The 71480-nt window shown below is 46.7% G+C and overlaps 1 protein-coding gene across 10 annotated transcripts; it reads right to left on the reverse strand.

Moving 5' to 3' along the window:
- Window positions 1–18437: 18437 nt before the first annotated feature.
- SPP2 (secreted phosphoprotein 2) lies at window positions 18438–29082 on the reverse strand. 10 transcript variants are annotated; one of them, XM_039703627.1, is made up of 7 exons: window positions 28936–29082; window positions 28716–28840; window positions 27696–27818; window positions 26046–26156; window positions 24270–24324; window positions 23647–23757; window positions 18438–18692 (listed from the first exon to the last, which is right to left on the reverse strand). In XM_039703627.1, the coding sequence occupies exons 1-6, from the start codon at window positions 28982–28984 to the stop codon at window positions 23657–23659; spliced, it is 564 nt and encodes a 187-aa protein (XP_039559561.1). In that variant the 5' UTR covers window positions 28985–29082; the 3' UTR covers window positions 18438–18692; window positions 23647–23656. The 10 variants fall into 10 exon arrangements, with proteins under 10 accessions (XP_039559561.1, XP_039559562.1, XP_039559566.1 ...); XM_039703628.1 differs by having other exon boundaries at window positions 18438–18695; XM_039703632.1 differs by having other exon boundaries at window positions 18438–18725.
- Window positions 29083–71480: the final 42398 nt, after the last annotated feature.

Consider the following 71480-nt stretch of genomic DNA (forward strand, 5'->3'; position numbering starts at 1 on the left):
GATACAGAAATACTACTCAAGTCTAGAATGATCTGTTTCTCCTATTAACCCCTTCTGCAAAAGCCATTTAAACAGCAGAAGATGCTGGCCACTGGTTTTACCAAATTTTTGGTAACACCAAGAAACAAATTCTGCCCCAGCATGGCAGGACTCCAATCTGAGCAGCCAGCATGGTGTCACTGCAGAAGAAAACTCCAGCAGTCCCTGCCTGGTGAGAGCACAAGCCACAAAATGTGCTAAAACGAGATAGATTCACTAAATACCAGCGAGCTACAAGGACTCGGAGGGAGCCAGTGCAGCCATCTGTGCCTGGCTCCCAGAGCCAGCCTGGCAGAGACTGTGATTAGCACTGTCCAGACAGATCTTCTCCTGTCTGCTGTCAGCAGCACTGTCTGCTCCAGAGCCTGCCCATGGCACTAACAGATGCCCCGAGCAGCTCCAGACCTTGCACAGAGCTCTGAGATTTCATTTCAATTCCCCCCGTGTGAGCTCTGCTGCTGGAAGACACAGAAAAGGTGCAAATTAAAATACAAATTTCAAAAAATCCTCTTCCTAGGGGTTCAGTGAAGAAGCTAAAAATGCCCACTTGGCATCTTCTGGCCTTTGGAGGGAACCTCAGCAGAGGTACCAGCAGGTGGGAGGCAGCACAGGCAGGGCCAGAGCTGAGCTGCCAACCCTCAGGAACACTCCCAGCTGATGCTTGGGTAAGATAACAAAGGTTTTACCTCTTATTTTCAACCTAGGATGTCTTGCAGTTATTCCTACAAGGTGCATTGCTGTTAAAATATCCTGGGGAATCTCCCAGGATACATTTTTCTAAGTACAGAGGTCTCAATTAGTGCTTTTCAATGAGTTGACATAGCCTCAAGCCCAGCCAGGTTAGACAATCCAAGCCCACGTATCAAGCCAGAACTGAAATTCAGCTCTGCTCTCCACTTGCACTTCCCAGCAAGAATTTCTCTCCAAATAAAATAAAAACCCTCCAAATAAATTAAAAAATAAAAGAGAGAGAGAAAAAAAAAAACAAAGAAAAACAAAATCTATCACAAACCAGACAGCTGAATAGGAAATAAATAGCCTGGAAATACAGCAATAGCTTATGCATATTTGAAATACCCCACAGCTACAGGGTGTAAGCTGCATGAAGAGGTCTGAGCAAAGCCTTTGGGGAGCAGTTTGAGTTGTGGTAGCTCAGAAAAGCAATCACTGGAGCAGTGTGACAGCAACCCTGCCTAGGAAAAGCCTCTCCAAAGACACTGAGAGCTGTCAGCTTTGAAGGGAAGCAGCAGGAAAGCCAGGGGCAAGCTGGAGCTGCTGTAAAAGCGGTCTTCCTGGCAAGTGTTTTGTTATTAGGCAAAATAATTATCTTACAAGGCAATGGTTTTATTGTTGCTAATTAATAAGTGGTGTGCTTAATATAAAGCTCTAATTTGAGTGGCGAGGCAGAGCATTAAAGAGGGATTTGGCAAGTGGAAAAGCACCTCCAGCTCCATAGGTTGTGGGGGATCACTCTCCAGGTTCACACAGGGGGTGGCCGCGTTAGTCTCATCCCAAGCCATGAAATCCATGAAATCCAGAATCCCAGAATGGATTGGGTTGGAAAGGACATTAAAGCTCTTCTTGTTCCACCCTTGCCATGGGCAGGGATACCTTCAACTAGACCAGGTTGCTCCAAGACCCATCCAACCACCCAAAGGGGTGCCCATGAGACAATATCATTTTGGTGGTAAATAATTTAAAAGGACACCCAGAGTGCCAGGGATGCTGAGTTTTGCTCCTTCCTTCACGGTGTCTCAGAAATCTGCTGCGAACCATATCAAAGGTGATTTCAAGACTCATTTCAGGCTGCTCAGCATCTGCAGAATCCAAGTTCCCACAATTACTGCTGCAAAGAGAGCTTTCAAAATCCTCCTCCAAAGGCATTTTTATCACCTTGGCTGAGCAGTGACAGGCAGCAAAGCTGATCCTGAATTTGGAACTTCTGGTCAAGTTTAATGTGTAAAACTTCAGGGAAGTTTAATGTGTGAAACTTCAGGGAAGTTTTTCTCCACTTTTTTTTTTTTTTTTTCTTTCTTGAGTTACTGGAAAACCAGCAGGAGTCACATAACCCAAAATAGGGAGTTTACATGTGACACAAAGCTGTTTGCTCTCCAAAAGCTAAAGTGGGATTGGGACTATAGGTGTGACAGGACATTTGACAGTCACTCCTCAGTTGCAGGAGTAATGACAGGTCCTGGAGCTTGGCTTGACTCATTCCTCACAGAGAGGAGCCAGGAATGCCTGCAGGGGATGGTGTGCGGTTTGCCCATGGGAATTAACTTCAAACATTCCCTGCCCATGGTAGGGGGTTGGAACCAGATGATCTTTAAGATTCCTTCCAACCCAAACAGGTCTGGGACTCGATCTCTACCACCACCACCACAGCATCACCAATTTATATTTAAAAGTCATAGCACTTCTTGCATGGTACCAAGGTTGGACTTGATGGTCTTGGAGGTCTTCTCCAACCTAAATTATCCTGTGATTCTGTGCCACACAGGGAACCAAGTCTGGGGTTTGCAGAGGTCAGTTTTAACTGGTGCATGACTGGGTGGCAGAAACACTTCTGGGAACCAAGCTTGTTAAAGGGTAAAACAGGAACTGCCAGAAGCTTATGTATGCTTGGTCACATTCTAAATGATCTCAACACTTCACAGAAAGGCTCCTGCCAGGAAGGCAGGAAGCCCTGGATAGGGGCAGTGTCCCCTTCTTCCCAGCTGAAGTGTGTAGAGGGATAGTAGATCCCAGTGACATTTTGCCCCAAATTTATGTTTGCCTCACCAGGATTTGCCTGAAGGCAAAGAGCAATGAGTCAGATTTTGTGGCTTTGCCTGCTTTTTTAAGGACACAGCTGATTCATACTACAAGATAAAAATTAATCTTGGGGCAAAAAAATAATTGTGAAGGTTGCTGAAGGCAGACAACCTGACTACTTGATTGCTCCAGTGGAATTCTGGCATCCAGCCCTACTCTGTCTCAGCTCTTTGCTGAAGTCACACCATTTGTGGTTGGACTTCAAAGGTCTTCTCCAAGCTGAATGATTCCGTGATCTCCAGCAGCATCACCATCCACCCCCAAAAATCTGAGGCACAAACACCATTTAAACAGACTGTGAACGCTGTGAAGGATCAGCTACTGCAGCAACCTTCTTGGGGGTGCAGTAGGTCAGCCCCAAGATCACCCATCGCTGCCCACAGTTGCTGTGAGAGGGCCAGGAATAGCAAAAGCTGTCACTGTGAGGCTGGAGACCAGCACCTGATGCTCGGTGCCATCTGCCACCCTCACCGAGTGGCACTTTTCCAGAACCTCTCCAGAGCCACATCCCACACCCTCGTGCCACCAAGGTCAGCTGCTCCTGCTGAAGGGTGGAGACCTCCTCCCTCCGTAGGGCCCAGCTCCTGCTGCCAGCACAGCAAAGCCTTTCTCCTCTCACATGTCACACAAGAGCTAAATGCTGGAAAATGTGGCTTCCCAGCAGCCCTGGTGGAAGATGCCAACACTCACACTGTGACACTTACAGTCTGTCATCGACAGCTACAGAAGGGTGAGGGGGAGAGAGCTTCTTCTTCTCCACTCCTGACTCTGGCAAGCAACAATCCCTCTTCCCTGCAGAGAGCGTTCAGCTTTTCACCCTGATGAGCACAGGGAAGGTTAAAACACACACCTTTAAGCTCATTCACTTCTCAAGTTTCTGAGCCATGGGGTGAATTTTAGTGTCTGCTGAAGTCATTCTCAAGGTAAGGAAATGGGAGCCCTTTCTGGATGTGCAGGAGTGCCAGGACTGCAGCAGGGCTGTTCCAAATGGGAATAGGCTGGGCCAAGGATGTGGCCACACTTGGACTTCCACTTTTCCACCCCATCTTCACGTCAAGTTTAGGAACAAAGCTAATTTAAGGAGTCCCCACAGCTCCAGCAGCCCTCTGCCTCTTCCTCTTCCACGCACAGATCCCGGTCTCTAAAAGGTTCCTTGTTCAACAAGCTGCCATCCCGTTCTGCCTGAATAATTTAAAATCAGGAAACACAAGCAGCAGCAAACAGGCACAGGCAGGGTAGGACACACACCCCCAAGCCCCTCGAATTCAGCAAAGGCTTTGTGACCATGCTGAAAAGGAGGAGGAGCTCCCGAAATACCAGCTCACTTCAATTCCCGGCCCTGCCCCGTGAGCTGCCCGGGATCCACCACGGCATTCCTGCACGCCTCATTAACTCCAGCATTTCATCAGCTCACTCATTTCCGCTTTTTATCTGGATGCCAGTGATATGGAGTGCTCACATTTACACTTGGCACGACTCTAGGCTGTGACTAAAGGGTATTCTGAGCTTGTTCTCCTTCTCCACAGCTGCTGGCTTCACCTTCTCTTGTCTTGTTCTGCCCTTGCTCTCTGAACTCCGGGAGCCTCCAGGGGCACTGCCAACTCACAGCAGCTGTTCCCATCTTCCTCATGCATTAGCAGGGAGCATTTTTCTACAGAAATCCTAAGAAATCTCCTTCATCACAGCTCTTGCCAAGTGGAAGTGTCAATTTCCCACGTGACAAAAAGCAAATCCTCCACCAGAAAATTGTGCAATATTGGATGTGCTATTGGCTCAACAGTCAGATATTCTGAGGTCCAATATTCAAGCAGAGGGTCTCCAAAAACAAATGCAGCAGTTTTAAAAGAGCTCTCAGAAAGATGGGGGAATTATCAGAGAACAGGACTGCAAATGGGCTTCTATGAATGATGTTTTGCTGCTTCCTAGAAATAAGCCAGGACTTGGAAGAGTTGAAGCAATCTCCCTTATAGAAGAAAAATACCTATATATTAACACTGGTAGACCAAATAAAAATGTTTCTTTTAGAGCAATCTAGATGAGACCTGATACATGACTAGCAATGCAGGGTAGGAAGAGATGACAGGGACAGGGGAAACACAGAGCATGATTTACAATTGTAAAGATCATGGCCAGTTAGTCAGGGGCCTGGGGAAGAAGTTCTCCTCTAAGATTCAGAAGCTGGATTACAGAGCCCATTTCAGGGCAGTTATAGGTGACAACATCTATAAAACCAGGAGCTCAACACCCATTTCATCATCTTTCAGCAGGCAGAAGCATCTGGAGTTCTGTGAGCTTCTCCTGCCTCACTGTTTGGAGTTGAGCTTCTTCTGGAGCCAGCTACACAGGCCTGGTTACCCTGCTTACTTACAAGTCTCTTGGAAAAAGAAGCTCAGCCAGTTCTGGCTGGTGTAGCCAAAAAAAAACAAAAAAAAACCAAACAAACTCCTTCTAAACAAAAAGCTGGGTCCACGTCCAACACATTGCAGGCTGGGCACTCAAAACACATTTCCCCGAGAAAAAAGTGATGGCTCACAGGGGAAAGCAAAACCAGGAGAAGGGTAGAGAGGTTCTTTCCTTCAGATATCCAGCTGAAGTGCTGGCAGCTTCCAGGGATCTGGGGGTTTTGCTCAATGAGGCATCCAGCTCAGCTCGCCGTGACGTGACGGCATTTAACAGAGATGATGAGTCGGGCCCAGGCTTCTCTGTTCTGGAAGAAGAGCTCAGCTGCCTGGGCTGAAGAAGCAGCTGCTGCTGCTGGAGTAGCTGCCAGAGAAAAAGAGAAGTGGGAGGACCACAGACTTCACATGCTCTAGGCTGGCTCAACTGGAAGCTGCCTATTTTTGCCAGAACATTCCTGCCCACCCCAGAGGAAAACCAGCCCTTGTAATCTTCCCCCAGCCCTGCTTCCTCTTGCCGGGAGAGCCAAGGAGCTCGAACGTCTGTGGCGGCTTGAAGTGCCAAAATCATGAATGCACTTAAGCAAATGCTGAAATAACACAAACCTGAAGTGACAAGCTATTAAGCAGCCTTTAATGCTGTAAAGCATTGTAAAGGATTTACTAAACACTACACTTGCAATGCCAGGACAAACAGGGAAGTGGGAATTTGAAATAACTTGACAATCTCATTGCACTCTCAAGTAGCACAGGCATCAACTGAACCCCAAATATTTCACAAGACAAGGTCAGCGCTGTTTCCTGCACTGGACTTAGAAAGGAAAGCCCAAAGGATGAATCCATTTGTGCCCACAGCCCAGATTTTGGATGTCTTGGCCCATATCCTCCACTGATATAGCTGCTCTGTTTCCTCTGCCCAGTACTTCCTGGGGAAATGTGGGAAGAAGGAGGAATGGCAGAGGAGAGATGTTCTGGCCTGAGTGCAACATTCCCAGTCCCTCAGGGGACACGGACAGAAGAGTTGGAAATTAAGGGAACAAAGGAGCAAAGTCCAGCTTGGGCAAAGAGGGTTGGAGAGAATGCATTGGTTTAATTTTTGTCTTTGTTTTTCACTGTCCAAATCCATTTTAATCATAGAATCATGTGGGTTGAAAGGGACCCACAAGGATCATGGAGTCCAACCCCTGGCCCTGCACAGACACCCCAACAATCCCACCCTGTGCATCCCTGAGAGCATTGTTCAAATGTTCCTTGGGCTCTGGCAGCCCGGGGCTGTGCCCTTTCCCTGGGGGAGCCTGGGCAGTGCCAGCACCCTCTGGGGGAAGAACCTTTTCCTGATATCCCACCTGACCCTCCTCTGACACAGCTCCAGCCACTCCCTCAGGTGCTGTCCCTGTCACAGAGAGCAGAGATTGGAGCTGTCCCTCGGGAGGAAGCTGAATTCTGCTCTCAGGCCTCCCTTCAGTCTCCTCCTCTCCAGGCTGCACAAAGTTTAGCAATAAATTAAATTAATTTCTCCCAAGGCAAATCTGGTTTGCTCATGACAGTAACTGATGAATGATCTCCCTGCCTTTGTCTTGATCCAGGAGATTTTCCATGTTATTTTCTCCCTCTGTCCTGCCAAGGAGGAGCAGGGAGAGAGCATCCAGGAGGGCATCTGGCAGCTGCCCAAGGCCAGCCCACCCCATGTGGAGAGAAAGAGACCTCTGGAACAGAAAACTGCTTTCAGAGGCAGTCCTAATTTGGCTTGGAGTTCAGTTTTTGGCTGTCCTATCCTCTCCCCACCCCTTGGATCTCATTTCACATTAAGGTGAAAGCAGTGACAGCTGATTTTTCAAGTCTGGAGACACTCCTCTGACATTTGCACAATGCCTTTACCTGGGAATGTGCCTGCAGCAAACTGGCTGCCACTTGCAGAGGAGCATCAAGCACTGCCTTCCACTCACACCAAGACCAGACAAGGTACAGCATGAAGACACTTAGAAAATTAGGGGTTTGTGGCTTTTTTTTTTTTTTTTTTTTTTGGTTTGGATTTTTGGGGGAAATTTGATTTTTTGGGGGTTTTCTGGGATGCTGGTTTGGGTTTTTTTATTTTTGTTTTTGGGTTTGGTTGTTTGGGTTTTTTTATAAAAAAGTATATGGTTACTGTGAGAGCAAGCAGCTGATGAAACCACCCTGTCAATCTCTTTCAGCCTTCCATCTTGTTCTGCACCATTTTCTTTTTTTTTTTCATTTTCTTTTTTTTTTTTTTTTAATGATTTGTTTCTTCTCCTCCACTTTACTCAAAGGAACCTCAATGATCACAAGTACAGCCTGGCTTCTGAAACAGACTTCAGCAACTGTCAGGATTCCCAACACCCTGAGAACTGTGTGTCACATCCAGCAGAAGGGAAGGAGGACAGGTGGGAAAAGAGCATGACAAGCAGCTAAGAGTTACCCTCTGTATCCCCAGCATCCCAGGGAGCTTGCAAGATGTGCCCTTGCAGAAGCCAGGGAAGGGTTGCAGAGCAGTCTGGGGGCAAGGAATGGGGCTGTGACATTTCTCCTGAGGCTTTTCAGCTTCCAAAACCTTACAGGAAAGCAGTGAGACCTCACCTTGAGCGCTGCCTCCAGCCCTGGTGCTGCCAGCACAGGAAGGACATGGAGCTGCTGGAGAGTGTCCACAGGGATGATCTGAGGGATGGAGCCCTCTGCTCTGGGGAGAGACTGGGAAAGCTGGGGGGTTCACCTGGAGAAGAAAAGGCTCTGGGATGGTGAAATTGCAGCCTTCCAGTGCCTGAAGGGAACCTGCAAGAAAGACAGAGAGAGACTTTTTCTAGGGGCCTGGAGTATCAGGACAAGGGGAATGGGTTTACACTTACACAAAGAAGGTTTAAGTTTGATATTGGGAAGGAATTCCTCTCTGGGAGGGTGGGCAGGCCCTGGCACAGGGTGCCCAGAGAAGCTGTGGCTGCCCTGGATCCCTGGAAGTGTTCCAGGCCAGGTTGGATGGGGCTTGGAGCCACCTAGGATAGTAGAAGGTGTCCCTGAACTGGATGCTCTTCAAGGTCCTTTTCAACACAAGCCATTATATGTTTGTACAAAAACAAGAAAAATTAATCTGTTGCACCACAAAGTCTCAACCAGTCCCATCCCAGAAGAGACCAGAGCACCTGGCTCTTGTACAGCCCCTTTTTCTCCATCTCATGAGGATGACACATCTTAGAGATCTTTAGTCTCAAAGGCTTCCCATCCAGCTCATCAGCAATCCAATGTTAGGGGCTGGTTTTGCCAACATGACCCTTGGTAGTGTTCCATGCCCTGAAGGCTTCAGCTGGAGGCAAATCTTTGGTTATTTCAGCAGGAGACACCTTTGCAGCCAAGGAAAGTCTGCAAGGTCTGGTTTTCCTGGGGTCACACAACTCTGCAGCCTCAAGGAGAGCACGCAGCGATCACACAGAGATCCCATTTATGCTTTCTTGTTTTAATCCCTTCATTTAAAAACTATTTAGATGGCATAGAAAAGAAGGGAAAAAAACACCCCAAAAACCTGACATTTGGATGCCTGCCTCTTGATGTTCAGCCAAAAAGCAGCACAGCTGCTGTACCAAGTTGGCATTTAACCATCACAGAGCCCAAGCTTGTGGCAAAGCCAAATTATGATGGGTGATGGTTCTCAGGAGTCCCAGGAGGAGCCACCCAACAGCCTTGCTGTCAGCAGGAGTGAGGCAAAGGATGGCTCCTGTGGTTTCCTGAGAGCTCCTTATCTCCTGATGCCAAGGCCTTGCAGAAGGTCAGCCAAACCCACGGGCTGATGACCTTGTGCTCAGGGAACTGCCAGGCACCTGAAAGCCACCTCAGCGTTTACAGGGTGGTGGCACCCAGCCCAAGGGCTCCACCCCAGCCTTTGAGAGAGCACATACTCCCCAAAACACAGTTTTAGTGTTGCTAAGAAGGAGCAAAGAATGACCAAAACATAGAAATCTGGTGGATTTTTTTTCTCCCTTAACCTTTCTCCAAGTCATTCCACGGCTTGCATCCAGCCTAGTGAGTAACCATTTAGCCGATAGTTACAGGGCTAAATTCAGAACTGCTTAAAAATCCAACTTTTTAGTCCTCTGACAATCAGTTTCATGGCATTTCATTGCCCTTGGGGAAATGAACGACCTTGACACAGAGCTGGTTTTCCCTGTGCAGCTCCCTGACTCTATTTAGCAGCAGGAAAAGCAGGAACAGAGCCCAGACTGGTGTTACTCAGAATATCAGCTCAGCTTCCAGGATTCTCAAAGCAGTCACTCAGGGAAAGGGAGAGGTGAAGAAATATGGCATTTCTGTACTGTTTGGCTTCTATACATCAACATCCTCCTAATCAACAACAGCTGAAGAACTGCAGAGTGCAGGGGGAGAACAAAATCCTGTCGATATTGAAGAAACTTTCATTTCTATAAATACTCATGCATGGATACATGCACATCCATACTTAGTCTCCAGCCACCCCAGCCAGCTGGCATTAAATAACCAGGAGGTGCTGTAAATTTTGGGACAAACAGCATCTCCTGGGTGCAGCTTTTGCTCTAATTGTGTTGGTGTGGTTAATTTTGACTCACGAACAGGACGGGGCTGCTGGGGTACATTATTTATTTGCAGCATCAGCCTCATTACATTGGTTGAGACAATGGGAAGAAGGCAAAGCTCATGAGCAGCCAGCAGCAGCCAAAGATTTCTTTGTTAGAGATCTCTTTAAAAACTTTTTAGCCAACAGCATATTGCTAAAGTTTACAGACAATTGTTCTAGCTAATTACTAAAAGTATACATACACTTGCCTCACACAATGCTCACTTGTCTTCTTTCTATTAACAGTACACAATACTCCATTATTAAGCTTAAAACCTTCTACTATCTTGCTAAGTATGTTTTCCTGCCGTTTTAAGGTCTGTCTTAGCTAAGCCTAAAACTCCAGCTATTGTTTAATGTCTTTGCTTGCTGTACCATTGCAACTTTTGCTGCTTTCAGACTTTGCAGCTGCAGCTAGTTCTCTGTTTCTCTGCTCTTTCTAAGGCCTGCTTTTACACCTTTCTGAAAATCTTCTTGCCTTTTACTATTTCCCACACTAATCTTGGTGTTTTATTTTGGAGGGCGTAGCCACTGGTTAGGCCATGCCAGCCAACACCTGTGTCTGCATTCTGGAAAGGAAAAGGTTCATGTGATGGGTCCAAAGAGCAAGGTTCTTCAAGCCACTTCCTAATGGACATGTTGGGTTTGCAGTGCTGTGTGCTGTAAGCATTTGGGTCTGAGCAACAGGGATCACAGGGAATCACACAATGATGTGTTTGTCTCCTAACACACAATGATTTGTCTCCTAAGCTGGCAAAGAACCCCAAACCCCCGAGGGCATGGTTATGTCGTTCCAAGGGCTGACTCTATTAATCTAACAGCAGATGCAACCACTTCCCACGAGCACTCCCCTGGTTCCAAAATCTTCCAAGGAGTTTTTGTGGTGGGGGGGGGTTGAAATGGGTAAACACAGATCAATCTCTTATTTAGACTCCACTGACACAGCTATCAGTGTGACAGATTAGCTGTTATTGGAACATCCTGCTTTCCTGAGAGAAATATCTGCCAGGAAAAAAGCAGAATGAGACCTGAACACACAACCCCACCCCAAGGTTACTACTATCCCCTTATAAACAGCCCCTGGAAGCCAAAATTCCTGATACACCAAAAAAACCCTGCCCTGCCCAGGTGTTCAGTGGATGGCAGGGAAGGTAAGAGAAAAACCAATGTGTAAAATGAGATTCAAATTAAATTCTTTCTATTTGAGCTGCAGAAAAAAAACTGCCTGCCCAGGTGTTCAGTGGATGGCAGGGAAGGTAAGAGAAAAAACAATGTGTAAAATGAGATTCAAATTAAATTCTTTCTATTTGAGCTGCAGAGAGAGTGAGAGCTGTGCAGATGGCAAATCCTGTACCAAACGATGAGTCAACCCTCCAAACAGGGGGGGCATATTTTAGACCCCAGGGGGTGCAATAAAGCCAACATGAGGCTGACTTGAGTGATCTCCTTGCCTTCTGGGAGACGCTGCCCTTGCACTTGTTCCTCTGCATCCCTCACACCCACCCAGCTCCTCTTGGCTCGTGTCTTTGGGATCCAATCAGAAACGCAGCCCCGTGCTGGGCTAATCTCACTGTTTCATTAATCATTTATCTCATCAATCATTTTCAGCCATTTCCCTTGGGCCACCCAGCCTTGCCTGCAGCTGCCAAATTTCAGGCTCGTTTCATCTCTAACCTAGTTTCAGAGCTGCCTTGTCTCCCTGCCTTTCATGTTCCCAGCTCGTGTTCCCCCTGCACACTTGAACTGGCTGTCCCTGATCAGCAAAGAGCAGGATGAGGGGGGGGAAATGAGGGGAAGACAGACTTTTTGGGATTGTTTCTTGCTAAAATCAGTGTCTTGGAGCCAGATGGTGGCTGACTTGTTTAATTCTCCTCTAAAAGTGGACTCAAAAGAGGAAGTAACCTCAAAGTGGGCAGCACTCCATGCTAGCAAGTGCCTACAGGTCTGTGATCACAGCAGAACATTTGTGCTCTGTGCCCCCACGCAGCAGCATGTCCTGTGGTGACATTAATTGGGATTAGTGCAAGGGAACCTGGCATGGAGTTCTGGCCCAGGCTGGGCTCAGCCATTCAGAACATCATTTACCAGCTCTGGAACGAAGCTCTTGCCACAATTTTTAACACTTTAGGGGCTGGGGAGGTGTGGTTTTGGGGCAGCAGTCACATCACTCTGCTCCCCCAGTGGGGAAGAGGTGAGACATCTGAGGAAGGACAAGGCAAAGTGCTCACAAGACCTTCAGCTGAGCCTCTCCTGATCTCTGCCACGTCATGGGCTGCTAAGGAGTGAATTTCCCACTCTTGGCAAATTGCACATATGGGCAGAAATGCCTCCCCTTAGCTGAGAGCTTAAAAGCATTTCTTCCATGTAAACACAGATCTCTTCTGTTTCTCCTTCTCTCTAGGAGCGAAGGGGAGGCACAAGCAGGTGAAACTTTTGACAAACTGGCCCTTGGCTCTGGGAGCTTTGAGGTGAAACCAGCCCAGTTCCTTCCACTAGGGCCGTGCAAAGGGTGGCAGGTCTGGGAATGCTTGGGGTCAGAAGGAAAACCACTTTTACACCATGTTCCACAGAATGAATGGCCCTGGCATCAAGTAAAGAAAAAGAGAGAGTTTTAAACCCCAGACTTGAGCCTTGCAGTTTCTCTGGTTGCTCAGAGGTGTGCATTCCAAAGATCCCACTCAGCTCCTACAAAGCAGGTTCCCAGGTTCTGGAATCCTCTGCCAGGCCAAGAGCCCTGCAGTATCAGAGCATGGCTGTGAATACAAAACAAGGGCAGCCTCCTGCACCAGCAGCATTCACATTCAAACCATGGCAGGCTCCAACCTCCCAGCACATCCCTGTGGAATTCCAGCTCTCTGCTCCAAGCTGAGCTGCTCTTCTCCAGCAGAGCAAATGTCAGTCGAAGGCAGGCACGAGCACCACGCTGAGAATCTCTGCTCCTGCTCACTGTGCCATCAGGCAATGCTTCCAATGAACAGTAAGTTCTCTTCAAAAATAGGAGTTCTTAGGGGAACTGGATTGCTGGCAACTTTATGCAGAGTTGTTTCAAGCCAGAGAGAAATGCAGGAGTGTCAGGACACAGCCTGTTGCCCAACAGCAGAGAGCAACTACAGAGTCATTTTGTGATGAAATAGTCATAATGAACAGTCATTTTAAAGGAAGATACACTCATGCAATCGTGGCAGAAAACCAGGGCCTGTTATTTCGGCTCCAGGCTTTAGTTCCATCCTCCTTCAGTGAACTGAAATCTTTGACACTCTCCAAAGAGCACCCAACCCCTCCCTCTCGGTCTTTCCTCAGACACCTCCACTTCAACAGGTGTATTTTCAAACTCTGGCACGTAAGCTTTTAGGACAAAAAGCTGTGTTTTGGTTCACTGAACACATTGCAGATGCACAGATCCGCTGCTCCAACCCTTTGAAAGGGGGTGTGTGCCTTTCTTGTTGCATAAACCTCATGTATTTGAGTCCCTTTCTCTCTGCTAGGAAAGGTGATGTGGACCTGTTCCAGAAAATTCACCAGCAGGACCTGTGAATTCTTTAAAAGAGCTCACGAAGCTGGAAAAAATTGCATGGACAAGTGGGGTTTTTTTTCCTGTTCTCTCCAAGAGAGTAAAAAGCTGGCAATTAATAAAACACCAGCTTAGAAAACCAAACAACTCAAAGGCTTTTGCAATCAGTTCTAGCACTACCTGTAGTCAGAGCTTCTTCCCTTCAAAATACCCTGGAAGACCATTCCACTAAGCAGGAAAGATATAAAAATATTCCTTAGCAGCCCCTGCATCAGAGACCACCCCAGGGTTTTCTGGTTTGTCTTTTTTACCCAATCTATCCTCTCCCAAAGCCCCTGGCAAGCCTGCCTAATGCAAATTTCTCACCCTTGAACAAGACTGCCTGCAGTATTCAAACACAAAAGGAAATTAAAGACCTTTGAAACATGCACAGAAGAAGTTGCTGGGGTTTTGCTGCCCCATCTTTAGGTTGACAGTTGGACTTGATGATTTTAAAGGTCTTTTCCAACCTGAAAGTTTCAACAAGTCTATCCCAGTAACCCACATGTGGTATGTAGCCCTAGGCTGAAATGTTTCTGGCCCCCATTCTTCTGCACAGGACCTCTTCTTGATGTGATTATGGGGTTCCTTTACTCTTTAAATCCACAGCCTTCCATTTGGGATGCTGGGGTCTTTGTCCTCTCCATTATTCATTCCAGATCAGGAGGCTCAGCCAGCAGCATCACCTTCCCTCTGCTCAGAAAAAAAATATTCCACAAGCACATAAGATTCTTTCTAAACTCTCATTAATCAAGGCCTGTAATCCCTGGGATCCTGCCAGGCTTTTTTTTTCCTGGTGGTCTCCTCCTTCAAGTCTCACAGATAAATAATGCCCTAAACCAGTTTGGTCTCTGGAGGCCAACGTGAAATCCCAATTTCCTTCTTGGGCTACGTTTCTCCCAGCTTAATCTCCCCCTGATTTAATCTCCAATGAACATCTAGATAACTTCCAGGAGCTTTACTTCCTTGGGCGAGTTAAGACCCATGTTTTAAGCTCCCCTTTCCAGGTCTAATGCTGGTTTTCCAGCCCAGACTTCTTGTTTGTCACAGGCACAAGCAGTGCCCACAGACACATCAGCACCACCTTCTCAGAAGCCTCCACCACATGATGATTGCCAAGTGCTGGCACTCCATTTCCTCCAGAGAATTCCCACTGTGCCCTGAGAGAGGCAACAGTTTGTCCTGGGAAAAAAACAGGGGGGAAAATCAGGATTTTAAAGCCAGCAGGAGGTTTGAAGGGAGAAAACACGGTGGCAGCTGTGAATGTCAGAAAGCAGCAGATTTCTTCCTGGTTGTGGAAGCATTAATTAGCACACCTAATCTTTAAGAGGCATTAGGATGCTCTTGCTAAAGTTAAGCAGTTGCAGTGAATGAGCTGAGCTCCTCAGTAAGAGCTGAGATGGGAGCTGGGAACAGGTAGAAGACTTCAACTCTGAAATCAAACCCTCTCCACAAGCAGCATTTATTTCTCTAGCTTTCCTCTAACTGCACAGCCAAGGCAAGTAAGCCAAGGCTGGGAAATCTGATTTAAAGCCATTTTATCAAAAAGGATAAGTCTGTCATGCAGGAGAAAGAAAATTCCACTGTCCACAGAGTTAGAAAGCAAAACCATCTTTGTGCCTGGAGCAGAATTTGAGCTCTGGGCTGCCACAGGCAAAACAAGCACTCCAACCTGGCCAGGATTTTTTGTCTCAGCCATTTCTCCTCTGAATCCCCTGTTCTCTTCACCATTTAAACACACTGACCCTTCATGCACAGAGGTCATTTTATCACACAGCTGGCCAGAAATCAGAAGGAAGGGGGAAAGGGGAATCATTTGAGAACAGAGATGCTGCCTCCTCTTGCATTTATTCAATTCTGACATCTAGTGGGCATAAGCACCAGCAGCAAGCAGGAGCAGGAGCGGCCAGCCAGGCTCACCAACAGCCCTGGGATCAGCCACTGGCTCTTTGTGCCACAGAGGATGTTCCCCACCCTCAGCACAGCTGTGGCTCCTCGGGACCCTCCCAAGTGTCCGTGATGAACTCACACGGCTCCAGCCCCACGCTCCCGGTGGGGAAACACTCAGGTCCTGCTCCCAACAGCTCCCCACTCTGGATCAGGACATGGGTTTGGCAATTAATGCCTCTTCTTCATTTCAAAGAGATCATCCAGGGGTCAGGCTGGACGAGCAGCCTGAGCTGAGGTTGCTGACAGCCGAGCGTACGCCCGGAAATCTCCACATTCCTCCAGGATGAGCAACAGCCTTCTCTCTGCCGCGGGCTAGGCTCCATCTAGCTGATCATCTCTGCTCTTTGGGAACTTTTTTTGGCTAGTTCCAGGTAGGACTGAGCCCATCTTTATTGCTGGTAGCTCTACCCATTCCCAGCTAGCCCATGTAAGTAGAATTTGATGTATGGCTATGAACACACCAGTGCCAGTGCCGTGGTGGCACAAACCACACCAGTGCCTGGCAGTGATCACAGAGTCACAGACTGGCCTGGAAAGGACCTTAAAGACCATCTCAGGGCACCTTCCACTAGACCAGGGTACTCCAAGCACTGTCCAACCTGGCCTTGAACACTTCCAGGGGTGGGGTGTCCATCACGGAGCGTCTGTGTGTGCCATGATGCCAAAAAGAGGGTCTGCCAAAAATGAGATGCTGTGGCACCCTGGAGCCCAAATTCCACAAGTGCTGACTGAAGGGAGAGAAGGGAACTGATCCCAGTTTTTCTGCAGTATCACTGTGTGGTGTCATCTTTCATCCATCCCACACCATGGGAATTCCTGCCCAGACACTGTCAGCATAAAAAGTGTCGGGGTGTACAAAAAACCAAACAGAGAAAATGAATATGAAAGGAGTGATTCTGCCGTGGATGCAGGTTTTCCTGCTTTTCTCAGGGAGCAGGAAGTCAGCACTTTCCACACTTCCCTGGGGACAGACTGCAGTGCTGGAGGTCTGGGTACGGGCTGGGTGTCCTGTCCAGCCCCAGTTGCTCCTGTTCACCCCCCAAATCACTACGCAAATCCAAACTCTCACTTCTTTCCCCATCCTACAACTGCTTTGCATCAGAAGGGTGACAACATTTCACCTTCTGGTAAGACAACAAAGCTCAAACAGCCACGAAGTCCCTGTATGCAGCAAGGCCCAGTCTCATCCCCCGTGGCTTTGCTATCTCCCCTTCCCTTTTTTGCTGCCTCAGAGTTTCTGAACAGCCTCAAAGTCTGCAAGAGGAGAGAATTTCTACTCTGCACATTCCTTCCAGGGCAAGTAGTGCCTCTAAGGGTGTGGGGAAAGCTCCCTCCCTGTCCCTGCTGCTGCATAAATCTCCACTCCCCAAGCAAAATCCAACAACAAAACTCATGGTCTGCTTACACAGACCGAACTCTGAGCCAGGGGAGTTGGAAGGGAGCATCCCTAGCAAGGGTCGTTGGTATGCTGGAGCACTGAGTGCTTGAGTCAGCAATTTGGGACCAGGAAAACCTCCGGAAAGTAATGTGGACAAAGGAAATATTGCTCCCTGCTGCCAGATAAACATCTGCACAGCAGATGCCACATCAGCACCTCCTAGGTGTGAAGGCATTTGCTTGCATGCAGCCAGGAGCTTAAAGTACACTGCAATCATTTTGGCTAGGAGGGGGGAAAAAAAAGGAGGGGGTGGAAAAAAAGAAGGTGGGTCTTTTTTCTTTGGTGTTTTTTTTTTTTTTTGGTTGGTTGGTTTTTTGGGGTTTTTTTTGTGTATGTGTTTGTGAGTGTGTAGAGAAGCACACTTTTAATTATCACATATTAGCAAATACAGAGTCAGAGAATATCCTGAGTAGTCAGAGGGGCCCACAAGGATTGTTAAATCCAACTCCTGGCCCTGAGAACTGTCTGTGGGGAACTGGGAAAAGCAAGAGTGAAACAAGGAAGAGTACATGCCCAGCTGAAGCTGTTTCCTGTGTCAATCCACCTCATCCCTTCCAGGAAACAAAGCCAGGTCTTGGAAAAACAGGCCAGGAAGGTCTTCTGCTCACCTGGGCCAGAAAGGCATGTACAAAAATACCTAAGCCACAATCTCTCGAGCTCAGGAGTTTCAGAAAGCACCCAGGCTGCTCCTGTCCAATGAAGAGTCATGGCTCTACCTAAAATCAGCACAGATGGGTGGAATCAGCCCTATTGGGAAAGAAGATACTATACAAAAATTTGGAAGAGAGACAGATCATGGAGGACTCTGGCACTGGGCATTCAGAGCAAAGGAATCATGGAATCCCAGGCTGGTTTGGGTTGGAAGAGACTTTAAAGCCCCTCTCATCCCACCCCCCTGCCACGGGCACAGACACCTCCCACTATCCCAGGCTGCTCCAAGCCCCATCCAGCCTGGCCTTGAAGGTTCCCAGTCCTGTTCATCCAAGCAAAGCAAACCAACCATGGGAAAAGAAAGCATCCCTTCCTCTGTGAGACCTCTGCACCTTGTCAGCACCCTCTGCTCCCTGCTGCCGTGGGGTTATTGAGGGCTCTGACTGCATCTTCCCAAGATTTTGAGATGGAAATTCCTACATATCAGGTTACCCCGCTGCAAACAGGAGGGAAAAAGAGGTGACAGTCAAACTGGGGGGACAGTGGCTTTAGAGAGAAAAATAAGTTGATTTTGACTAACAAATCCTTAAAAAAAACAAACCCCAACAAACCCCCCAAGATGCACAGAAACCTTCAATTTCCTGAAGAGCTGCAGGGTGGGCTCTGTGCAGGGGGTGAGGAGAAGGGGACAAGACTGCTGAGACCTTTCCCAGGTGAGGAACACACCAGAGGTCTGCTCTAACCTGGCCTTCTTCCAAAAGCCATTAGTACCTGACAATCACCGTCATTAGCAGCCCCCAGCTCTCCACATTAGCGACCAAGAACCCATTAAAGCCAAATTCCTGGTGGACTTCAACTCCAGCCTCTGGATTTGGAGTGAGGCTGTTCTGTCCACAGCTGCTGCAGCCCGGAGAGACAGGAATTAAGTGTGGGTGTATTGGTTTGAATAATCAATAATTAGCCGGGAGCATCACAGAAAATTACAAGCAACACAGAACAAACAAATGGAATAATGAGGTTTTAATAGCATCATTAGGTGGTGGAAATGTCCTGGACACAGTTAAATTGGAGTTCTCCCAGGGATACCTAACACATCAGAAGGGCTTATTGATGGATGAGGGTGTATTTAGCATCTCACGAGCAGAAAGTGAGTTTGGGGAAAGACTCTCACTCCACAGAAGAACAGTTTTTTCACCAAAAAGGAAAGGCCAAGGCATCAGGTTCTGGATCTTTGAATCTTGACTCTTCTCATTCTCCAATCTACTTTAATCTTGACTCTTCTCATTCTCCAATCTACTTTAATCTTGACTCTTCTCATTCTCCAATCTACTTTAAAAACAGAAAGGAAGGAGAAATGTCTGAGAAATTGTCTCAGAACCATCCTTGGGAAAAGTGTATTCAGCTTCAACAAGTTGCTTATTAATTTGCTTCCCACTCTGTGGAATCTGCAAAAAGAAACCTGTACATGCAAAACATTTCATATGTTCACAAATGTTGTGGCAATGGCTAATTAGGGGGAGAAAAAAAGGAATAAAAAGAAGCAGATTGTAACAAAAATTAACAACAGTGAAATAAGAACCATGGGACACAAATCAACATGTACTGTCAAGTCCCAAAAGCAGAGATGGTTGAGGCTAGAAGCTGATGTATGGTCTGCTGTGAAATGGATCTGAATGCAGAGTGCAATATTCAGAAGAAATGGGAAATGTGCTTTTTCAAGGGAACATGTGACAGCTTCCCCAGCACCCTGTAGCCTACACTGCGTCTTCAGCAAGTTGGTCACCATGGCAACCTCAAATTTTTCTGTAAGACAATTTTGTTAGTAAAATTTTAGAGACAGATTCGGGCAAGAAAGGAGAGTCCACACGTGTGGAAGGGATTAAATATAGTGACTGTCTAAGAACAGCTTGTCCAGGAGCCACTGAATCCTGCCTGGAGGCAGGCCCAGGAGATGGGGGATGCCAGGACCAGCCACTGCAATCATTGCTGGGGACCAAGAGACAACAGAAGAAACAGGAACCAGAGGGAACACAGGAAATTCCATCTCAGTTCAAGGAGAAAGTGCTCCCCCAGGAGGGTTCCTGTGTGTAGGATGAGGGATCTCTATCCCATGGTATTCCAACCTCAGGCATACCAGCCCTGCTTTGAGAAGGACTGTGTGATGCTTTGAGGAGCTCATTTCTAAAAGCCAGCACTGAGCAATAGGTTGAGGGCAGTCGAGAGCCCTTTCCATTCCTGCAGGGAAGGAAGTCCTGTTGGTTTCCTCCTGGAATTAGACAAAGGGGCTTGTGAAGTGCAAGGGGTCATCTAAGCTCCATGTCCTCTCTAAGCAGGAACAATTTCCTCCGTGCTGCTGTGGGTCCAATCCTTCAAAACAGATCGAGAAGAGGGGGGACAAAGGGCAAGGCAAAAATTGCTGCTGCTCACAGCACGGGGAGGCTGTCACAGCGATTCTCCTGATTCTCTGCTCTGACACCTCTGCCCCAGCCCTGCCACGCTCTGACCCCAGCAGCAGGAAAGGCCCTGCCTGGCTCTGTTTCCCTCCGAGTCCTCCTCTGAACAGATGGAAGCACGCTGTCCCCTGCCACAGCACATCACAGCTGCCAGGTGACACTGAGGATGTGGCCACCACGGCCAGGCTCTGTGGCAGGAACGATAAAACAGCAGCCTGGCATTTCCCCAAGCGCCAAAACGCTCCTAAAGCTCATCCCACATGGAGCTCACTCACCCTGCAACAGATCCCACCCTGCAGGGATTTTCCTTCCCTCTGGTGCTTCACTTTTCTTATTTTTTCTTTTTTTTTTCCCCACAGAAAGCAATAAGCAGGTTTATGAGGACCGTAGAAAGTGGGTGGGTGAACAGGAGAGGCAAAAACAAAGACATGAGGATATAAAACCGCAACTAAAATCAAGCAGCTCCTTAATGAGGGCACTGGGCATTAAAGCTCAGTTTTCCATACCTCAGGAGAGCTGTGGACGCTGCTCTGCTATTATATTTACAGGAGACAGATAAACAAGCACCCATTTTACTCTGAAGGTCAGATCCTGGATTTCTGAGGTATGAGAAGAGGCCCAGTGCCGCCTGATACTCTTCCACTGAGCAAAGCCCACCCTGATATTTAAGGATGCCAGTCTGTCCCAGTGCTGCTAATCAGCTCCTCAGGACTGCCACCACCCCTCCTGCCAGGAGCGAGCTGTGCCAGGTGACAGGGTCCTCAGCCAGGGATCAATTGTAAGGAAAATACAGAAAATTCGAGGAGGAAATCACAGCCCCTTGGCTTGATGCTGAAGGAAGCTGATTTCCTGTTAAAAAACCACTTTCCTTTTGTGATTAACGAGTAAGACACAATCAGCATTCACCATCTACTTGTATTTTGCAAAGGCAGGAACTTGCTTCTTGATTTTCATGTTCAAGGACATGAAGCACAGCTGGGGAAGCTCCAGGTATAATTCACGGGTCTGCACAAGAAAAGCTGCCTTAGGCAGGTGATTTTGGAAGAGCAAAGCATCAGGGCCCTTTTGCTCCCCGGGGATTAAGGTGGTCGGCAAGTTTGAGCCATTTTTAGGCTCCACTTTGCAATTCAGAGGACTCCAGCTCGTTTCAGGCTCAGGTTGTTAACAGGTGATCAGCCCTTGCACAGCAGCTTTTTCTCCCCTCCTGTCACTCCCTGTGTGCCTGAACTATTTATGGGAAAGACTGGCCCCAGAGCATGGCACGGGAATTTCACAATCTCCCCAGTTTGGAGATGGACGAGGAAATAAATCCAGAAAATCTGATTAGGACTTGTCAGTGAAGTAAGCTCATTAATCATTGATGGGGTTTTTCATATTCAATTTCTAATTCCTGCAGGCACCAGCAGACTGGTGGGTCTGAAGACTGCAGACTTGAAAATGCTCTTTATATAACAATGGCACTGATTTTTTTTCCCCCTCCTGAATATTTAGCATATTCTAATAAATAAAAAGAGCTACAAAGTACCAGTGGGTTCATTTAGACTAGCTTCTTGCACAAAGTCAGGCACAGAATTCTTCTGAAATAATTCCTGAAGCCAAAAACGTAAGAAGGCCTAGCTCAGAAATGTAAAATCCAGCATGAAAAACTGTCAGCCACTTGCCTGAGCAATTTTTGCAGCAGTCAGTTACCCATTCCAGTGTGTAAAAGAAAAAAAAAAAATCACATTTCATTTCTTACTTGGACTTGTCTAGCTTTGCCTGTCAGCACCAGGTTCTCTCAGCTAGAGATGAAAGTCTTCTATTATTAAATTGCTATTTCCCCAGCCTCCCCCAAAATCTTCTCAGCTAAGCTAAGCCAGTCGAGCCTACTGCCATTTCAAAACTCATTTCCCATGCCCCCACCAAACCCTGGATGGCTTGTAATAATGCCAGCCAGGATCACACATATGCCAAAACCCAGGAAAAACAGCAGGGAACAACTTTTCCTGGCCTCAGATACATAAAATCTGTTTAATTTTTGACTTCAAATGAAATGCTCTAATTCTGGATACCAGCAAAATCAGGAAGATTCCTCTCCAGACTTTGCAACTAATAAGTCAAATTGATAAAAGCAAGAGAAACAAGGGGGTTTGGGGGTAGGGCTGATATTCTCTTTAACTCTCCCGATGTATCTGCCTCTGACATGTCCAAAACCCAGGAAACTCGTCAGAAAAAACAGCTCCTTAGCTGACACTTGCATGAAATACAGCTTCATAAATGACACTTGCAACCCATTTTTAAAAGCAAGCAGAAAGTATTAAATTTCAAACTGCTCTAGGTTTCAAGAACCATAAATTTCTCCCCGCTTGCTTCACGTTATATTTTCAGGAAGATTTTACATCTTGCTTTCAGTTTGGAGATTTGTTAGAAGTTAGGCACAAGAACACAAAGCATTTCTGAGTGCTGCTGAAAGGGGATAGCTCTTCTTGAGAGCCAGAGAATTAAAGATATCTAGCACTTCCCAAAGGCAAAGAAAAGCTAGAGATTCCTATAAGAAGGCAGGCAGTGATTAAAAAGGCCTATTGGCTTTAGTGGCTCAGGGATGAACTAAAATAGCATATGGATTTAATGAAATAATTCTTACAAACACAGCAGAGTGCCTGGGTTTTCCTTTGATATCTCGTTTCCAGGAGAGCAGGAGGCTTGTCTCCTCCAGCACATCGAGGTTTACCACGGATATGCTTATGAGTAACATGTGTTAGCTTTTGGTGAGTCACCGGTGCTAAATTCCATCTAAAACTGTCTCGTTTCCAACGCAGCAGGCTGGGGCTGAGCTCCACACACAGGGAGCACTCCGTTCTGGCACTCCACAGGGACAGAGACCTGCTAATGATATGTACCCTGGATATGGAAGTCTTTTTAATCACAAAGACAGAGCACTAAGTAATTTCCTCTTCCCAACTACTTTAAACCTGCTTAGCATGCCAAAGAATGAGCTCATTCCGTGTTGCTAAAACTCTTTCAAACCACTTCCCTTTAGATTAAGGCCTTAAGACAGCAGGTAAAGCATCAGCAGCAATTAGAGCTGCTCCCACACAGAGCCGCAGAGGCAGGTCAGCAAAGGTGCTTTGTGTAGGATAGGCTCTGCCAGCTCCAATAAATCACGGCTGCCTCTCATTAGCATTCCCGTTAATTGGCTTCCAAACATCTCCTTCACGGATTCTCTGAGACAAGTGCTTCTCCCAGATCCCTTCAGTTTTTGTTTGAGGAGCTGTATGGCTCTGGGGCACTTGGTTTGGCACAAAGACACGGCCATTCCTTCATATCCTTTGTCTGGGAATGCTCCACCCCCTCACTGAGCTTGTCATGTGGCAAATGGGGGTAAAAAGGCTGGAAGCCTACACTAAGCTCAAACTCTGAGTTTACAGAAGGCTTTTCCTGCATGCTTTGCACACTACCTGCACCCCAGGACACGGGTGCGTGTTGGAGGATACAGGATGGACAACTCAAAAGTGAGGCACAGCCATGAGCTCTGGAGCTGGGATGTCTTCCAAGGAGCTAAAAGTCCTTCATCCTGAGCAGTCACTTCCCACTCTGCCACAAAACTGCAGATCCAGGGTGTATAAAAACTAACCCTAAGTCTACCCTAACCCGAGTCCCATCACCATTGGTGGTGCGGATCAGAAAGATTTTGGAGCAACAAAGTAGGGATGGCCTTTTGCAGTCCCAGTGTTCCTGGAGCTGTAGGTTCTTTGACTCTCCCAACCCTAACCCACACTCACCCAGCCCAGGTTATTCCATCTTGTCAGGGTTGAAGTATCTGGGTTTGTTCCAGTCTCCACGGCTGCTGCCTCTTCCCCTTGAAGGGAAGGCTTCAGGAGCAAAGGCATCATCTAAAAAAAGAACATGGAGACATCTGTAAGCATGAGATGCTTTCAGACTTACATTGATTATTGCCCAGAGAAGCTGCGGCTGCCCCTGGATCCCTGCAAGAGTCCAGGGCCAGGTTAGACAGGGCTTGGAACAAGCTGGGATAGTGGAAGGTGTCACTGCCAAGAGCAGGGGGTGGAATGAGATGGTCATTCTGATCCCTTCCAACCCAAACCATTCTGTGATTCTAGAATAGAAAATATTCAGCACTGCATTCTGCACACAAGTACAGGTTATGAGAGCACAAATCTGGCAATCAAAAAATGTATAAACCTCAGCATGGCCTGGCTTGGCAGGACAGTGCCCTCCATGCACCCTAAACTGGACACCCCTCTGCAAGGGAAAAAACAGTTGCCCATGACCAGGAGCAAACAGCTGATCTTTCACACTGTCTTCTCCCTCAGACAGATGGCCTTGAGATGTTCCAAGAGGAAAACACAGGTCAGGGTATTCCAGCATGGCAGAGCTGGCTTACCTTCCCTGCGAGCGCTGCCCCACCTGTCAGGGGTTGTTATGGGCACGTGCATCATCTGGAAATTAAAGACATTTCTTTAAAAACCTCACCTGGCAAGAAGTCCCACCTCTCCATTCCCTCAGGCACAAGGTGGTCACTAAAGTAATTCCAAACCTCATTCTTTATTTTGCTAACAAGATTACTGCTGGTGCTCCTGCAATCCAGGGGTTGGACTCCACGATCCCGTCAAACTCAGGATGTTCTGTGATGCAAGCCTCAGTCAATCACAATTCCTTCTCCCATCCAAACAGCACCACAGGTGCATCAACACCACCTCAGCCAAGCTGAGATCCCCTGAGCAGAGTCACAGCTCCACAGCAAGAGCTACAGTGCACTTGCTGCAGCCCTCTGCAGAGGGAAACACTTTACTTTTCAAGTGCAGTAATTCCCTTTGGCATTTATTCCTTATTAACATTGCAGGAAATATATTCCCCAGCAGGAATATGGCAACAGCACTGAATTTTAAGTGATGGTTAAGGAAGACTTGGGGGAAGATGTCTGCTTGTAAAAGTAAGTGTTTGTGCTGAGAGCCCTGTTAAACAATGCTTATGTCAACCCACAGAGGACTGACTGAACATCCCAAACTGTGTTGCACATTCCAGGGCTCCACATGCAGTCTTTTAGCCCTGCAGAGCCAGGCTTCCTGAGGTGCACTGGCTATCCAGCTCTGAATGGAGATTTTGAGGAAATGGAGATTTTTTTTGAGAAAAATGAAAAAAAAAAAGCTAATTTGGCAATTCAAGACAAGGAAAAGTAACAAAGAATCCTGTTTGCTTACAAGGCAGCTGGAGAGGGACTTTTCACAAGGGCTGGACAATGTGACTGGACAATGAAGGCTGGCCTTAAGCTGAAGGGCAGGGTGAGATGGGATACTGGGGAGAAATCCATCCCTGTGAGTGTGGGCAGGCCCTGGCACAGGGTGCCCAGAGCAGCTGTGGCTGCCCCTGGATCCCTGGAAGTGTCCAAGGCCAGGTTGGACATTGGGGCTTGGAACAGCCTGGGACAGTTGAAGGGGTCCCTGCCCACAGCAGGGGGTGGAACTGGATGGACTTTAAGGTCCCTTCCATTCCAAACCATTCTGTGATTCTACAATTCAAATTCTTCATTTAGCTCCCTGAATTTTCCAAAAATAAAAGCTGTCCATATCCCTGCTTGTTAAATTGTGCTCCCTCAAGCACAACCCCCACAGTAGAGCTGTGTTCTAAGTGCAAACACACAGGTTCAAGAGTCAGTTTATGGATAAAGTGGACACTGGCACAGTTTGGAAACAATCACTAGGAATTCCCAGGTTAGGTCAGCATTGCATAACACTCTTAAAACCAAAATATTGCTCAAAAAGTGAACAAAGATCTCAGCAGACCAAATGTCCTTGGGCTGTGCTGTGATGACAGCTCAGCTGGGAGCTGGGTTTGGTAACAGAGCCACAGGGATTTGTGTGTGTCCAAGAAGTACCAGTCGCTGTTCTCCAGGCCCATACTCAATGAAGGAAGTGCTGGAGGTGATAGATGTGCCAGACTGCCACAGAGAGTCACACTCTCCCAGGCAAGGCCAGAGCCCTCAGGTGATGGAAAAGGAAGAGTCACGGCTGACAGCTGGATTTCAAACTACAGCCACTTTCCTGATCCAAACCTTCTCCTGCAACAGGAGCACACACAGACACCTGGACTTCTCTTTAAAAGAGGGTAAGCAGAATTTTCACTCCTCCAGGCAGCAAAAATGGGTTTTCCCCTTCCTTACCTCCTCGCTGCTCATGGATTCAGAGCTGAACGTGCTGCGATGGCACCGCACAGTGAGGTTGGCAATCAGCCCCCCAGAGACTTCCACAACACTCCTGCAGGAAGCAGTGGGCTGGAACAGAACAAAACAGAGCCAATCTCAGAGCAAACATCCAATACAAACTCTCAGTGGTCGTGGGAACCTGCAGAAGGATTAAAAAAAAAATATCCAAGAGAAAGAAGCCTGAGAACAATTATACAGCAACATGTTATTGCTCCCCAGCTATGTGTTTGTTGCACAAACCTCTGAGCCTGCTCAGGGTAGGAGCAAACCTCCACATCCTTTCCACAGGTCAGCACAAAGACAAGAACCGTGCAGGGCTATGCCAACAGCAGCTCCAGCTCTGGAAATTAAACTACCCTTAAAGATGTTGTCTTTGCAATTGGACAAAAAACTGCAGCTAAACCTGCACTCAAGTTTGGAAAACACATCCTCACACTACCATATTGCCTTAAGAAGAAGAGAGCGATATGGTGTCAGTTTAGATACAGGGATAACACCGTAGCAGCCACCTTCTGAGTTTTTAAAGAAAAACAGCAAAGCAATAACCAACAATTCTGTGTGGTGCCACCTACACACACCAAGAGCTGCTGAGCTCCAGAGCAGAGAGTTGACTTGGCCAAGTAACTGTGCAAAGAGAAGTCCCAGGTCTGTGCACAGACTCGAGGACAATGTATTTCCACCAAAGCTGGTGATTTAAGACTCAGAGGAGAGCAAGAGCTGTATCAAGAGCCTTTTTATTTCAAAGAGAAATCCAGAAGAGATCAGCGCTGTCAGCACAGAGGGGGGATCTGCACGACACAGAATGTAACCCTTCATGTGGTGCCCAGATAGGTAAAAGCAAGTGAAAGATCAGCTCTTCTGCCCTCTTCTCTATAGAGGATAACCCATTCCTTCTAGCATTTGGCCCATAAGCACACATACCTTCACTACATACTGCTCCCAAATCCTCTTTCCAGCTCCCTGCCCTCCCCACTGAGCAGGCAGAAGAGTTTCCACCACTGACCCTTCCCACCCAACACCCACTCCATGCTGCAGGTTGTATCAAAAGCATCCAGCCATTCCTCACTTCTCAGCACCAGCAGCACTGCAACCCTTCCTGAGAAGATACTGCATGGAGGGGAGTGTCACAGTGATATTTTCTGAAAAATCCCTTTCCAGGGATTTCTTCTCCTGGGAAGATGAGAAGCCTCAGAGAGGAATGTAAATAATAATAATCTGATTGCTTCTCCTTGAGTTTTGCTGCTTTGGAATGTGGTAGGTGATTGTTTGATTGGTTCCATGTGAATTGTTTTTCTTAATGACCAATCACCATCAGCTCTGTCGGGCTCTGAAGAGTCAGTCACGGGTTTTTATTATTCATTGTTGTTAAGCTTTCAGATGTATCCTTTCTCTTTCTTTAGTATAGTTTTAGTATAGCATAATATAATATAATATAATATAATATAATATAATATAATATAATATAATATAATATAATATAATATAATATAATATAATATAATATAATCAGCCTTCTGAGAACATGGAGTCAGATTCATCTCTTCCCTCGTCCTGGGACCCTCACAAACACCACAGGGGAGGGTTCTCAATCCCACCAGGGGCACCTACCACGAAAGGGCCAGTTTTGAAGTCACAGGTAGAGGGGTCTCTCCCTGAAGCTTTGGTGCACACGGTCTCACGGATGCTGAAGTGCAGATCTAACCCGTAAGTATCGCTGTCCCACGTGTCCACCTGGTGAAAGCAGGGTCAACACAACACAGCATTAGTCCTTCTGGATTATTCTTTTCCCTTTCCTCATTGTCCAATCAATGCTTTAGCTCAAGATGGGAGACTTAAAAAAAATTTAAAAAGCAACGCCCCAAAAAAACCTCAAAAAAAAGGACAAAATCCCACTACTTTCAAATACTTGGGGCTTTTAATCTAAAGTATAAATCCTTATGTCATCTTGACATTCATTCTTGCAGAGACTTGATACAGGCCACCTATAGGAACAGAAAGGTTCTCAGGGTGTTCAGGAGCATTGACATCATAACTCTGAATCAAGAAGTTTTAACAGAAAGGAAAGTTTTAGGGTGTTCAGGAGCATGGACAATATAACTTTGAATTAAGAAGTTTTAACTCCTTAACTTGGGGAGTATCCGCCCCAATTCCGAGCACCACAAATTAAAACAAATAGGGGTTTCTTGCTTGCACTTAGACTCTAGCAGATTTAAACCAGAATTGGTGCATAGAGACAGATGACATAAATAAAGATCAGAGAAAGAATCCTGAATTGTGAGGGCATTTAACCAGCAAAGAGCTTCAGATGAACTAGGGTGCTTGATGCCCAAAGCTGGAGGTATTTAAAAACATCCCTTTTCAACAAAATCCTACAGGACAACACTCCAGGACTTCTATTTTAGGCGTGAAAAATCTGAATTCCAAAAAGGATTTTAATTTTAAACTTACATGCAAAAGATATTTAGGTTCCTGAAGCTGTAACTTCAGATAAGGGCCCAAACCCACCCTCTTTCAAGTAGCATCAGCCAACTCCAACTTAATCTGGGTTTCCAGGACTGGGTGAAAAAGAGTTTTCCATCCCAGCAAAGCACATTTCAGGTAAAGGCTCTCCGTTGTCCTTGTACTTACTCCCATGACTCGGCTCCTGACAACACCATAGAGGTTTCTGCTCCATGACTGGGAATTGATCCTTGCAATGGAAGCATTGAGAGCCTCTTCTGTGACAGGGAGGTCATAGTCATACGCTGGGAACCCTGAGAGGGAGGCACAGCTCCATCACAAGTCCATTGAAGGATTATACTTTTCCCCCCAAAACCACCCTATAAAGGAGGACAAGGCTCCAATTTACCTGAACATGAGAAAACACCCAATGTGACGAGAAAAATTAGGATCCTCATAGTGCGACTTCCAAAATCCTCCAGTCTTTTTCCTCTCCAAGCAAGGATTCCCAGTGCATATCCCTCTGTCTTTATATAAACGCAGCCTTGATCCCACACCTGACCTCCCTATGTCCAAGCTCTGCTCCAAACATTGCACTTTAAACAGAATTGATCTGAGAGTAAATATTTGATGTCAGCTTTTCTCCATTTAGCAGTAATTCTCTGATAATCGATGGGCTGCTGTGCCTTTTTCCCAGGAATGAATTCCCCTCTGGGGAGCACTGAATTCCTCATATGTTTGTAGCCAAAGGCTACTAGAATCTAGTTATTTTGTTCTTTTTTAGCCATTAGTTTTCCATGGGGTGAGTCAACTCTGTCCTTAGCACTGGACCCAGGACCTTCATGTCTTGGCAGCACCTGGAAGCACTTCCAAGCTGGCATTCCCTGAGGATTCCCCAGCACCAGAGGGGAATTCACCCATGAGGAACTGCCACCATCGCCCTGCAGACCAAAGCACCCATGAGAAGCCTCCCAGACACCAGGCACATGGCAGATCACTGGGACATGCAGTTTCAGCCTAGAAGTTAACAGGATTTTGGAAATCATGTTGGAAACTGCAGTCTTCAAACTCACCTGTTGCTGCCTGTTTACAAGGCAGAGATGAGTGTAACCATGTCCATTCTGAACTGAAAATGAGTGAAAATAGGGAAAAAGATGTGAAAATATATAAAAATAACATGTGAAAATATGAAATATTTTTATTAAAATTGATAAAAATATAAAGATAATTCAAATAAATATAAAATTTTAAAAATAATTAAAAATTTTTAATATATAAATATTTTAAAATAGATATAAAATTTAAAATATATTTATAAAATAGTGAAAATAGTGAAAATAGTGAAAATAGTGAAAATAGTGAAAATATGAAAATATTCTTCCACATGAGTGAAGTTCCCCCTTTAACCTTCAAATTGCAGCTCTTGAATTCTGTGGCACGGGGCCATTTTAAGAACTTCTCAAACAGAGGAACTTGCAGAAGGCTCAAATTTGATACGAAAAAGCATAAAGTTCCTCCTGCTTGTAAGCAAAAAGGAAAAGGGGTGGGAACTTTTTGCCAGCTAGCTTGGATTTCAGCATTGGGAATGGGGTCAAATATGCTGAAACTTTTCCCAGCAAAAAATAGGAGCCTCCCTCTACATCCATTCTCCTTGTTCTGTGCAGCTGAAGATGCTCTCTCCTAGCTCTTGGACTGTGGGAAATGGATTTGTAGAGAATTCTCAAAGCCTGACAGAAGGCTCACACAGTGTGCATCTGCATGCAAACTTTGAGACAAGAAATGCTGACTTAGAAATGCCATGGAATAGGACAGACATTGTTGAGAGAGAAATGGAGCTAGAATAAAGTTTCAAAGGATGGCCTTGCAAATAAGAGTGGACACTTTGGAGAAACAGAACTATGAAAGATGCATTGTAGTGGGAACCATGAGGGGTAATTTTAGATGATTGGCTTTAAGGCATTTACAGCATGGTGTGGCAAAAAGTTGATAGGCCAAGAAAAACTTATAGTGTTTTGTAATTAGGAAACAGTTGGCTTCTGATTGTGATGGCTTGAATTATAACATCTGTATTGTCTCACCCTTCTCATGAGACTGAAAATGGAATAAAAGTTTATAAAACACCTCTTAGTTGCCCCATCTCTGGGTCAGAAAAGGGAATTGTCTGACATTGGACACCTCACCTGTAGCCAGGAATGTTCTGCTGTGGCTGTGGCCATGCCAGAGCACCACAATGCAAAGGATGCAAAGTGAGCTGGAGACTCTCAGGAACAGCCTTTTGTGCCATGCTCAGCTTTCCTGCTGCCAGAGGCAGGACCAGGCTGCCTCAGATCAAGGGAAGCCTTCAGGTGAGCTCTATGACCCACTTCTGCCGTGGTTCCTCTACAATCAGTCAGAGGCAATGTTGAATAAAGTACACACTGTTATAAAGGACACAAAAATGTTGATAAACGGTAATAATTTTCATTCAGCAGTGTCTGCATTTGAGCTGATCCAATGTTCTAATATTTTTATATAATTTTTCTGTGTTGCAATGTTTTCTGTGGCTCAAATGTCATTTGGAAGAAGGAGTGGTTTTGTTTTGCTATTGAAGATTGGTCATAGAGTTGATTACAGTATTTTGATTCCTGAATGTTAATCAAAGAAATGTGTTTAGATTTTTAAAACTCATCCTTATTTAATGCAATAATATCTCAAGTTCCATTCTTATGAAAGGTTGGGAATTAGAGACAGAGAGCTCCAAACTCAATGCATCTTTTGTCAGAAATACGCAGTGCTGAGATTGTGACAGATGAGGGAGAAGAGTGTTTTCCTTTCTCTCCATATTCCTTGCCAAAGAGGTGCCTGCGTGGTAGTAGCATTATTTGTTCTGCTTCCCATCTTATTTCTGGGGTGGATGTTTGCACTTCTTTGAGCACTACTGTTTCAGAAACTGAGGAAGGCAAATCTGCCCAGTGGAATGAGATCACCCAAACCATTCAAACAGAAAGACCTTGACATTCAGTGTCCCAGGATCCTTGTTGTTTTTCACCTTGCTGAAGTGGTCTGGATAACATTTAGCTTTCCACTTCATCCCTAAAAGGCAACCATTTGCCTTTTGTATGCTGGGACCAGTTAATACTCCACTAGAAGCTGAATATGTAAAATTCCTTCCCAACCACTGAGGCACAGTGTTGCTGCCACTGCAAGAGTAAATTTAAATATTGAGGCAACTGCAGAGTTTAAAGACTGTCCTTTTGGAGCAGCTCTTAAGAAATGCTGCCAGCAGGATTGTAGTAATGCTGAGTGGGCCTTGGAAATTGTTTAATGAAATCGGCGTTCTTCTGCAGAGCCCTGGCTTTACAGCATCTGGACAACAGAGATGTTTGCTATTCCAGCTCCCTGAATCTCTGATTTCAGTATATTTAAGCAGTGGAACCAATTTTACATTTTCAGACTCAAGTTCTGGGTTTCTGGGGAGGTCTGAGAATTTCTCCACGTTCTCTTTGTGCCCAGCTTCCAGCATTTGCCAAAAAGGACTCTGCTAGAAAGCACCAGGTGGAGAGTGGTGCCATGGCACACAGAGAAGTGATGAAAGGTGAGATGGAGAATTGGCAGTTTCAGGACTAAGCTTGGACTCTACCACCAGCAATTGCCAGATGCCAAGGCAGCTTGGGGCAGAGGGAGGGAGCTGTATCCGATTTAATCTACACACCAAACAGGCATTAGTTAAGAAATGAGGAAATTAAAGTGCCTCTCTTAGATTTTCAGACTCCTTTCACTCCCAGCAATCAAGTCAGTTCTGTTCCCAGACAACCGGAACAACAATTTCTCTTTGTGAGTGAAATTTCCGTAATTACAAGACGTATCTTCCTTTAAAATATAAATCATCCAGCATCATCACATGCCACTATGCTGAAAACAGTCTAAACAGCATTCCAGGCACTGAGGAGCTACTCCTGATCTCTTGTTTCCTGGACATTCAGATGACAGATGAAAGTTAATGGTGTCCCTTCTGATAAAAGAAAAAACAAGTAAATTCACAGCAGTACATTCCTCTGTCTTTCCATAGCTTTTGTGGTGTGCCATTGGCAAAACAAAAAGGTCCCTGAGAAGTTCTTCACCATGGGCATGGCACAACAGAACATGGGGGAATGGCTTCCCACTGCCAGAGAGGAGGATTAGGTGGGATATTGGGAAGAAATACATCCCTGTGAGGGTGGCGAGGCCCTGGCACAGGTTGCCCAGAGAAGCTGTGGCTGCTCCATCCTGGGAAGTGTTCCAGGGCAGGTTGGATGGGGCTTGGAGTAACGTGGGAGAGTGGAAGCTGTCCCTGCTCATGGCAGGGGAGATCAGAATGAGATGGGCCTTCAGATCCCTTTTAACCTGAAGTGTTCTATGATTCTCTGAGTAACTTCACCATACCTGCAGAAGACTTACGTTGACATCAGCTGGTAGAGGCAGGAGAAAGGCTTCTAAATTTTGCTCAGACTAACAGAGGATTTGAGACCTGATTCATAATTCACAGACACAACAGTCTCAGCTTTGATTCTCTTCCTAAGTCATCTGTGTGTCCCATGAGACATTGGCAGAAATTCACACAGCCCATGCAGGCACTGCCTGTGGGTTGCTGAATATTCTCCAGCCCTTGACCTCCTGGGAGGGAGAAGAAGCCTTTGAAATTCCAATTTCTCTAACTGCCCACACAGAGTCCTAAGCAAGTACCCTCTGCCACACATGTAAGTCATATGAGGAGAGGCTGAGGGAGCGGTAAGGGCTCAGCCTGGAGAAAAGGAGGCTCAGGTGAACCTTTCTCACTTCTACAACTCCTGAACAAGAGAGGCAGCTGGTTGGGTCTCTGCTCCCAGGGAACTGGGACAGGAGTAGAGGGAACAGCTTCAGGCTGAGCCAGGGGAGGCTCAGGGTGGACATCAGCAGGAATTTCTCCATGGAAAGGGTGCTCAGGCCTTGCAAAGAGCTGCCCATGGCAGTGTGGAGTCCCCATCCCTGGAGGTGTCCAAGGAAAACTTGGACGTGGCACACAGTGTGCTCTGGGCTGGTGACAAAGAGGGCATCAGGCATAGGTTGGACTCAAAGGTACTGGAGACCATTTCCAAGAAGAACAAAAATTATTCTGTCATTCTCTGCAGTGTCTGATCCTTTTGGCACTGCATGCCCAATGGACACAACCTCACCCTGCACAACTCCTACTGGTGCAGCAGGAGATGGACTTTCACAGTGAAGCAACAAAAAACACAGGTTTAAGCAAACAAAACCACATTAACACATTTCAGACAGATATTCTGAAACAGTACAGCCTGCAGCAGAATCTCAGAGGCCTCACTTGATTGCTTTCAGCCTTTGAAACTTCAAATATTTGAAGTTCCAGAGGCCTTCCTGCACCTGTCAGAAAGAAAAGACCTTACAGGGTCATTGTCACAACATTGTAACTGATGCAAAGCAAATATTTCCTCTATAACCAAAGAATCGTTCCTGAAAAGTCACAGGGCTACATCTATTTAATTTTTTTTAAGTTTTCCAGAGCCTGCTGATCATTTTCAAGGTTTTCTCCACATTCCCTAGGGCACATTCTCCAGAAGATCTGCTGTTACATACTTTTGCATTTCCTGAAAGTGACCTGCAATGAGCAATTGATCAAAGGGCTGGGAAAACTTGAACTCCTGTGTGAAGCCAGGCAAAACACTTCTCTCCCACATCTGAAGCCATGAAGTGCTAAGTACGGTTCCCAGTGTCATACCCTGTCCCCTGGAAGTGTGCTGATGCCATTTAAAAGGGGTTGCCAATGAAAACAACTTTTAACAGTTTTGTAATTTCTGCCTTAGCATTCAAATCCTTGACCAGAAAAATCCCATGTTAAATACCAAAGCTGTCATTTTCATCCTGCATTTTAGAGTCTCTGAACAGTCACACCAGGGTGTCACTGTCACATTTTCTGAAATATCTTTTTGCTAGGATTTTCTCCTGAGAAGCTGAGAAGCCTCAGAAAAGACATGTAAACAGTAACTACCTGAAGGCTGTGGAATGGCGTCTGGAGATGGCTTATCCACAGGTGCATCTTTGATTGGTCTCATGTGAGTTGTTTTTACTTAATGACAAATCACAGCCAGCTGTGTTGGACTCTCTGAGTCTGTCATAAGATTTTATTATTGACTCTGTTCCTAGCCCTCTGATTAAATCCTTTCTTCTATTCTTTTAGTATAGCTTTTGTCTACCATTTTAATGTAATATAATATGAAAATATAATAAATCAGCCTTCTCAGAAATATGAGGTGAGATAAATCTCTTCCCTTGGTCTGGGACCCATAAACACATCCACAAAAGGGTTCAGTTTTAAACACTACAGAAAAAGTCCCTGGTGCTCAGCTATAACTTTTACATCGGACCTTCAGCACAGGGACCGTGCCAGCCTGACCTGCCCTCGTTCCTCTGGGTCTGTGCACAAAACACGGCGTGGCAGAGAACGGCAGCAGGGGCCTGTGTGTCCCAGGGCCCCGGATTTGTTCTGCTTCAGCTCCACAAAGACGCAGGCAAAATGAAGAAGCCAAACTGTTTATTAATAGAAGGCGACGCAAAGGGATGAGCTGGGAGGGGGAAAAGGGGAAGGGCAAGATCTGAGGACTAGAGGGAAAGAGCCGTGAACAGGGAGGGAGAATGGAGGGAAAAAGAAGGGATGGGCAGAGTCTGAGGGCTGGAGGGAGGGAGCTATCTATAAGCAGGGAGAGGGCTGAAGACATGCAAGTAGCTCAGCTGTGCCAATCATCAGCTGTGCCTGGAGCTCCAGCTGGTCTCTTCTGGTCTCAAGGCAGTCTCATCTTCCATGGCATTTGCAGGTCTTCAACAAACACTGGTTCTTCTGTGCCAGTTCTGTAACTCTCCAACTGAATATCTGTTTAACAACTATGTTTTTCTGGGAAGGGCTGTCATCTTTCTTCAGGGCTTGAAGGGCTGGAAGGGAGAGGGAGAGGAACAGAGCCACAGTCAGAGCCTGTATCAGTGGGAATCCTAGGAGACCTTCCTGCCAGGGCCATCCCACCCAGCTCTGGCCATGGCCACAAGAGAGGGGGTGTCAACTGGATCAGCTGGCCACGAATCTGCCCCCCCGCTCCTTGGCCATCCCTCGGTTACAAGGCCCTCTGCCCAATGACCCCAGGGACTAAACTGTTTATTAATAGCAGGCGAAGCAAATGGATGAACTGCAATGGACAAGCGGGGAGGGTCGACACGGTGTGAAAGCTGGAGGGAGGGAGCTATCTACAGGCAGGGAGTTGGCTGAAGCCAGACCAGTGTCCCACAGGCTCCGCTGTACCAATTATCAGCTGTGCGTGGGGTTCCAGTGGCAGTGGAGATGGTGTCCTCTTCAGCATCTCCTGGTGCTATTCTTAGGACGCTGATTCACTGGATCCTGAAGATGAACTTAATTCTTCAACTCTACTTGTAAACTGCGCTTGAATATTCCTGCTACAGTGGGATGTACAGCCTTTCTTCCGGGTGTGAATGGCTGGAACAGAGAGGAAGAGAGCCACAGTGAGGGCGCACATCTGCGGGAATCCTAGGAGACCCTCCTGCCAAGAGTGTCCCACTCAGCTCTTGCATCGGCCAGAAGAGAGGAAGGGCCAACAGGAACTCCCCACAAGGGCTACACACGAAGCCCCCAGCCCATGTCCCTGAAATCTCTGTGTGGCCTGCTCACACCACGCCCATGTCCCCGAAATCTCTGTGTGGCCTGCTCACACCACGCCACATCCACACAGGGAGCGAAGCTCAGCGCAGCCAGGGCAGGGCTTGCAGCTCTCCCCAGGAGTCACCACTGTCAGCCCACTGCCCTCACTCACCCTCATTGAGGACCTCGAGCACTTCCTTCTGTCCCCTCATGGATACCCTGGCAGACCCTGTGAAGGCAGAGCCTGTCATGGCGGCAGCGGCACAGCCAGAGGGCGGCAGCAGCGCCCGGGCCAGGCGGGGCTCCACGGCGCCGGGTCCGGATGGCGCTGCTGCCGCTCTCAGACCGCCCTGCCAGCTGAGAAATGCTCCTTGGGCCTCGGCCTTGGCCAACAGCCCCTGGGCTCAGCTCCTCTGCAGCTCAGCACAAACACTGTCTGCTCCAGGCACTGCTGCTGCGGTCAAAGAGTGGCAGGGGGGCCTCCGCTAGCTTTGGGGCAGAAGTGCTGGATATCATGAGATGTTTTTTCTGGAGCATCTTCTTCAACAGAGAGAGGGACATGCTGACCACCTGTCCATCTGCATCACCCAGCAGCTCCAGAAGTCTTCGAGACACGCTGCGTATAGGTCTGGCCTGTGTGGAACACAAGGCTGAGCTGGGAGGCCATGGACGGCTGCACCGCCAACAGCGCCCGGGCACTGCGACCCCAGCCTGCTGCTGCAGGGCCCACAGGCCAAAGGCCTGACTCAAAGCACTGGGGCAGGTGAGGCAGGAGAGCTGGGAGCAGCTGCCTCAGCTGCTGAAGCCCTGCCAGCCCATGGGGCTGCTTTCCCCAGCGCAGCTTCAGCCGCTGCCCCTTCTCACCATCGAGGGATCCTTGCTGAGCACCACGAGGCCTCTGAGCGCCAGGCGACGCCTCTCCCTGCACTTGCTGTGCAGGCAACTTGACATGATCTTCAGGACAGTGTGAGCACATTTACTCAAGTCCAGGCACTCGAGGACCTGAAAGGCACAGGCAGTGATGGGGGACCCGGCCAGCAGCAGCCCGGAACCGCACCGGGCTGGGCCCAGGCAGCAGCACAGGGCATGGGCACCGTCCCAGGCAGCTGTGGCTACAAGAGGGCAGAGAGCTGGGAGGCAGCTCAGCGAGGCAGTGCTGGCCACCAGGCTCACCTCCACAAGGAATGCCAGGAAGGGCAGATCCCACCTTGGCTTTTCACAGCTGAGCACGAGGAGAAGGCGGTATGCGACATGGGAACACATGGAGGTCAAGACATGGCGCATCTCCCTGGAAGGGGGAAAAAGGCACCAAGACCCTGAGGTGGGGGGACCAAACCTCTGCCAGGACTGACTCACGGAGGTCTGGTCTTTCCCCAGCATCCCTGGAGGGGATGTGAGCGCTGTGGGAGGTGGCCCCTTCGGGGCACCCTCCTCTCCCAGCCTTTTCCAGTCTCCTTGGCCGTCCCTCGGCGTCAAGGCCCTCTGGCCCCTGACCACAGGGACTGTGTGGGGCACCCGGGCACAGGGCAGAAATGCTGAGGGCAGTGTGGAGGAGAAGGGGGTCTCACCTGGCCAGCAGACCCATGGCATAGTGCTGGGTGTGAGCAGTCAGCAGCGTGTCCCAGCCACACTTACGCTCCATATCCATCACCTCCTGGTCACACTGCAGTCGGTAGAGCAGAGCCTTCATGGCCTGCACTGCAAACCTGTGTGCAGAGCAAAGCCCAGGTCACACTGGGAGCACTGGCACTGGCCACAAGGGCATGGGAAGGACAGGAGGACTGGGACCTGTTGGGCCTGCAGGGAAGGCGATTTTCCTCCTGGCATGCTCTCCAGAAGTTTTCAACTTCCTCTGGTGGCATCTGCTGGGTGGTGATGACAACGTGGAAGAGCAGAGCCGTAAACAGAGGGTAGAAAGAATGAATCCTTGTCTCATGGTACAGAGGCACCTGGACAATCACCCAGATCACCAGAGTTGCCTGCAAGAGAAGCAGCCCAAAACGGAGCTCAGTGCCGAGGTGTCCTTGGGGCAGGGCCCAGGGGCAGATGCAGGGGGAGCAGTGGGCCTGGTGGCCGCTGAGCCTGGCCCTAGCCCAGGTTTCAGCCCAGTGACTGAGGCAGGGAGAGGATGGAGAGCTGCTGGAGAGGCAGCCGGGTGGCAAGCAAAGGCTAGTTCCAGAAACTCACAGCCAGGGCAAAGACATCTGTGTCATCCCCATCGGAGGTGGATGCGCTGTGCACAGGCCAATCCTCCATCACACACAGCAGTGTTGGCAGCACTTTCTCCACTGCTGGTCCCACTGATCCTATGGTTTTCCACATCATCTCAGCAGCTCTGTGGGATCAGGGCTCTGTGTCAGGGGTCTCAGTCACAGTACCATGTTCTGTGCAGCTGTGGGGGCACAGGTGACAGAGCCCCGGTGCCCTGAGGGGCAGGGAGGGAGCATTGGCAGCAGGCTGGGCAAAGAGAGGGGCCCGAGGGTCCTGGAGCTCTCTGCCTGTCTGGCAGAGCCCATTGGACGGGCTGTGATGGGCCACGGGCCCTAAAGGCTGGTGAGCCCTGAGCTCTCAAGGCACGTGGGCCCCGTACCTGTCACACGTTGGGGCACAGCGCAGGAGGGTCAGCACCACGTCTGCAGGGTGTTCCTCAGCCAGCCTCACAATGTCACTTTGCAGCCTGGCATCCACAGTGACGTGGGACACCAGCCTCTGGTGGATGTTCCTTACAATGGCTGGCACCTGGAGGAGGTATGGGAGAGACTTGGAGCGCTGTCCAGCGGGTGCAATTCCCCAGCTTCCCCCAAGAAGTGCTTCCCTTCCCTCCACACTGTGCTGGCCTCAGAGGCTGAGGGGCCCCAGTGACAATCGCTTGAGGGGACACACGCTCCTGGGAGGCCTCCAGGCCTGATCCCAGGCTGCTTACCTGCTGCTGAGAAGGAACAGCACTCTCCTCAAAAAATTCCATAGGGGCAGCATGAATAACAGTGGGGGCGGGTGCGGTGCCAGTATTTGTCATGCCCTCACTCTCTTCAATGTCACTGTTTGTGATGACTGCATCCTCAGTCATTGTTGTGAGAAGAGCCGTTGCCCAGATTTCAGTCTCTGAGGTGTCCAAGTCTTGTGAGAGCTCAGCTGAATCCAGGCTGTCATCAGGCTCTGCATGGAGCTTGGTCAGCCCCGATTCAGGCTCGGCGGGGTCCTCAGCTGCAGTGGTCCCGGTCTTTCTATGCTGAATGCGCAGAAACTTCCGGAACATCTGCCGGAGAACAAAGGCCAGGGAATCCAGGGATGATCCGTGGCATGCTCCAAGCGTAGTGCTCGGCTGAGCAGGGACAGCAGGCCCAGCCCATGGCTGGGATGGCTGCAGGTACCTTCAGGGTTCTGCGGAAGCGGCTACGGCCAGGTTTCTGCACTTGTGTCTGGTCCAGGGATGCATCTGGCAAAGAGCGAGCACAGCCAGAGCTGAGGGGCTGCGGGAGAGGCCGGAGAACACAGCCCAGCCCTGCGCTCCCCAGGCAGGGACAGCCCCGGGATGCCCCAGGGGATGGAGCACGGCCACTGCGGGGTGTCTGCCTGGGCCCTCTTCCGTCCTGTCCATAGACATGTCCCCAGGGGATGGGATGGGATGGCATGGGATGGGATGGGATGGGATGGGGTGGGATGGGATGGGATGGGATGGGCCCACACTGGCTGCCAGCAATCAGCCCTGTGGCCCAGCTCTGCCACTCACCATCCTGCAGTGTCTGGATCCGCTCCGGCTCTTCAGGCTGTTGTGCTGGGGTAGCTGCAGGGCCTTTTTTATTTTTCCCCCTGAACACCTTCAACAGGCCAGGAAATCTGCCAGCCATTGCAGCATCCAGCCTTGAAGGCACCTTCAAGAGAGTATCCTCAGGATATTGCCAGGTCAGCAATTGCAGTTGTGCCTTGAAGGCACCTTAGACAGAGAAGCCTCAGGAAAGGTGTAGGACAGCAAGTCCTGCACTCTGGTCCTGAGGGCTCCTGCCACAACGACAGAGATTCTTCGAAATGATTCAGGTCACCAAATGCCACAGTCTGGCCACGAGGCCAGCTGCAGGAACAACGCCACAGAAAAGCTCCGGGTGGGACACGAACGAGTGCGCAATGATTCAGGTCAGAAAGTGCCACAGACTGGCTGCGAGGCCACATGCAGGAACAACGCCACAGAAAAGCTCCGGGTCGGACACGAACGAGTGCGCTGTGCAGGGGCTCCTCACAGCACTGCTCTGTCCCGTCCTGTCCCGGCGCCTGCTCCGAGCGCTGTGCCGTGCTCTTGTCGCTGCCAGCTCCTATGTCAGCACGTGTCACAAAGGACACATTCCTCCATTCCATGCCACGGTGACGGTGCTGCAGCGTGTCACAAAGGGCCCTTGCACACACTGCCACCTGCCCTGGGGCCGCCCCCAGCCCACCCAAAGTGGCCCCGGTTGGAAGGAATCCCTGACCCCAAGTGTCTAAGGCAGCCCGAGAGGATCTTTAGGAAGGGCTCAGCCCATCAGCAAACACTGCCCTGCTTTGTGGTCTCAGGGCAATTAAGAATCCTCAGTTCACAAAAGTTTTACTTTCCCATTGCTCAACTCAAGTAGTTCCAAAATTTGCAAACATCTCAAATGAACAGCGATGGCCGGAGAATGTGAATGGTTTGGAAGTTTCTCCCATCTCTGGCAGAAGCAACTCATTTGCCTTAACATCATCCACTGAGAGTCACTTTACAAAACATAACACGATACAGAGGCAAATACAAGGCCATTCTTTGGTTTGCAAGTGGTTTCCGATGAATGGATTATAATATTCTAATTCTTTTGAGGAATAAAAGCTCCCAAGAAATGCAAGTCCATTCCCTATTACAAAAATAACCAAAACAAATGAGTAGATGGCAAAAGGGCCAATCTTGCCCAGTGCATATAACTAAGTTGCCAATAAATTACAGTTCTCCCTTCTTGTTCCCTGCAGGAGGATCACGACCACGAACACAAATAGTCACAGCTATTCTTTTTGCCCTCCATAACCAAAGCTGGGCCAAAGCACACATGCTGCCTCCAAAGTGACTCCAATTCCAGCCTGCAGAGCACAAGCCGGCTGGCTCTGCCACCAGCACACCCCAAACACCGGCGGAGGAAGAAGCAGCAGGGGGTGTTTTGCGACCATGGCCAAGAGAGACTGGGAGGGTGCCCTCCCTCTGCTCTCACCTGGTTGGCTTTCTGCCTGGGGCTGAGCCTGGGGCTGCCATTCCTCACTTGTGGGGACCAGAGCCACAGCCGGGATCCCGGCACTGCCTTACAATGCTCTGGGCACTGGCTGTTGCAGTGACGGAGGCTGTGACAAACCTTTGGGTCCCCTGACCTTCAGGGCAAACGTGGTGCAAAATAGGAGAGAAGGAGAGAGAACAACAAGGAAGTGCCCAACAGGAAGTTACTTATTCAGAAATAAAAATAAGGACTGTGCCCAAGAACACAGTACAGTACAAGATCCAAAGACCAGAAACAAGGGAGAGGTAACAATAGATAGTCTTGGAGGTGGAACTGTTCTAGAAACAATACCCTATTCGAAGCATATGTAACCAATAGGGGTGCAGAACTTGGACTAGTTATCATAACTGCTCCAAAGGCTCTTGAGAGGAGATCTCAGGCTTGCCCTGATTTAGATGAATGTTTCCCAGAGCCTGAAGATCAGGCTTGGTTTGTTAGGTGTGAAGCCCAGCTGACTCTGTGTCTTAGTTGGGTTGACTCCCACATCTTCCTCTCTCCTTTTAAAGCTAGAAATGAAAGTGAGGGAATCTTGTAGATCTCCATAGACCCTGCATTTTTTGCAGTGTTAGGAGAAAAAATGTAACTTTGTGGTCTCATTTTTCAATGGGACACTTCTGAAAAAGATCCGTTGTGAATCACACAGTGGGTTTTTCTTCCTTAGAGGTCTCTAAAACCAATTTTTACAACCATGGAGATGACAGCTGAAATCATAATTAGTGCCAGAACAAGATTGCTAACTATGGCAGGCCAACATTTTTTAATTATTTATTTATTTACCTGTGAAAAGGGTTGATTTGGCCTTGCAAAATTCAGAAGACTTGCAAATTGCATCATTAAATAATTCATGTGCTTGTTCGATTCATTACCCAGGCAACAAATTGTTACAAGGAAAATCAATGTTTCGAGAAAAACCCATGCTCAGTGAAGTGCCTTTAAGTGCTATAACTCTCTTCACTGATGGAGCAGGGAAACACACAAATCCGTAATAGTATGGCAAAATCAAACAACCAAAGCCTAGGAGTCAGATGTTCAAACAATAGAGGGCTCTCCTCAGATTGTTGACCTGGCAGCAGCAGTCAGGGCATTTCAGCTCTTTTCAGAACTTTGTAATTTAATTAGAGATTCATCTTAGGTCGCTAGTATTGTTAAAAGAATAGTTTTAAAGGCTGTTACAAATGATATAGTTGGCTTTCATGTCTTTATACAATTTTGCAACTCAGAACTTGCCCATATTTTGTCTCTCATATCAGGGCTCATCCCGGCTTCCAGGAGTTATGGCAGAAGGAAATGCAAGAGCAGACAAACTGACAATGGTTATTTCAAACCCTTTGCCAAACATTTTGAACAAGCAAAACTGAGTTGTGCCTTTTTCCATCAAAATGCACAAGCACTTGTGCCAATGTTTCGCACAAGCACGATCAGCACAGGTCAAAACCGCACCTTTTGGCACCTGCAAAGGCACATGAGAGGCACGGATGTCAGAATTTTCAGTCCTCCCATTCACCTTCCAAATTCTCATGGAATAACGGCATTCCGGGCAACAGGAAATTCAAATCCTCCAGTTCCCCTCCAACATTTCCCCCAAAACGATGGAATAATGGTATTCCGGGCTTTGGGAATTTTGAATGCTACAGCTCCCCTCCCAAATTCTCATGGAATAACAGGATTCCGGGCATTGGGGATTTCAAATTCTCCAGCCCCCCTCCCAAACTCTCATGCAATAACGGCATTCCAGGTGTTGGGAAATTTGAATCCTTCCATTCCTCTTCCAAATTCCCAAGCAATAACGGCATTCCAGGCATGGGGAATTTAGAATCCTCCAGCTGCCCTCCCAAATTCCCAAGGAAAAAGGGCATTCTGGGTGTCAGGAATTTAGAATGCTCCAGTTCCCTTCCCAAATTCCCACCAAAACTATGGAATAATTGCAGTCTGGGCATCGTGAATTTCGAATGCTTCCACTCCCTTCCCAAATTCCCAACGAATTCCCATGGAATCCTGGAATACTGGCACTCAGGACGTTGGGAATTTTGAATCCTGCAGTTCCCCTCTGTTGTGGTGTGGTGTTTGTTTTATTAGTGGGTTTATGATTTGATTTGTAAGTTGGTAGTTTCTTTATGCTGTTTCCTTTTTATTCCTGCCTTTTCCCAGAATTTTCGTCACTTTTCTTGTTGTTAGTTGCTAGTTTCTATTTCTCCAAACTCTATCAGTACACTGAAACTGTTCTCCTCCCCTGGGATTTTTTATTGGTTCATACATTGTGGCTCCCGCTTTGTTTTTTACTCCCAATTCTCCTGATTTGTTAAAGATTGTGTCCTCCCCTGAGACCTGCCCCCAAATATAAGCTCCTTTTTCCCCCTGGATCGGGGTCCAGGGAGGCAGATGAAGGGGAATCTTGTTTAATCTGTGATCCCTTGGACGAGGACACGAGGCTTGACTCCATTTTCATCAGAAGGCTGATTTATTATGTTATATATTATACTAAAATACTACATTACAACTATACTAAAAAATAGAGGGCTCTCCTCAGATTGTTGACCTGGCAGCAGCAGTCAGGGCATTTCAGCTCTTTTCAGAACTTTTTAATTTAATTACAGATTCATCTTATGTCGCTAGTATTGTTAAAAGAATTGTTTTAAAGTATGTTACAAATTATATAGTTGCCTTTAATGTCTTTATACAATTCTGCAACTCAGAACTTGCCCATATTTTGTCTCTCATATCAGGGCTCATCCCTGGCTTCCAGGAGTCATGGCAGAAGGAAATGCAAGAGCAGACAAACTGACAATGGTTATTTCAAACACTTTGCCAAACATTTTGAACAAGCAAAACTGAGTTGTGCCTTTTTCCATCAAAATGGCACCTTTTGGCACCTGCAAAGGCACATGAGAGGCACGGATGTCAGAATTTTCAGTCCTCCCATTCACCTTCCAAATTCTCATGGAATAACGGCATTCCGGGCAACAGGAAATTCAAATCCTCCAGTTCCCCTCCAACATTTCCCCCAAAACGATGGAATAATGGTATTCCGGGCTTTGGGAATTTTGAATGCTACAGCTCCCCTCCCAAATTCTCATGGAATAACAGGATTCCGGGCATTGGGGATTTCAAATTCTCCAGCCCCCCTCCCAAACTCTCATGCAATAACGGCATTCCAGGTGTTGGGAATTTTCAATCCTTCCATTCCTCTTCCAAATTCCCAAGCAATAACGGCATTCCAGGCATGGGGAATTTAGAATCCTCCAGCTGCCCTCCCAAATTCCCAAGGAAAAAGGGCATTCTGGGTGTCAGGAATTTAGAATGCTCCAGTTCCCTTCCCAAATTCCCACCAAAACTATGGAATAATTGCAGTCAGGGCATCGTGAATTTCGAATGCTTCCACTCCCTTCCCAAGTTCCCAACGAATTCCCATGGAATACTGGCAATCCAGACACTGGGAATTTTGAATCCTGCAGTTCCCCTCTGTTGTGGTGTGGTGTTTGTTTTATTAGTAGGTTTATCATTTGATATGAAAGTTGGTAGTTTCTTTATGCTGTTTCCATTTTGTTCCCGCCTTTTCCCAGAATTTTCGTCACTTTTCTTGTTGTTAGTTGCTAGTTTCTATTTCTCCAAACTCTATCAGTACACTGAAACTGTTCTCCTCCCCTGGGATTTTTTATTGGTTTATACATTGTGGTTCCCGCCTTGTTTTTTACTCCCAATTCTCCTGATTTGTTAAAGATTGCACCCTCCCCTGAGACCTGCCCCCAAATATAAGCTCCTTTTTCCCCCTGGATCGGGGTCCAGGGAGGCAGAAGAAGGGGAAGTTTACCATCAAATAAAGTTACCCTGGTGATAGTAAAAGATTTTAAAATCATAGAAAATTCGGGGATTTAGAAAGAAAGCTACGCTTTGTAGGCCCATGGAAAATGTTAAAAGTAGGACCTGGAAAACATTAGGCCTTGTGTTAGCCAGATCATGTGAAATTGCACCTGAATAAGCAGTATATGATAAATGATAGAATTGTTAGATGTGATGATTGTTTAGATATAATTATTGTTTAATGGTAAGAAGAATCATGAGAAACTATGTTCAAGGGTTTGGGGGGGATCACGAGAAACCTATGCTTGGATGAAATCAATAGCACAATGTAAGTTTAATAATTAATATGGAAGTTATATAACGATAGAATATAAAAACATGTCCCATGGCGGAGTCAGATTTGGGGTCTGTACCCCTGACACCCAGAGCTCTTCAATCAAAGCACCTGCATATCATCATTCTGTGATTATGTGTTCCTGAACGCTAACACTGGGACCGAATGCTGCTCTGCGTTTCATGATGCGCCGACACTGGCACTTGGGATTCAACGGAGCTCGAGGTGGGATCTTCCACCCCCGTTCCTGTCATCAGCTAGCCGGGAGGAGGAGCGGCAGTTGGCTTCCAACGTGAGGCAAGATAAAGATCATTTACGAGCTCCGTTTGTGACTCTAAGAAGAGCTCAGCGGTGAATTTTAAGGCTCTGGGACTTTCCCTCCCTTCCCGGTCACCCAGAGGCGGGAAAGAAAGTTCTTCAGAAGGCCCGAGTCCAGGAATCAGGTCAGGGCTTTGCGCAGACAGCAGAAGAAAAGCTGCTGGGCTCCTGCAGCAAGGCAAGGTGCCTGTCCTGGGTCAAGTACACCAGGGGCTGATAGTGACCGCGCCCACAGCCTGGGGAGCAGGTTTTGGAGCACTGGGAACACCCAAGTCCCTGGAGGTGGTGAGCCGAGAGAGAGAAAGTCCCCAGTCTGTCAGCAATCAGAACATTATTCTCAGCGCAACCCTGGTGAGATGTGGAACTGTCGTGGTGGTCAACCAGCATCACCAGCCCAGCAGAAGAGGGCTGGCTTGGCGGATCTCCAGCGTCCCTCGCCTCCAAGAAAAATTGGCCAGAGGCCTGCAGCAGAGGTGGAGATAGCCAAAACAGGGCTTTATTTTTCTTTTCTATCCCTGGCGGGTGGAATTTTCCCCAAGGGCCCGTGGCCAGGCCTGTGGGGATTTTTATCTCTGGCATGCTTCCCTCTCCCCGTCGGCAGAGGGTCCTGTCTTGTCCTTGTGGGAAGCGGGACAAAAGATTTTCACAGAGCAGGAGGAGAACAGTTTCAGTGTACTGATAGAGTTTGGAGAAATAGAAACTAGCAACTAACAACAAGAAAAGTGACGAAAATTCTGGGAAAAGGCGGGAACAAAATGGAAACAGCATAAAGAAACTACCAACTTAGAAATCAAACAAAAAACACACTACAACATCTCCAGGTTTTCTATTACAAAAAGAAGGGCATTGAAGTTTAACTAAAATAACAAAGGGTATTAGTGTAATAAATCATAAACTTTTATAGATACAAAATAAAACAAATTTGAAAATTTAAAAAACCCTCAATTTTAATATGCTTAATTTAGCTTATACTTGTCTTGTTTTTTACTGATTATATTTTCTATCTATAATTTTATTAATTTCCTCAATTAACTGCGAAATAATATCTTGACTTTGAATAATTAATTTATAAACATTGGCCTTAAAAGATAGACAAAAATTATTCTTAAATTGTCAAGCGAGAACCTAAAAGTAACAAGCTCAAAAAGGATTTAACATTTCATAAAAGAGCTTAACATTGAATCAAAGGATATTTCATATAAAGGGTGTTCCATAGAAGGATGTTTCATAGTCTCCAGGAGTTAAAGGTATAAAACAAACAAATTTAGTTCATGTTAATCAAATATAAATTTTCTTTTAATTTTAACTCAAACTTATGATTTAAAACTCGGAGGTATAGTATTAAATTGATTAAAAACCAACTGGCTCCTGGTTACTATTCTTTTGACAATTTAACTTTTCTTCTATTAATACAACTACAAATGATTTCATAATACAAAGCAAAGCAATGAGATGTTCTTCACATAAGTTTGGCTGATCTTCCTTGGCTGATTTTCTGGACAATTATTAAAAACTTCAGTTATCTTGTTCTTCTCTTGGAAAACTCAAGTTTGAAGGGGTTTTTTTCTCTTCAAGGAAATTCAGTTCAGTAAATGGTCATGATCGAATGTAGCATAGTCGACTTTGGTGTAGTTACAATATTCTTTCTGTAATATACAACTCAACAACGGGGTTAATTTTCAAAATTACTTCAAATATAACAAAGAGTGATTTAAAAAAGCAATACAAAGACATACGTTTGAAATAAAAAGGGCTAATTAATCAAGAATTAAAATCAAAGCTAATAAAGCATTTGGTATTTTTGGTTTTGGGGTTAAAAAACACATAGTTCTTCAAAATTGAAAACCTGAATAATAATTAATCTTTTTATACATTTAATTGAATTAATAATCTTTATTTTTGAACTTTGGTGTAGTTACAATATTTTTTCTATAATATACTACTCAACAACAGGCTTAATTTTCAAAATTACTTCAAATATAACAAAGAGTGATTTAAAAAAGCAATACAAAGACATACGTTTGAAATAAAAAGGGCTAATTAATCAAGAATTAAAATCAAAGCTAATAAAGCATTTGGTATTTTTGGTTTTGGGGTTAAAAATCATGATCGAATGTAGCATAGTCGACTTTGGTGTAGTTACAATATTCTTTCTGTAATATACAACTCAACAACGGGGTTAATTTTCAAAATTACTTCAAATATAACAAAGAGTGATTTTAAAAAACAATACAAAGACATACATTTGAAATAAAAAGGGCAAATTAATCAATAATTAAAATCAAAGCTAATAAAGCATTTGGTATTTTTGGATTTGGGGTTAAAAACCACATAGTTCTTCAAAATTGAAAACCTGAATAATAATTAATCTTTTTATACATTTAATTGAATTAATAATCTTTATTTTTGTAAAAATACACTGTTTAAAAATTTCAAAAAGGTATTTTGCATTCTCAAATCAAATCAACAACTCTTCAAATTAACAAATCAAATATTATCATTAAAAATTAGTTGTTACAAAACTTATATTTAATTTAAATTAAAAACCTTAAGTTCACCCTTTAATATCATCACTGTGATTATGGCCTTTTGCAGGCCCCTTTCCAAATATGCAATACCCAGAGTTTAAAGGATAATTCTATAATTTAATTTTTTTAAACTTAATTTGTGCTTTTGCCAATTTAGAGTAATATATTATTAAAAGGAACATTTTTTAAGGTTTGACTAGGAAACTGGACAGGGAAACTCCAGCAGCCCTTCTTACAGTTAAAAATTAAAACATTTTAATTAATAAAAACATATAAAAATTGTTAAAAAACAACAAAACATGTTCCAAATTGTTCCTTTTGTTCTCTCTTTTTATTTCTTGCAATTGCTAAAATTCACAAATCGGTAGTTTAAAAAATTTCTACAAGGGTTTTTTAAAACATCTAAATTATCTGAAAAGCCTTTTATAAAAATCAAATGCTAATTAAATCTGAATTTTACAGGGAATGTTGCAAAACAATTGCTGACTGCTGCAAGTAATTAAGGGCTAGGTGAGGGAATGGATCAAGGCCTCGCCGCCCTGCGCGGGGGAAAACAAGAGGGCCATTACCAGATTGGGTTTCCAATTCTCCCTCTTCCCCGCAGGGCCCCTCACCCCTCCCAAATTCCCAATGAAATGACAGCATTCCGGGCATTTGGAATTTAGAATCCCTCAGCTCCCTTCCCAAATTCCCATCAAATTCACATGGATTTCTCAGCCTTGTGTGCTGTTGCTAGTATGAATCCAGAAATGGTATCAACAGAAACATGGACATATTTAAAAGTCCAAAAGCTCAAAATGTGTGTTAAATCTGTTTGCCAGGTGTCATTAGGTTTCAACACCTGTGGCTTTGTACCTAACATTTGTGGCAAAGAACGAGTCTGCTGACACTGTGAGCAAGTATTCACGACATCCCGTGCTTGTGGCAAAGTCAGATTGAATTGTTTTCCCAGTGCTCAGGCATTTTGACGGCAGAAATGATGAGAAAGTTTGGCCTGCCCTAACTTTTCTGGAATAGTGACTGTCATGGCGAGGGCATCTGCCTTCACAGTGCCTTCCACTACGGGTCCAGGCAGACTGGTGTGTGACCCAAAGTGCAGAATGTAGTATTCGTGAGACTGTGAAGTGAACATTTGTACAGAGTGGTTAATAATAGAGAGAAGAACTTTGTTAGAGACTTCCTTCAGGAATGAGCGCTCAATTCTCTCAATGATTCCTGTAACATAAAGAGAATCATGAACAATGTTAATAGGTTCCTGTGAAAAAAGGCAAAATGCTTCTACCGCAGCTGCCACTTTCACTAACTGGGTAGGTCCAGGTGGAGAGGTTATCGAATGTTCCCACTGTCCCTTATCATTTCTCCACAGGGTCACAGCTTTGTGTGTCTTTCCCGATCCATCAGTGAAAACAGTTTTTGCACCAGGGATTGGAGTTTTCTTTTCAAGTCATCCTTGTTGAAAGGGGAGTCCCTTGAAGGATTGTAGCAGTGCATGACTAGGCATTGTGTGAATAAGTTGTGCATTATAGTCTGCAAGAACAATTTGAAATGACAGTGAATCCCTGAACAGATGCTCTAATTCTGCTGCAGGAATAAGAAGATGTTTTACTGCTGGATCATATCCTGCCAGGCTCTGGCACTGGGGTCGTCACATCGACAGCATCTGAATAAGCATCTCAAGTGGAATGGTTAGAGTTTTTGAAAAGGTGTGTGGCAGAAAAACCCACTCTATTAAGCAGAGGATGTTCCTGCACATCACACTGACCATTAAGAGGGTTGGAAAGATTGCAGAATCACAAGCAGTCGCAAAGGCAAATCTGAATTTTGACGTGTGGCAAAGAAGTTACTGATGTTATCACTTACAATCTGTAAAGCCATATGGGAAGTTTTTGTCAAGTGCCATGGGGAAGGGAGATCTGGGTCTCATTTTAAAATCTGAAATAAGGGGGATAATTTCTTTGTGGTGCTTCCCTCTAAAGCTTGGATCCAATTAAGAGTGCCTAACAACCTTCCAAAGCATTCAGTGTGTGTATATGGGTTTTTACGGTCACAGGCTGTGGGGTGACCGTTGTCTCCAATAATTGGAAACCCAGGTATTTCCAGGGAGGTTCAGTTTGGATTTTTTCTGTGGCTATGCAGAAGCCTGTGCTGGCAAGCATTACCTTTAAAGCAGCAAGACAGTCACCCAGTAATGGAGAACTGTCAGAAGGAATTAAAATTTTCTCCGTGTAGTGATACATCCAAAGAGATGGCTATTTGTGCCGTTCTGGTTGTATCACTGAATGAATGACAAAGTGACCGATAACAGGACTGTTCTTCATGGGCTGGGGCAGCACAACCCAGCGATATCGTTCCATGGGGGCCTCAAGAGTGACAGAAGGTAAAGAAAAAGGACCATTTAGGTGCATCAGGACACAAAGGAATTGTAAAAAAGCAGACTTTAAAGTCAATTATCACTAACTCCAGGAGCAGGGCAACATTTCCTGATGGGCTGAGCCCTTCAGACAAGGCAGTGACTGAGGACATGGCCATCACAAATGTCAACACCGGAGAGACTGAGGCCACCACAAATACTGACACCAGGCCCACTCCGACTCTGATTCAGGAATTAGTACCAGAGTATTTCAAGGACCCTTGTGTTTCTTCTCAGGAGCACGTAAGCAGGCTGGGATCAGGCCTGGGGGCCTCCCAGGAATTTGTGCCCCCTCAAGCCTTGGCCAATTGGCCTCCTCAGCCTTTGAGGCCAGCACAGTGTGGTGGGAAGGGAAGCTGGGGAAGTTGCTTCCTTGGAGAGCGCTCCAAGTCTCCCCCATGCCTCCTCCAGGTGCCAGCCATTGTAAGGAACATCCACCAGATTAGTACCAGAGTATTTCAAGGACCCTTGTGTTTCTTCTCAGGAGCACGTAAGCAGGCTGGGATCAGGCCTGGAGGCCTCCCAGGAATTTGTGCCCCCTCAAGCCTTGGCCAATTGGCCTCCTCAGCCTTTGAGGCCAGCACAGTGTGGTGGGAAGGGAAGCTGGGGAAGTTGCTTCCTTGCAGAGCGCTCCAAGTCTCCCCCACGCCTCCTCCAGGTGCCAGCTGTTGTAAGGAACATCCACCAGAGGCTGCTGTCCCATGACACTGTGGATGCCAGGCTGCAAATTGACATTGTGAGGCTGGCTGAAGAACATCCTGTTGTTGTGGTGCTGACCCTCCTGCGCTGTGCCCCAACGTGTGACAGGTACGGGGCCCACGTGCCTTGAGAGCTCAGGGCTCACCAGCCTTTAGGGCCCGTGGCCCATCACAGCCTGTCCAATGGGCTCTGCCAGACAGGCAGAGAGCTCCAGGACCCTCGGGCCCCTCCCTTTGCCCAGCCTGCTGCCAATGCTCCCTCCCTGCCCCTCAGGGCACCGGGGCTCTGTCACCTGTGCCCCCACAGCTGCACAGGGCATGGTACTGTTCAGCCTTTGAGGCCAGCACAGTGTGGTGGGAAGGGAAGCTGGGGAAGTTGCTTCCTTGGAGAGCGCTCCAAGTCTCCCCCATGCCTCCTCCAGGTGCCAGCCATTGTAAGGAACATCCACCAGAGGCTGGTGTCCCACGCCACTGTGGATGCCAGGGTGCAAATTGACATTGTGAGGCTGGCTGAAGAACATCCTGTTGATGTGGTGCTGACCCTCCTGCGCTGTGCCCCAACGTGTGACAGGTACGCAGCTGAGGCAGCTGCTCCCAGCTCTCCTGCCTCACCGGCCCCAGTGCTTTGGGGCAGGCCTTTGGCCTGTGGGCCCTGCAGCAGCAGGGTGGGGTTGCAGTGCCCGGGCGCTGTTGGCGCTGCAACCGTCCATGGCCTCCCAGCTCAGCCTTGTGTTCCACACAGGCCAGAAGAATAGGCAGTCTGTCCCCAAGGCTTCTGGAGCTGCTGGATGATGCAGATGGAGAGGTGGTCAGCATGACCCTCCGTGTTTTCACTAATGTTCTCCAGCATGAAGATATCCTGGTATCCAGCACCACTGCCCCACAGCTGGCTGAGGCACTCCTGCTGCTCTTTGACCATGTAAATTTCTGCATCCTGAGCCACAGGCATCGGGTGCTTCCCAGGAGCTTTATGCCATGTGGATTGTCAGGCCTTTGCCCAGGTGGGCCTGGAGTAGTTGATGTAGGTCTTTTCCTTTCCTCTAGGACAACAGCCATATCCAATTGCTCTCCATTCAACTCTTCCGTAAAGTGATGGAACTGGTAGTGGATGAGGGAAAAAAGCCCCTGAAGACAAGCCATGACTCTTTTCCTCTCTCTTTCAGCCCTTCAAGCCCGGAGGCAAGGTGCCAGCCCATCATCCTCTAGCCTGGAAAATCAAGCCCGATTTCCCCAAACAGCTGAAGAAGTAGGGACATCATCTGGATCCAGTGAACCGGTGTCCCAAGAACAGCACCAGGAGACACTGACGAGGACATCACCTCCCAGCACAGCTGGAGCTCCTGTGAGTGTCTGTCCAAAATGTCCCTTATTCTTTGCTTCTCGATGGTCATGAAAGTCAAGCCCACCGGGGAAAGGAGAAGATGCTGTTCTGAAAATCCAGGGCTGACTGGTCCACTATGCCAAACTATTTTCTACAGGTGTATTTGCTCACCCCATGGAACACTGCATCTGCAAAGGGGTACTATGCCCTCTTTCACCTGCATGACTTCCTAAGGCTGATCCTGGAATTTCTCTAACCTCCTTCCTTGGCTGGAGTTTCTCTCTGGAATGACCTCCTCGGTGGTCATTACAAAAAAGACTCTCCATTCACCGTATATCAACTACCATGACAAATGGACTGAGATGGGAGAAGGTTCTCCCATCAAGGACTGAGACATACAACCCCTATATGGAAAAGGTCCCCCTTCTTTCCCAAAGACTGAGACTGAAATCCCTAGCATGGGGGGAGGGAAAGTGTGCCTGGGGAAGGCCAGGTGACTAAAGCAAGTTTGCAAGTGACCACTGCACCGAGAAGACAATGGTTCTCAGCTACTGCTGATGGACTTTTTGTACGCCTACTGCTGATGGACATTTTGCACCCTTTTTCAATAGCCTATTTTGAAATGTGACCCCTTCCCCCAATCAAAAAAGACTATCAAAGAGGTTAGAGCTGAATGATACCTTTGAGAACTGCCCTGACGTGAAGACGGCAGGCTCCGTCAACTGGACTTGGGAGGATCCCATGTCTGGTGGCTATACCCCTCTTTCCTTTTCTTTCTCCCTCTTTTTCCTTATTCTTTCCCTTCTCTTCATTCCCCTTCTCCCTAATGCTTTTTGCTGTGGTTATTCAATAAAAGTACACTTGTTTTGATTTTTACTGCAAAACCCCCTTGTTGTGTCAGTTTTTGCACCCTGACATCAGTGAAAAGAACCTTAGGACAGATCGTGTCACAAATTGGCATCACGGACAGGATCTCTTGGTGCAAAAGGGGGAAAACTGTTTCTCTTGTGTTTATGTGTATCTGGACTGTTTGGGAAAGAAGGGGCAGCTTCAAGAAACTAATCAGGGCCTCCCAAGCAGATTAGCCCCTTCACCTACCCAGGGAAGTGAGGGGGAACACAAGAAGGACTGAATGATTGTGTAACATAGCTTGTGCTTCCCTGCTGTAGTTTTGGTCCCCTCACTAAGAACCATTCCAGTGTGTGTGTGTGTGTGTGTGTGTGTGTCTTGGCTGTCTGGGAAGGAAGAGACACCTTGAAGTGGCTAAGCAGGGCCTCAGGCAGATTTTGTCTCTTCACCCACCCAGCAAAAAGTTAGGTGAAGGGAAAACACAGTGTGTGATTGTGTAACTTAAACATCTCCCTGCTGTGGTCTCTGGTCCCTTCACAAAATGACTGAAAACCTCAGTGCAAAAGGTAAAGCTGAATTCTATGCTCTGCTTGCTAAATACAATGCCACACCTCCTCTGGGAGGAGAAGAATGGGCAAACTGCAATTGGTTTAACTTGGAAAATGTTATTGATAGAATATGTTCTCTGTAACATGAAACAAAATTTGAACTTGGTAAAGATAAAACCATCCTCTGCTCAGTTTTGGGAGCCTGCGTCACAGCAGCCATAGAAACTCGCTTTAAGCAAAGAAGTGAGGAAAATGCTACAACAGACTCCTTTCAAAACCCAGTTGAAGTTTTGCAAAACCAATTAGATGAGGAAACAAATGAAAATAATTTATTACGGGCTGCCTTGAGAGACAAACATGTCAAAAATTCACAGAACTCTGATTCCTCAAAAGTAACAGAGCAGAAGGAAACCCCCACATTCATCAAAATTACCCTCAAACAGAATTAGCTCTGATGAAAAATTGTGGGGGACACTGTTGTTGCAATAGCATGAAACCTCTCATTAAAACAGAATGTAACTATATTAATGATGAGGATTTTGACCCGCACATAACCACTAAAGAAATCCCGTACACTGCTACTGAATTAACAAAACTTGCAAAGCAGTACGGGCTTCTCCCCCACAAAACTGAAACCAAATACATATGTCAAGGGTCCCTCACTGGGAGAGATCAAACACATTTGTCACAACAAGAAGCCGGTGGGTGCTGGGGGCATGGGGTGTTCTTAACAACGGGGGACAGACGTATCCCATGGTCCCCAACTCAGCACACAGCTTATTAGGCAAGGGGGATTAACCCCTCGGAAAGGGGAAACCTTTTAACCATAGCTGGTACCCCAGACCAACTCCTGAAAAACATTCACAAAGCTGCTTGCTTGCAAATCATTCATGAAAGAAAATTAACTACAGGCCATGAGTCACCTGTAAAGTCTAAAATTATGACTTCTTTTATTCAAGAGCTTCCAGAATCATTTAAACCTATAGCAATTTTCCCTCAGAAAACCATAGCAGCTATGTCTCCTATAGAAACACCAGATAAACTTCTTAGTAACCAGAATGACCCATTTCTTCCCTCTTATGACTTGCTGAGAAAAGGGATGAAATGGGATTGGACACTTTCTCAGGAGGAAGCATTGCAATTGCAGATTTTTGAAGCAGCAGCTCACCAAGCACTGGACCCTGTCCATCCTACAGATCCCTTTCAGGTAGAGTGGGATTTGCCTCCTCAGGGCTATCAGTACACACTGGGCAGTGGGGTCCCGAGGGTCCGACAAGGCCTGTTGGTTTTTATTCCCGTGGTTTCAAAGATGCTGAGAAAAGGCACTCTACCTGGGAAGGGGGGTTGTCTATGCTTAGCTTAACTCTCATAGAAGTAGGAAAAAACTTAGCAATACAAGAAACAGAGCTTGTGTAACAGCCAAAACAAACCTGCCTCTGTGATTAAGGCAACTCCTCCTTTCCTCCCCGCTTCTGCTAACAGAGAGGCAGAAGGCAGTGCTCAGGTTCAGGAACTGTTAACTGTCTGGAGTACTTTCCAGCGTGAGGGACAGAATTATTTTCTCGTCTGTATTAACATCGAGTCCTATGCTGTATTTATATTTGTGTCGTTTCAGGCGGATGCTTTTAAAAGAGCTACAGGAAATAATACTGTTAGAGCAATACAGGGATGTTTTGGAATTTTTCTAAAACCACAGAAATTTCAATCTGATAATGTTTCTCACTTTACTGTCAATGGTGTGCAGGATTGGGCAAAAGGTGAAGGGACTGAATGGACTTCTCACACCCCTTACTATAGATGGGGGGTAAATGGGGTCCTAAAATCACTGCTTTTTGCCTGACAGCTTCAAGCATAATTCCTTCACTGCAGCAACCAGATGATTTCAAGAACCCAGCACACTGCCCTGGACAACCTGGTTTTGGTGGACTACCCCCTCCTGCAGGGGAAGTACCACTGGTGTTAAAAACCTCTCTGACAATCCCATCGTTCTAGCTTTTTCTGCCTCTTCGTGGCAGATTCTGTCATGCTTACTTTTACAGAAGAACTCCGAGGGACATGGAGACCTGAGAAACCATGATAACTCTAGCGCTGGACAACAGAAATAATGTTTTCCCTTCCCTTTATGGTAACACAAAGTGATAATATTAACATGTAAATTAATTAAACTTGTATCAATTAGCTGCCACAACTGAAGATCTTGACCAAATTACAGCAACCACTGCAATCATCTTTATTGGCTTTGGGAACACATCAGTGGCTGCTATCAAACATACTAAGGTAAACATAAATGATCACAAATTGGTAATTCCTGCACTCGGCGCTACACAAAACAACAGTTTCTTTGGCTCACAGCTGTATCCAGGCTCAGTTGTGGATGCAGTCAGTTGCTGCCTCAATTATAAGAGAAGGTGAAGAAAGCACTTTTCCCACTGAAATTCAGAAAATAATTTGGGACAGTGCCACTGACTTTGAAAGAGAATTCCAGTCCTGGTGGAACTTGGTGAATTTCGCTTATGACCCTGTTTCAAACACAGCCACAGCTTTTGTGTTAACCATACGCAGTGCTTCAGTACATTTGGTTTCTCCTATTATTGCATTAGGGTTGAATCATGACGGAGCTGTTCTCTATCCTTCAGAACATAGGCAATGGGCCCATCAGATAAACAACAAATGGCAAACTATCAATTTGGAATCTTGTATTGTCCGTGAACAACAAGGGTTCATCTGTGAAAGCAATGAGATCGTAGCTCAGGACGTTTGTTTGGACACAGAGCAGAACATCTGTCACTTTGAAATACCTCCTAAGGAGACTTCTGAAACAGTTCTTACATGTATAGGCAATGGATGTGCATGCTTTAGAACGACTTGTGATTTTGTATTTGTAGAAAATGAAGTAGTGGATACTAGGAATCATTCAAATTTTTGTGCTTGTAATTTTACTAAAATTGTAGGATGTGATTTTTCTTATGAAGCTCCAGTTACCTCTCACCTACTTTTGCAATCCAACTACACACTGATTCACAAACTGATGCCTACTCCAATTGGGATGAACCTCACTTTGGTAAGGCAGTTGCTGCTCCACCAGGACTTAGTTGAAATTTTGGGAAAGATCAAGAAAAACAGACAGAAGACCCTGGTACCTCTTCATCACAATGTGAAACAAACTCACCTTATTTTGGAAAGAGTAAAGAAAGATGCTGGGCACAGGTAGTGGGGTACTGACTGGTACCCTTGACATCTCCCCTGACGTGAGGATGGCAGGCTCTGTCAACTGGACTTGGGAGGATCCCACGTCTGGTGCCTATACCCCTCTTTCCTTTTCTTAATCCCTCTTTTTCTTATTATTTCCCTTCTCTTCATTCCCCTTTCCCCTAATGCATTTTGCGGTGGTTATCCAATAAAAGTACATTTGTTTTGCTTTTTACTGCAAAACCCCCTTGTTGTGTCAGTTTTTGCACCCTGAGATCAGTGAAAAGAACCTTCAGGAATCTTGTCCTTAGGACGGATCGTGTCAGCTCCAGGCACAGCCGATGCTGGGCACAGTTCTCCTGGCTTCAGCCCGCTCCCTGCCGGTAACTAGTTCGCTCCCTCCAGCCCTCAGACATTGCCCATCCACAATTTTTCTTTCCACTATTCCTCTCTTTTGATAGCTCTGATCCACCAGACCTCAACCTGTCCATCTTCTTTTTATCCCCCACTCATCCTCCCTGTTGATGGCTCCATCCCTCAAGCCCTCAGACATTGCCCATCCCCATTTTTTCCCTGCATTCTCCCTCCCTGTTGATGGCTTTGTCCCTCCAGCCCTCAGACACTGCCCTTGCCCATTTTCTCCCTCCCAGCTCTTCCCTTTGCTTCACCAGCCATTAATAAACAGTTTGGATACTTCACTTTGCCTGCATCCCTTGTGGAGCAGAAGCGGCGCAAATCCGGGGCCCTGGGACACACAGGCCCCTGCTGCCGTTCTCTGCCACGCCGTGTTTTGTGCACAGGAACGAGGGCAGCTCAGGCTGGAAAGGTCCCTGTGCTGAAAGTGCAGTTCCACAACCCTGTGCAGTTACAGATCCTGCTGAGCACCCTGGAGTCCAACACGAGACAGCCGGTTCTGTCCCGCTGGGTGCCAGCAGTGCCTCGCAGCAGTCCTGCATCCACGTCAGGATGCTGGCCAAGAGAGGCCCGGGAAGCTGAGGCAGATGATTTGAAGCTTTTGCAGCTACAAACAGGTCAAGGCCAGTGGTGCTCCCTCAGGATACAGCAGTCCTGAGGGGTCTCCCAAGAGTGGCCTGATGCCACCCACTCCTTGTGGCACCAGCTGCTTTCCTGTGCAATGCTCTACCTCCCCCAAGAGGAAAGAGGCAGGCAGGCGAAGCAAAGGGATGAGCTGGGAGGGAGAAAATGGGGATGGGCAGTGTCTGAGGGCTGGGGGGATAGACCTGTCAACAGGGAGGGAGAATAGAGGGTAAAAAAGGACCTGGATAGGTTGAGGGCTGGTGGGGCAGAGCTATCTAAAGAGACTAATAGTGGAGAGAAAAATGGGGATGGGCAATGTCGGAGGGAGGGAGCAAGGGAGGGAGGGAGCGAGGGAGGGAGGGAGCGAGGGAGGGAGCTAGCTACAGGCAGGGAGAGGGCTGAAGCTGCCCAGCGTCGGCTGTGCTTGGAGCTCCAGCTGTGCTGAGAGGTGATGTCCTCTTCAGTGTCTTCTGGTGCTGTTCTTGGGACGCTGGTTCACTGGATCCAGATGATGTCCCTACTTCTCCAGCTGTTTGGCGAAATCGGGCTTGATTTTCCAGGTTAGAGGACGATGGGCTGGCACCTTGCCTCCGGGCTTGAAGGGCTGAAAGAGAGAGGAACAGAGCCATGGCAACAGCCCGGATCTGTGGGAATCCTCAAAGACCTTCTGAACAGATCTGGATTGTGTCCTGCCCTCTCCCCTGGTCCCAGGCCCCAAAATCCCAAAAGAATGTCCCAAAAAAACCTCAGAAGACTGAATCACCACATCAGCATTGTCATTAGAGTTTTCCTAGACACATGGGCAGAAAATTTGGGATGAACATTCCCTACCCAGCAGACCCATGAATTCCTGCAGCGTGGAGGTGGAAAAGCTGCTAGAATTGGGATCTTGCCTTGCCAGGAGCATTTTTGGGCCTGGTTTCATTCATTATCTTGATGGAATGCTCTACCTCCACCAAGAGGAAACAGGCAGCTGGAGAAAAAGCTTGCCAGGCTGCTCTCCATCCTTTAGCAGCAGCCCTGGCTGAGTGGAGAAGTCCCATCTGAGCGCAAATGTGCCAATGGAACAGCCGTGCTCAGCAAGGCTCGGTGGGAAGGATGATCCAGGAACCATGGGCCTGGCAGCCTGAGCTTGCTGATGGGGAAGGCCTTGGAGCAGATCCTCCTGAGGGCCATCCCACGGCACGTGCAGGGAACCAGGGGGTCTGCTGGAGGCTGGGAAAGCTCTGCGGAGGGACGGGGAGAGCTGGGGGGGCTGGCGGGGGGTTGAGGGCTCCTGTGCGGGCGTTTGGGGGGTTTGGTGTTGGGGGGCATGTTGGGGAAGGAGTTGTCTGGAAGGTGGGAGGTCTCGGCTGGAATTTGAGACACTTTAGAGGCAGCATGTGACTTTTGTAACACTGAGTGGACTTTCATTCCTTGAGAACTTTTATTCTTTCAGAGAATTAGGACATTAGCATCCCAAACCAGAGAATGGCCTTTTGTTTACATTTGTGTAGTGTTATGTTTTGTAAAGTGACATTCAGAAGATGATAAGGCACATGATTTGTTGCTGCAAGATAGGATGCAAACTTGTAAATTATTCACATTCTCAGGCCATCCCAATAAATTTGCGAAGTTTGCAAATTTTGGAAGTACTTGAGTTGAGCAATGGGGAAGTAAAACTATCATGAAGTTAGGATTCTTTAATGCCAGATTCCTCTCTGTGTCTTCGCTAAAAAGTTTATTAATGGCAGGTGAAGCAAAGGCGTGAGATGGGAGGGAGAAAGTGGGGATGGGCAGGGTCTGAGGGCAGAAGGGTTGGAGCCGTCAACAGGGAGGGAGAAGGCAGAAGCTATGGGAGCTTCCCACAGGCTCCGCTGTGCCAATCATCGGCTGTGCCTGGAGCTCCAGCTGGTCTCCTCTGGTCTCTCCAGGTGGTCTCCTCTTCCATGGTGTTTTTAGGACTTTTAGGAACAATGGTTCTTCTGAGCCACCAGACAAACGTAGTTCTGCAGATCTCTCAGTGATTCTCTGCTGAACTCCTATGTTCATTTGGGAAGGGCTGTCATCTCTTCTCAGGCCTTGCAGGGCCGGGCAGGGTGGGACAGGGTGGGGCTGGGTGTGGTAGGGCGGGGCAGGATGGGGCAGAGTGGAGTGGGGTGGGCCAAAGGTGGGTGGAGCTGGGCAGGGAGGAGCATGATGGGGTCGGACATGGCAGGGTGGGGCCAAGTCAGTTGGGGTGGGGTGGGGTAAAGGGGGCGTGACATAGTGGGGAAGGGTGTGGTGAGACAGCGCTGGGTTGGGCAAAGCAGGAAAGGGTACAGCATGATGGGGTTGGGCAGGGTAGGGCGGGCCAAACATGGGTGGGGCAGGGTGGGGTGGGGTGGGGTGGAGCAGGGTGTGGTAGGGCGGGGCCAGGTTGGGTGAAGCAGTACAGGGCAGAGCACATATATGTTGGGCAGGGCAGGGACAGTTGGGGCAGGGTGGGGCAGGGCTTGGCAAAGAAGGAGAGGGCAGAGCATAAAAGGGATGCCTATTGAAACAATGGAAGAAGATAAGAGAGGCCCCAGGGGCCACAGAGACTAAGAAAACCCTCAATAAATATTGTGATCAATACTGGCCCCTTTATATATTTGAAGACAGGGAGAAGAAGCCAGTACATGGAACCCTGAGTTATTATACCTTGTTCTGGTTACTATTATTTTTGTGAAGAGAAAGAAAATGAGATGAGGCTGTGTAGCTGAATATGTTTTGTTTATCTGAAGGATCACCCTCAATTGCAGCACAATGTGGGTTTAAATTTGGCCCCAAGGGATCCCTCTGTGCTGGTGATGGTAAAAGATTGCAAAAGGGAAAGGGAGGACTAAGAACGTGTTGTTCTGCATATTCCATAGAATAAAGGTGTTTAAAATAGAAAGTGAATGAGGAAAGGATGGAGGGTGTGATTGCTCCTTTTGAGTCATGAGAAGTGGGAGGACAGGGAATGCAGTTGAAATGCCTGGTAAATACTGCTGAGAAAACTGTGACTTTGAGCCTCCCTTCCTCTCTAGAGCTTGAAAGAGGAAGAACTCACAGTACAGAACCAAAGGCAGAAAGGAAGCTGTGGCATTGTCACCATTCAGCATCCCCTGACGCGGTGCTGGAATTCCGCGAGCTGCCCCCGGCACCACGCCGAGTGTGGGACACAGCTCAGAAGCAGGATGATCCCAGGTGAGGCTCAGAGCAAACGCTCTACGGCACCAGCCGGTGGTCAGGAGGACGGTGGAGATACGGACGAGGAGGAGGCCTTCTCTGTGGGTTCCAAGGAAAGCCTCATTCCATCGCCAGTCCAGGGCCAAAACACACAGAAAACAGGCGTGCGGGGACTTTTATATGGGAGGGCTCAGGGGCGGGTACAAATTATCAACCAATAGGGGAAGGACTGGGGAGGAGCACAAGGCGGGTGTTGCAATGTTTGAACCAATGAGGAGGAACAGGGGGAGGGTTGACATGCACCAATAGGGCGTTGAGGAACAGGGAATTGTAGCCATGATATTTTATGAAAAATCCTTTGCTAGGATTTTTCTCCTATCCTAGCTGAGAAGTCTCAGAAAAGAAATGTAAACAATTACCTGTCTGATGGCTGTGGAATGTGGTCTGGACATTGTTTACCAACAGGTGCATCTGTGATTGGTGCATGTGACTTGTTTCTACATAATAACCAAAGATGCAGCTGCATGGGACTCTGAGAGTCACAAGATTTTATTTCCATTCCTGCTCCTTCTAGCCTTCTGATGGATCCTTTTCTCTCTATTATTTATTATAGTTTTAGTATAGCATTTTTAATATAATATATATCCTAATAAAATAAATCAGCCTTCTGAAACAAGGAGTCAAGATTCTCATCTCTTCCCACGTCCTGGCACCCTCAAACACAACCATAGGGAATTGACAGGGAAGTTTCTAGACTAAAGGGTTGGTACAAAGTGGGATTGACAGCTGACTGGGAAGAGGATGAGGGAACATTCCAGATGAAGGAGCAGGCTTAAGGCAAGACAGACAGCTAAGATAGGAGGGTACAACTTAGACTCTTAACATAGGGGATAACAGAACAAACCACTGAAGAGAAAACACACCACAACAGCCCCCCCTTGGACTTGTTTGCAAGGGCTGGGAGGAAGATCACCATCTTTTCAGGAGGTGATCATTCAGTCACTCTTATGGGAGGCAAGGGGACCTTTGAGTCTGATGAAAATCAAGATATCCCTTTTGTTAGCTGATTTAGGAACCTGGAAATTTCTGGCTAGACAACACTGGCATGATCCATCAGGAATAGCTAAAAGATTCAGGGCATTTGTTAAAGCTCTGGACCCAGACTGGGAAGATATAGGTCCTATACTAGATGCTTTAGCAGACACAAGGAAAGAGCTGCTATTAAAAACTGCACGGAATTATGGAAGAGCCAGGCTATGGGCAGTAGACAATAGAGAAGAAACATGCCCTCTCACCAAACCTCCCTGGGACTGTAATAATTTTGGTCACTATCAACTCCTGCAGAGGTATTGGGAATGGGTCAGTTTTGGAAAATGGTATCCCTAAGGCTGTCATTTGGAGTGCACCACAGGAAGTAAAACAAAGGCCACTTGAAACTCCAACTGAATTTTTGAACCATTTCAGGAAGCCATGCATAAATACACTGCTCCACACCCATCTGATGAATATGGTAAAACCAACTCGTTTCCCTTTTCCTGGGCCAATCCTCTAATGATATTAGGCAGAAATGAGAAATTTAAAACAGAAGAGCGGGTATAGAAAAACTGCAAGAAGAAGCATGGAGAGGTCATATAAATCGTAGTCAGGTAGAGCATAAGCAACTGGAGAAAGGAATGACTAACACGACTATTGCAGCCCTTAGAGGGGCTGCACCACGCAAAGGCCCCTCCTCAGGACAAAGAAATGGCTGGGGTGGGCAGAGACCTCTCCCTAAACTCTGGACCACTCAATGTGCCTATTGTGAGAAAGAAAGGCATTGGAAGAGAGACTGCCTGCAACTCAAACCCAAGGTGGTTGCAGAACTGAATCAATGCAAGGGCTGGCTGGAGGGCATCCCCCCAGAAAACCCTCTGGACAAAGGAGAACTGGGGAAAAAGATGCGGAAAATGAAATGTCTGGTGAATGCAGGTGCAACACATTCTGTATTAAATATAAAGTTGGAAGAAATCGATCCTGGAAAAGGTGTGTAGGCTGCTGGATTCACAAGTCAACAGCAGAAGGTATCCTTTTTAAAACCACAACCTCATAAACTGGGAAAAGCAGTAGGAATGCATCAGTTCCTATATATGCCTATGCCCCCCAAAATGCCTCCTAGGAAGGGATTTGTTGGAAAAATGACAGGCTGAAATGTAGTTTACCCCAGAGGAGTTCAGATCAAAGTCAATGATGAACAAATGATCATGTTCTAAGTCTAGCTGACATTACAGAATTGTCCAAAACAGAAGAGACACAGAAGTTGTTCTTAGTCAGGTTTGTCTTAATGTCTGAGTGGATGGGACCCCTGGTAAGGCCAAAGCAGCACAACCTGTAATCATTAAACTTAAACCTGGAACACCACCAATAAGAATTAAACAATATCTACTTCAGGTGGAAAACATAAAAAGTGTTAAGCCTATCATAGACAATTTTCTAAACTTTGGGTTGTTACTGGAATGTGACTCGGAATAGAATACCCCCATTTTACCCATACAAAAGTCTGATGGCTTGAACTACTGGTTCAATAGCTACAGGCTATTAACAAAATAGCTGGAGATCTCCACCCAGTGGTTGCAAATCCATATGCTTTGCTAAGCAAAAGAAAAGATGAATATGGATGGTTTACCATTTCAGATCTCAAGGATGCTTTCTTCTGTATACCCTTGGACCCTGGCAGCCTAAACCAGTTTGCCTTTGAATGGGGAAACCCAGAGACTGGAAGGAGAAGTCAATTTACCTGGACTGCAGGACCACAAGGATTCAAGAATAGTCCAACCATATTTGGAAAACAGGTTACTGAGGATCTTGAAAGTTGGGTAAGCTCTTCCACAAATGGAATTGTGCTACCATAGGTAGATTTCCATATGCTTTGCTAAGCAAAAGAAAAGATGAATATGGATGGTTTACCATTTCAGATCTCAAGGATGCTTTCTTCTGTATACCCTTGGACCCTGGCAGCCTAAACCAGTTTGCCTTTGAATGGGGAAACCCAGAGACTGGAAGGAGAAGTCAATTTACCTGGACTGCAGGACCACAAGGATTCAAGAATAGTCCAACCATATTTGGAAAACAGGTTACTGAGGATCTTGAAAGTTGGGTAAGCTCTTCCACAAATGGAATTGTGTTACAACCAGTAGATAATCTACTTATAGCCATGGAAACAAAAAAAGACTGAAATGGAGAGGAAGCTTATGAAATGACCTGGGACTAAGCGAATACAAGGAATCCAGAAATCAAGCTCAAAGAATCAAACAAGAAGTCATTTACCTAGGATACAAAATATCCCAAGCACAGCAAGAACTAAGACAGGAATGCAAAGGGACCATTCACCGAACCCCACTCCCTACTAATGCCGGGGAACCAAGAACCTTTCTAGGAATGACTGGATGCTCTATTAACTACGGTGTTAACTGGGGACTGCTGGTTAAGCCACTGTAACAGCTGTTAGAAGACAATCCCAGAGACCTGAAATGGACATCCACATGTTAGAAAGCCTTTGAAAAGCAGAAGGAGGAATTGAAAAGAGCACCTGCTCAGGGCTTGCCAGATGTCATGGAACCGTTCCAGCTTTTCTCTTGTGAGGGGCAAGGGATGGCATTAGGTGCACTGGCTCAAACAATTGGCCCATAGAAGAGAGCAGTAGCCTACTTTTCAAAACAACTGGATGAAGTAAGTAGGGGACAGCCTGACTGTGAGCAGTTGCTGATCTTACTTCCAAACGTCCAAGAAGCCTGGGCATTCAGTCTAGGTCAACAAATAATTGTGTTTCTCTCACATTCAGTAGCAGCAACTCTTGAGCAAAAGGGTGGGCATTGGCTGTCAACCTCCAGATTCCTTAAACATCAGGCAATTTTGGTGGAACAATGTGGTATTACCAAACTAATCTCTTCTCTAGTTGATCCAGCAGCATTCCTGGCCACTCACCAGACAGACAAGGAACCTTTGTAGCATGACTGTATCAAAACCATGAAGTCCACTTTATTCCAGCTGCCCAGATCTTAAAGAAAGCCCAAATCCAGGAGCAGAATCTCAGTACACAGATGGGAGTGGCTTTGTAAGAGCAGATCAGTGAAAATGGGGATATACAATTAGCACAGAGCAAGTCAGCTCAGAAGGCAGAGATAATCACTTGAACCCGTACCTTCTGACCAGCCTGAGGAAAAAGGATCAATATATGAACAGATTCCAAGTATGCCTTCAGAGTAATACGTGCCATGAAGCAGTTTGGAAAGAAAAGGACTATTGACAGCTCAAGGAAAGCAAATTGAGCATTCAGAAGAAATCCTAAAATTGCTGGAGGCAGTACTAGTACCTCAAGAGGTTGCAGTTATGCACTGCAAAGGACATCAGAAAGGAGAAACAGACGCCAAAATGGGGTAACAGGTTGCAAAAAGAGCAGCAGAACAAAGCCATGCTGAGTTTTGGGCACTAATTCCCAAAGGTAAGGAACAATATGACAATGATGTATGTCGTATAATTAGGAAGATCTAGAATTAGCAAGGAATTTAGGAGCATAACGGAAACATATTCTTTTTCTCCACAAATCCAGCCTGGGGACCAGGTATATGTCAAATCCCCTGAGGGAAAGCCTCTTATCCCAAAATGGAAAGGACTCTATTTAGTACTTTTAATCACTTATACAGCCTTTAAGGCTTGAAGCGTTAACCTCTTGGCTACACTATTCCAGAATTAAAAGACTTCTGCAAAAGGCAAGTGGAGTCCCCAACTGGACCTCAGAAAGAACAGGAGAAACCAAGATGCGCTTCACACCGTCATCATCTTCCCGATATTTCTGATTGGAATCCAAGCCACAGTAGGTGACTGTCACTACCATCATCATCTCCTTGGCCTGCAAGATCCTGGCAGATGGAACACTCAAGAATATTCAGGACCTAAATGGCTAAAAGGCATTAAAAAGGTAAAACATTTCACGCCATTTTAAGGATTAATGACCGAGCAGTTGAAGATTGAGGAAAATCTGACTCCATGCCTGTCTTTCTTGTCCCACCTGAAAGCAGGACCTCTATGGCTTGTAAATTTGAAATTCGCAAACTTGTTTAACCTATTTTAGATGAGATTACTACAGTGACCATGTGCATCCCTGACCTTTCTAACAAGCAGCGTGTGAATCCATTTTCATGTGATTCCTATCAGGATTTTTGTGCTATGCAAATTAAAAGGAGAGACTATAACCCAGCACAAGATAGTTCCATTCTTCTGCGGGGCACAGGTGGGGTGGGAGGACCATCATCACACAGAGATACAGGAATTGAGCCTGCCAGGAATGCGACCCAACACGTATTGTTTCCAGCAGGCAGCTCTTGTGCCACTAGAACAATAAACCGTCCTGCTGGTATGCTTAGTACATGGAACAGGTCTCACAGATGATCTGCTTTTGAGAATTGAATTTCATTCTTGGCATATTCCAGGCCATCAGAAATAGTAACCAAACAAGTTGGAGGGGAAGCCGGGAGAACAATCATCCTGTTAGGGTATATCAGGCAGGCAATGTATCTGAAGAAACCTGTTACCATGCCTTGGGTACTCGACAAGGAGTGAACATGGGTCACACAACAGGCATTGAAAATTAAAATCAAAACAAACAACTCTACATTAGCAAACCACTGCATAGCACGGGAGCCATATGTGAAATAATATAGTCTTTCACTCTGTGGTAGGACAAACAAATGAACAACTGGGAGGGGACTGTTCTGAGTTTGCTTTTTTTTTTGGAGCAGTGAGAAGTTTTATTGTTTAAAATTGTTTGGGTTCTATTGTTTAATAAACAGGTTTCTTTCCACTTTTCTCCAAGGAGATATTTTCTCCCGAACCGGTTGGAGGGGGGAGGGGCAATTGAATCTGCTTTTGTAGAGAAGCCCCTTTGGGGGTTATCTCCCAAACTTGCCCTAAACCAGGACACTGCATCAAATAAATCAACACATTTTGAGCACGTGAGCAAGAGGATGCTCGTCTCCACAAATCCGGCCTGGGGACCAGGTATATGTCAAATCCCCTGGGGGAAAGCCTCTTATCCCAAAATGGAAAGGACTCTATTTAGTACTTTTAATCACTTATACAGCCTTTAAGGCTTGAAGCGTTAACCTCTTGGCTACACAATTCCAGAATTAAAAGACTTCTGCAAAAGGCAAGTGGAGTCCCCAACTGGACCTCCGAAAGAACAGGAGAAACCAAGATGCAATTCACACCATCATCATCTTCCCGATATTTCTGATCGGAATCCAAGCCACAGTAGATGACTGTCACTACCATCATCATCTCCTTGGCCTGCAAGATCCTGGCAGATGGAACACTCAAAAATATTCAGGACCTAAATGGCTAAAAGGCATTAAAAAGGTAAAACACTTTACGCCATTTTAAGGATTAACGACCGAGCACTGGAAGACTGAGGAAAGCCTGAGTTCATGCCTGTCTTCCTTGTCCCACCTGAAAGCAGAATCTCTATGGCTTGTAAATTTGAGACTCATAAACCTATTTTAGATTTGATTACTACAGTGACCATGCACATCCGCGACCTTTCTAACAAGCAGCGTGTGAATCTATTTTCGTGTGATTGCTATCAGGATTTTTGTGCTATGCAAATTAAAAGGGGAGACTATAACCCAGCACAAGATAATTCCCTTCATCTGCAGTGCACAGGTGAGGTGGGAGGACCATCATCACACAGAGATACAGGAATTGAGCCCGCCAGGAATGCGACCCAACACATATTGTTTCCAGCAGGCAGCTCTTGTGCCACTAGAACAATAAACCGTCCTGCTGGTATGCTTAGTACATGGAACAGGTCTCATAGAGGATCTGCTTTTGAGAACTGAATTTCATTCTTGGCTTATTCCAGGCCATCAGAAATAGTCACCAATCCAGTTGGAGGGGAAGCCGGGAGCACAATCATCCTGTTAGGGTATATCATGCCCAATGTCATGACCGTGTGATGGCAACCCAGATATGCATGGACTCCTGACAGCACAACTACATCCTCTTATGGGCTGAGGTACTCAGAATACTCAGCCATTTGTAGTATATTGGACAGACACAAACTCCTCTCAGATCAGCCCTGCTAACACTTGCCCAAACCCACAGCCTGGCAGCTAACCTATTAACCACCCTGGCCAACAATACACAGCAGGATTGTTTCCAGCAGTTTTTGGCTTCATGGGAAAACTACAGGGTAACATTTCTTTAGCATTTCAATGTAGACAAGCTCAGCCTGTGACTACGGTAAGTAATCTCAGGAAAACTTGAAAAAAGGAGAGGTGGGGAAATTGCCATGAGAATTAACTAAATCATGCCTAAAAATGAAACCACCAAGCAATTTGAAAAAAGACTTCCACACTTGGTGGCAATTGGTCAATTTCACATAGAATGAACAGAACCCTGCAGGCTCTGGTATTAACTATTAAGAATGCAACAAAATACTGTGTAATTCCAATTTTGGTCCTTGGAGTTATAAGTACTCATGTAACTGTCAGAACCATTTGAAATAAATGGGCAGGAGATCTTTCTCCTTTTTGATGCCTTTATTAAAAAGAATCAGCTCAGGTGGGGAGACATTGACGGTGACGCCCATTACAACAGATTCTTTAAATGAACCTACTCATGGTACTAACTTCTCTATTTTTGTCATTTCACAACCAAAAGTGGATGCGATTTCAGCTGCACCACACAAGAACTTCTCTTGACATTATGCAGAATGCGTACGATGTGTATCACGAAGCGCCCAAATTCCAAACTGGAAGGGACATTGATGTTCTAAAGCAAATGCTGTACCAGCCTAATATAGAATGGCCAGTGGCAGAAGTCAAAAATGCATCTCACAGAGCCTTATGGACACTCAGATGTGCTATCAAAGAAGTTCCCGAAATCGTCACCAAAACAGAGAAAGATAGAGAGCATCATGAGTCAGATGTCTTCTTGTGATGGACAAATCACCAAAAAGCTCCTCAGATTTTTAGCTTCCTCAGAAAACCAGTTCTAATTTTAAAATAAATTAATCCTCCTTTTAACCATCCTGAACCTATGGATGTGGTAGAAAATTAAAACAGCAGCATAACAGCACATATGTACTGTGGACTGTCCAGAGGATCTTGCAAAAGAATTTGCCTCAGGATAAAGAGGAGAGGAGAATGAAAGAAGGCCTTTGTTTGACATAAGCACAAGCAATTCACATAAGCAAACAAGTACTTAGCACAGACACAGGTAAGTACTTAGCACCAGTTAGCATCAGAAAAACCTGGCAGGCCTAACTTGACAGGAGAGGGACTTGAAAAAAGCTTTAGACACATTCTACCTGAAGAACCAAAGGCACCTAGGGAATGAGCCCTGTGCAGGGAAGGCATGAGGAAGAAGTGCTGCTTTAGGGCATGGAGACCGCTCTGGCCAGCGCCTGGACATCAGCTTCAAGTAGAGGAATCTGACAGAATGTATTTCTAACCCCTGCCTATGGAATAACCTCAGCAGGTTAAAGATGGATGGTATTTTTTATCAAATTCCTGCATCAACCCACTGAAATTTATACATGGCAGAGAAGCATTTTGGTAGGGTGCAGACCACTGCCCTCCTGCCAGCACAATAAACGGGCTTTTGGTGGACAATGCATTTATCTGAGGATTTCTTTGAACTAGGGAGACCCCTCAAGACTGCTATATCCTGAGGGAGCACCACTGGCCTTGACCTGTTTGTAGCTGCAAAAGCTTCAAATCATGTGCCTCAGCTTCCAGGGCCTCTCTTGGCCAGCATCCTGACGTGGATGCAGGACTGCTGCCAGGCACTGCTGGAAAAAAATTCACCCTCCTCTAAACCATCATGAACCTATGGATGTGGTAGAAAATTAAAAGAGCAGCATAACAGTACATATGTCCTGTGGACTGTGGAGGGAATCTTGCAAAAGAATTTGCATCAGGATAAAGAGAAGGGGAGGATGAAAGAAGGCCTTTGTCTGACATAAGCACAAGCAATTCACATAAGCAAACAAGTACTTAGCACAGACACAGGTAAGTACTTAGCACCAGTTAGCATAAGAAAAACCTGGCGGGCCTAACTTGACAGGAGAGGGACTTGAAAAAAGCTTTAGACACATTCTACCAGAAGAAGGAAGGGCAAGTAGGGAATGAGCCTTGGGCAGGGAAGGCATGAGGAAGAATTGCTGCTTTAGGGCATGGAGACCGCTCTGGCCAGCGCCTGGACATCAGCTTCAAGTACAGGAATCTGACAGAATGTATTTCTAACCCCCTGCCTATGCAATCACCTCAGCAGGGTGAAGATGGATGGTATTTTTGATACAATTCCTACATCAACCCACTGAAATTTATAGGTGGCCAAAAAGCATTTTGGTACGGTGCAGACCCTTGCCCTCCTGCCAGCACAATAAAAGGGCTTTTAGCATACAATGCATTTATCTGAGGATTTCTTTGAACTAGGGAGACCCCTCAAGACTGCTATATCCTGAGGGAGCACCACTGGCCTTGACCTGTTTGTAGCTGCAAAAGCTTCAAATCATGTGCCTCAGCTTCCAGGGCCTCTCTTGGCCAGCATCCTGACGTGGATGCAGGACTGCTGCGAGGCACTGCTGGCACCCAGCGGGACAGGACCGGCTGTCTCGTGCCCACGTAGCAGCCCTCACACAGCCAGGGCAACCCCGAAACCAGACAAAGGCTCACGTGTCAGCAGAGAGGAGCAAGGAGCACTGGGCTCCTCTCAGGGGATCTCAGCATGGTGCTGCAGTGGGAGGGGCAGGCAGGCCACCCACATTCAGGGCATCCCCTCCATCAGAAGGAC

The sequence above is a fragment of the Passer montanus genome, unplaced genomic scaffold, assembly GCF_014805655.1.
Source record: "Passer montanus isolate IOZ18808 unplaced genomic scaffold, ASM1480565v1 scaffold165, whole genome shotgun sequence".
NCBI lineage: Eukaryota > Metazoa > Chordata > Aves > Passeriformes > Passeridae > Passer > Passer montanus.

Coding starts and splice junctions, on each gene's coding strand:
- SPP2 (XM_039703627.1), bottom strand. CDS start 28,984: ATGAGGATCCTAATTTTTCTCGTCACATTGGGTGTTTTCTCATGTTCA. Junction 24,325..26,045: donor AATCCATGAGCAGCGAGGAG/GTAAGGAAGGGG, acceptor TTTAATTTCCAG/ATGATGCACGTGCCCATAAC. Junction 23,758..24,269: donor GGGCAGCGCTCGCAGGGAAG/GTAAGCCAGCTC, acceptor TTCTTTTTTTAG/ATGATGCCTTTGCTCCTGAA.